Consider the following 72,089-nt stretch of genomic DNA (forward strand, 5'->3'; position numbering starts at 1 on the left):
TGTTGGTGATGTGGATGCTAAGGAACTTGAAGCTCTCAACCAGCTCCACTACAGCCCTGTCGATGAGAATGGAGACGTGCTCAGTCCTCCTTTTCCTGTAGTCCACAATCATCTTCTTAGTCTTGATCACGTTGAAGGAGAGGTTGTTGTCCTGGCACCACGCAACCAGATCTCTGACCTCCTCCCTATAGGCTGTCTCATCGTTGTCGGTGATCAGGCAACGATACTGTTGTGTCATCGGCAAACTTAATGATGGTGTTGGAGTCGTGCCTGGCCGTGCAGTCATGAGTAAACAGGGAGTACAGAAGGGGACTGAGCATGCACCCCTGAGGGGCCCCAGTGTTGAGGATCAGAGTGGCGGATGTGTTGTTACCTTTTCTTACCACCTGAAGGGGCCCGTCAGGAAGTCCAGGATCCAGTTGCAGAGGGAGGTGTTTAGTCCCAGGGTCCTAAGCTAAGTGATGAGCTTTAAGGGCACTATGGTGTTGAACGCTGAGCTGTAGTCAATGTATAGCATTCTCACACAGTTGTTCCTTTTGTCCAAGTGTGAAAGGGCAGTGTGGATTGCATTAGAGATTGCATCATCTGTGGATCGATTGGGACGGTATGCAAATTGGAGTGGGTCAAGCGTTTCTGGGATAATGGTGTTGATGTGAGCCCTGACCGGCCTTTCAAAGCACTCCATGGCTACAGACGTGAGTGCTACGTGTCGATAGTCATTTAGGCAGGTTACCTTAGTGTTCTTGGGCACAAGGACTATGGTGGTCTGCTTGAAACATGTTTGTATTACAGACTGAGACAAGGAGTCTGTAATACAGTATTCCATATAAGGCATCCAGACCTTTGGAAAGTTGCACAGTATACCCTTAATCTTGTATTAAATCAAATCTAGTGATACATAACTTGACATTTCTGCCATTCATTTTTACATTGTGGGTGGATAACCAACCTTCCAATTAATGGCAATGCATTTCTTAGCCGCTATAAATGCTAAATTACACAGTTTCTTGTGATAACAGTCTCCAGTATCAACATTTCCAAGCAAACAAAAACTGTGAGAATCTGTAGACATGCTGAGATAAAAGAACATACTCTTTGCCAGAATGCAGCCAGCCTTCACAAGAGCATAACATATGCAAATATGTCCCCTTGTGTTTTACACCTCCAGCAGAGGACTTACATTTCTGAGTGCATGATATTCTGTTTCACTGGCATATAGTACGTTCTATGGATGGTCTTCAACTGCAGTCATTTATGTCTGAGATTATATGAACATGATGAAGCATTCAAACACATCTGTATCCATTCATTCATAAAAATAAAAATAAATGTAGAAGACTAGGGAGGTAAGCAAGTCAAGTGGTTAGAGCGTTGGACTAGTAATCGAAAGGTTGCAAGTTCAAATCCCCGTGCTGACTAGGTACAAATCTGTCATTTTGCCCCTGAACAGGCAGTTAACCCACTGTTCCTAGGCCGTCATTGAAAATAAGATTTTTTTTATTAACTGATTTGCCTAGTTAAATAAAGGTCAAATAAAAATATACCTCATCTTCCTCACATTTGTATTTTACATTTGTTTTACAGGTTTGTCAGACTGCCTTAAAATGGTTTAAATCTTTGAAGCTTCTGGCTTGTCCAATGTTTGCTGCAGAGTCTGAGCATGTGAAGAGCACGCACAAGTAAAAATGACTTGTTTTCCATGTTACAATACTACCCTCGTGTGGTTAACAGACAATACAATCCATCCATTGGCATAGAAGTTGTTGCTGGTGGGCCCAGTCTATAACAAAAAGTGGGTGGCTATAGCACACGATTCTCAGGACAGCGAGTAGCCTACTGGTTAGAGAGTTGGAGCAGTAACCGTCAGGTTGCTAATTCGACCCCCATTGAGCCAGCAAGGTGAAAAATCTGTCTATGTGCCCTTAAGCAAGGCACTAATTGCTCCATGGTTGCCGTTGGCAGACCCTGGCTGTGACCCCACTCTTCAAGGGTGTCTCAAAGAGTTGGGATTTGCAAAATAACACATTTGAAATAGGCAAATATAATCACCCACCTACAGTGGCTTGCGAAAGTATTCACCCCCCTTCGGATTTTCCCTATTTTGTTGCCTTACAACCTGGAATTAAAATAGATTTTTGGGGGGTTTGTATCATTTGATTTACACAACATGCCTACCGCTTTGAAGATGCAAAATACTTTGAAAAAAACTTGAGTGAGCATAACTATTCAAGTCAATACTTTGTAGAACCACCTTTTGCAGCAATTACAGCTGCAAGTTTCTTGGCGTATGTCTCTATAAGCTTGGCACATCTAGCCACTCTTCAAGGCAGAACTGCTCCAGCTCCTTCAAGTTGGATGGGTTCCGCTGGTGTACAGCAAACTTTAAGGCATGCCACAGATTCTCAATTGGAATGAGGTCTGGGCTTTGACTAGGCCATTCCAAGACATTTAAATGTTTCCCCATAAACCACTCGAGTGTTGCTTTATCAGTATGCTTACGATCATTGTCCTGCTGGAAGGTGAACCTCCATCCCAGTCTCAAATCTCTGGAAGACTGAAACAGGTTTCCCTCAAGAATTTCCCTGTATTTGGTGCCATCCATCATTCCTTCAATTCTGACCAGTTTCCCAGTCCCTGCTGATGAAAAACATCCCCACAGCATGATGCTGCCACCACTATGCTTCACTGTGGGGATGGTGTTCTCGGGGTGATGAGTGGTTTTGGATTTGCGCCAGACATAGCGTTTATCTTGATGGCCAAAAAGCAAAATCTGACCAGAGTACCTTCTTCCATATGTTTGGGAAGTCTCCCACATGCCTTTTGGTGAACACTTTAAGCAATAGCTTTTTTCTGGCCACTCTTCTGCAAAACCCAGCTCTTTGGAGTGTACGGCTTAAAGTGGTCCTATGGACAGATACTCTAATCTCCGCTGTGGAACTTTGCAGCTCCTTCAGGGTTATCTTTGGTCTCTTTGTTGCCTCTCTGATTAAGCCCTCATTGCCTGGTCCGTCAGTTTTGGTGGGCGGCCCTCTCTTGGCAGGTTTGTTGTGGTGCCATATTCTTTCCATTTTTTAATAATGGATTTAATGGTGCTCCGTGGGATGTTCAAAGTTTTGAATATTTTTTTATAACCCAACCTTGATCTGTACTTCTCCACAACTTTGCCCCTGACCTGTTTGGAGAGCTCCTTGTTCTTCATGGTGCCGCTTGCTTGGTGATGCCCTTGATTAGTGGTGTTGGAGACTCTGGGGCCTTTCAGAACAGGTGTATATAAACTGAGATCATGTGACAGATCATGTGACACTTAAATTGCACACAGGTGGACTTTTTTAATTAATTATGTGACTTCTGAAGGTAATTGGTTGCACAAGATCTTATTTAGGGGCTTCATAGCAAAAGGGGTAAATACATATGCACGCACCACTTTTCCGTTCTTTAAAAAAAAAAAAAAAATTGAAACAAGTTTTTTCTTTCATTTCACTTCACCAATTTGGACTATTTTGTGTATGTCCATTACATGAAATCCAAATAAAAATACATTTAAATTACAGGTTGTAATGCAACAAAATAGGAAAAACGCCAAGGGGGATGAATACTTTTGCAAGGCACTGTAATTTATATCAACCCTCTACTGCACTCATTTTGGATTATCCAATTTTTTGGAAGATTTTGTCTTTCTGATAATATATCTATAATATAAAACAATCTTCAATAATGTAAAACACTTTTACTGTCACGATCGTCGTCAAGGAAATGACCGGACCAAGGTGCAGAGTGGTAAGCGTACATTCTTTTCTTTTTTAATGTCGCCAACAAAAACAATAAACAACAAAACGAAGGTGAAGCTCTGTAAGGCTATACATGCCACTAACAAAGACAACAACACACAAATGAGAAAAGGAAAAAAGGCTGCCTAAGTCTGATTCCCAATCAGAGACAACAATAGACAGCTGTCCCTGATTGAGAATCCTACCCGGCCAAAAAACAAAGAACCAGAAAGCATAGATTTTCCCACCCGAGTCACACCCTGACCAAACAAACATAGAGAATAAATGGATCTCTACGGTCAGGGCGTGACATTTACCCCCACACACAGAATCTTTATGGTGTGCCTCAGGGCAATGCTGTGCCATTAGGGTAGTAAAACACCATGGAAAATCGGGGGCAAAAAGGTTTTCTAGAGGGTTAAGTAATTGAATTCTGAATAATGTAGGCATTTACAAAATGAAGGAAGAGCAAGGCTACTCAGCCAGCACTAGTTATAAGAAACACTTACTCAGGTGCATGACAACATTTCCGTTCCGTGAGACTTTAATCAGTTGCGTGGCAATGATGGGGTGAAAGTTCCGATGATAATAGTGTTATTTTGATCTTATCAGAGGGGTGATAAAACATTTCAGACATCGACCTTTGACCCATTCAAAGCAACTCAAGAGTTGCTTGAAGAGTTGCTTCACATCACAGCCAGACTGTCAAACTGATATTTTGATGTGATGCAAATGAAATAATCGTGTGAAATACTGCTCCGTTTCAATTTGAAGTAAATTACAACTGTATTGTCCCCGCAGGTAAATGAATTGTGTAGTCAGGAGTACATACAACACAATATATGCAGAGCCGTTGTTCAGCTGTTGTTGGTTGCATGTATTTATGGAATAGGATTATGGTTTAGGGTAACAGTGAACTCAATCCTGATAAATGAATAACGCTGTGTTCAACCTACACCAAGCTCATGCATGACCTATGTCCTTAATGCAGTGTTTATGAGCTCAAGGTCACATTAGGAATACTAAATTATGCACATTATGCACATTACTGTGAACATACAGTACCATGCAAATTACTGTAAACATACCATGGCAGAAATATAATTCACATTACTGTAAATATACCATGCCAGAAACATCATGCACATTACTGTATACACACCATACACATTACTGTAAATGTGTATAGCAGAAACATCATGCACATTACTGCAAACATACCTTATGCATTAGGCTTGACAGATAAAGGCATTTTATTATTTTCTCTATGCTTTAGACCTTGAGAGACCTGCCCTAGGTTGAACTCTGTATACCCCCTCTCATGCTCACTTCCTCTCTCTCTCGATGCGTCTCTGTCGATGCGTCTCTGTCGATGCGTCTCTCTCTCTGCTCCTACCCCCCTCTCTCTATCAATTCAATTTCAATTTAAGGGAATTTATTGGCATGGAAAATGTATGTTTCAAAAGTTAAATAAATAAAAAATAACAAATTACAGTAAACATTACACTCACAAAAGTTCCAAAATAATAAATACATTTCAAATGTCATATCATGTGCAAATCGGAAAATAAATAAACATAAATATGGGTCATATTTACAATGGTGTTTGTTCTTCACTGTCTCTCTCTCTTACCTCTCTCTCTGTCCCTCTCTATGTCCCTCTCTCTTACCTCTCTCTCTGTCCCTCTCTATGTCCCTCTCTCTACCTCTCTCTCTGTTCCTCTCTATGTCCCTCTCTCTCTCTCTGTCCCTCTCTCTGTCCCTCTCTCTCTCTGTGTCCCTGTCTCTCTCTGTGTCCCTCTCTCTCTCTCTGTCCCTCTCGGTGTCCCTCTCTGTCCCCCCCTTCCTTTGCTGATATGATATATTTCATGCAGTAGATTATGGGACCATCCTAGAGATATCAGCCATATGTGGCAGATAACAAGTAACCAGCTCATTATATCTTTCTCTCTCTCGCTCTCACTCTCACACACACAAATACAAATACACTAATCAACATTGATTATGAGAAGGGATTTCAAGTCAGAAATATGGTAGGTTATTGTAATTCATTAGGAATAATTTAATTCAAAGCAAATATAACCACAAACCACTTACAGATATAGAGTTAATTGGCAAATACGCAATCACAACCTGGGAAAATGTACAGATTTTTTTTTAAACTTTCCCTGCCGATTGCATCGAGCCTGGTTGCCAGATCTGTAATACTTTAGCAAGTTTCCCTGGGCTAAAGCATAGGAGTTGGCTAAAGCACCTACACATCTGGCAACCAGGATAGAATGCGGGTTAAATGCAAATGCCAGTGTGTTGCTTTGACTCCCATTAACCAGTCTTAACATGAAGAAAATAGTCAAATGTACACTCAGTGTATTCTGTGTTTGAACTGGAAACCTAGTCTATATTTATTCTTGTTTCAGAAGAGAGAAATGACCTTCTGACCTTCTCCTCAGCATTGCTTTTTAGTGTCTGCGTTGACAGGTGACAGGGGAACTAGCTCTCATTGCTCTAGCTGGAGCTCTCCATCTTGTTTCCTTTCTGCATCATTACAATGAACAAGGGATCTGGCTAGCCTGTTAAGAGGCAGTGGGTTAGCTGACGCTAAGTGTCTCCACACTTGACACACACACACACACAGACGAACAAACACACGTAAAACACACATACAGTCACACACACCTGCCCCTTCTCTCTAAGAAATATAGAGAGTGTTATCAAGCGAACCCTGCCCCTTAGTTCCACACGTAAACAGGCTGTATATAAAGGGTTGGGACCATAGAATCTGACTCTACCTCTTGCAGTGTGTGTGTGTGTGAGCAAATTCCCCATAGACAGATACAGGGCATATACAGTAACACAAACCCGGCCGGTGCCAAGATGCCTGCAGACTTCAATGGACAATGGGTGATGGTCACCAACGAGAACTTTGAGGATATCATGAAGGCCATTGGTAAGCTGTTGTTCTAATGTCTGTTGGAATATAGGGACATGAGATACTAGATATGCAGAGAGAGATATTAGATATGCAGAGAGAGATATTAGATATGCAGAGAGATATATTAGATATGCAGCGAGAGATACTAGATATGCAGAGAGAGATACTAGATATGCAGAGAGAGATATTAGATATGCAGAGAGATATATTAGATATGCAGCGAGAGATACTAGATATGCAGAGAGAGATACTAGATATGCAGAGAGAGATACTAGATATGCAGAGAGATATACTAGATATGCAGAGAGAGATATTAGATATGCAGAGAGGGATACTAGATATGCAGAGAGAGATACTAGATATGCAGAGAGAGGTACTAGATATGCAGAGAGATATATTAGATATGCAGAGAGATATACTAGATATGCAGAGATATATATTAGATATGCAGAGAGAGATACTAGATATGCAGAGAGAGATATTAGATATGCAGAGAGAGATACTAGATATGCAGAGAGAGATACTAGATATGCAGAGAGAGATACTAGATATGCAGAGAGAGATACTAGATATGCAGAGAGAGATATTAGATATGCAGCGAGAGATATTAGATATGCAGAGAGAGATATTAGATATGCAGAGAGATATACTAGATATGCAGCGAGAGATACTAGATATGCAGAGAGAGATACTAGATATGCAGAGAGAGATATTAGATATGCAGAGAGATATATTAGATATGCAGCGAGAGATACTAGATATGCAGAGAGAGATACTAGATATGCAGAGAGAGATACTAGATATGCAGAGAGATATACTAGATATGCAGAGAGAGATATTAGATATGCAGAGAGGGATACTAGATATGCAGAGAGAGATACTAGATATGCAGAGAGAGGTACTAGATATGCAGAGAGATATATTAGATATGCAGAGAGATATACTAGATATGCAGAGAGATATATTAGATATGCAGAGAGAGATATTAGATATGCAGAGAGAGATATTAGATATGCAGAGAGATACTAGATATGCAGAGAGATACTAGATATGCAGAGAGATACTAGATATGCAGAGAGATATATTAGATATGCAGAGAGATATACTAGATATGCAGAGAGATATATTAGATATGCAGAGAGAGATACTAGATATGCAGAGAGAGATATTAGATATGCAGAGAGATACTAGATATGCAGAGAGATATACTAGATATATAGAGAGAGATATTAGATATGCAGAGAGATATTAGATATGCAGAGAGATATATTAGATATGCAGCGAGAGATACTAGATATGCAGAGAGAGATACTAGATATGCAGAGAGAGATATTAGATATGCAGAGAGATATATTAGATATGCAGCGAGAGATACTAGATATGCAGAGAGAGATACTAGATATGCAGAGAGAGATACTAGATATGCAGAGAGATATACTAGATATGCAGAGAGAGATATTAGATATGCAGAGAGGGATACTAGATATGCAGAGAGAGATACTAGATATGCAGAGAGAGGTACTAGATATGCAGAGAGATATATTAGATATGCAGAGAGATATACTAGATATGCAGAGAGATATATTAGATATGCAGAGAGAGATATTAGATATGCAGAGAGAGATATTAGATATGCAGAGAGATACTAGATATGCAGAGAGATACTAGATATGCAGAGAGATACTAGATATGCAGAGAGATATATTAGATATGCAGAGAGATATACTAGATATGCAGAGAGATATATTAGATATGCAGAGAGAGATACTAGATATGTAGAGAGAGATATTAGATATGCAGAGAGATACTAGATATGCAGAGAGATATACTAGATATATAGAGAGAGATATTAGATATGCAGAGAGATATTAGATATGCAGAGAGATATATTAGATATGCAGAGAGAGATACTAGATATGCAGAGAGAGATATTAGATATGCAGAGAGATATTAGATATGCAGAGAGATATATTAGATATGCAGAGAGAGATACTAGATATGCAGAGAGAGATATTAGATATGCAGAGAGAGATACTAGATATGCAGAGAGAGATACTAGATATGCAGAGAGAGATACTAGATATGCAGAGAGAGATATTAGATATGCAGAGAGATATACTAGATATGCAGAGAGAGATGGTGGAGAGGGAGGGTGAGATACTGGATATGCAGAGATACTAGATATGCAGAGAGATATACTGGATATGCATAGAGAGATACTAGATATGGAGAGAGATACTAGATATGCAGAGAGAGATACTAGATATGCAGAGAGAGAGATACTGGATACGCAGAGAGAGGTACTAGATATGGAGAGAGATACTAGATATGCAGAGAGATATACTGGATATGCATAGAGAGATACTAGATATGGAGAGACATACTAGATATGAAGAGAGAGATGCTGGATACGCAGAGAGGTACTAGATATGCAGAGAGAGATACTAGATATGCAGAGAGAGATGGTGGAGAGGGAGGGAGGGGAGGGGTGGAGAGGAGAGAGGGAATTGACAGAGAAAGAGTGTGTATGTGTGTGTGAGTGCACATGTCTATGTGTGTGTGCACGAGTGTGTCTGATAGAGAGGGGGATGTCAGAGACAATGTTAGTGTAAATAATTTATTTGAGAGTGTTAGTGAGTGAGATTGTGAGAGAAAGGATGATGTGGTGCTGCTTCAGTTACTTATTGAGCTTCTGTCATGGCGACTTAACCTCCAATGTTTGTCTGAATGGCTCCCGCTTGTTACCACGTCGAACAAATATTGATTTACTCTTTTAAGCATTTTTATCGTCCCCATTCAAGAGAATAAAAAATCCCATCCCAAGCTCTGCCAAGAGGCGTCGGCATGCCGCTGGAAAGCGAAGGCCCTCATCCATCCACTCAGCATGGCGTTGATAAACCACAAGTCTTTTATTATTCATGACTTTATTTGCAATTCATAACTCCCTCCGTGTCATAACTCCCTCGTGTTATAACTCCCTCCGTGTCATAATTCCCTCGTGTTATAACTCCCTCCGTGTCATAATTCCCTCGTGTTATAACTCCCTCCGTGTCATAATTCCCTCGTGTTATAACTCCCTCCGTGTCATAATTCCCTCGTGTTATAACTCCCTCCGTGTCATAATTCCCTCGTGTTATAACTCCCTCCGTGTCATAATTCCCTCGTGTTATAACTCCCTCCGTGTCATAACTCCTTCCGTGTTATAACTCCCTCCGTGTTATAACTCCCTCCGTGTTATAACTCCCTCCGTGTTATAACTCCCTCCGTGTTATAACTCCCTCCGTGTCATAACTCCCTCGTGTTATAACTCCCTCGTGTTATAACTCCCTCCGTGTTATAACTCCCTCCGTGTTATAACTCCCTCCATGTTATAACTCCCTCCGTGTTATAACTCCCTCCGTGTTATAACTCCCTCCGTGTTATAACTCCCTCCGTGTCATAACTCCTTCCGTGTTATAACTCCCTCCGTGTTATAACTCCCTCCGTGCCATTAACTCCCTCCGTGTCATAACTCCCTCGTGTTATAACTCCCTCCGTGTCATAACTCCCTCGTGTTATAACTCCCTCCGTGTTATAACTCCCTCCGTGTCATAACTCCTTCCGTGTTATAACTCTCTCCATGTTATAACTCCCTCCGTGTCATAACTCCTTCCGTGTTATAACTCTCTCCATGTTATAACTCCCTCCGTGTCATAACTCCTTCCGTGTTATAACTCTCTCCATGTTATAACTCCTTCCGTGTTATAACTCTCTCCATGTCATAACTCCCTCCATGTTATAACTCCCTCCGTGTCATAACTCCTTCCGTGTTATAACTCCCTCCATGTTATAACTCCCTCCGTGTTATAACTCCTTCCGTGTTATAACTCCCTCGTGTTATAACTCCCTCCGTGTCATAACTCCCTCCGTGTCATAACTCCCTCGTGTTATAACTCCCTCCGTGCCATAACTCCCTCCGTGTCATAACTCCCTCCGTGTCATAACTCCCTCGTGTTATAACTCCCTCCGTGCCATAACTCCCTCCGTGTTATAACTCCTTCCGTGTTATAACTCCCTCATGTTATAACTCCCTCGTCTTATAACTCCCTCCGTGTCATAACTCCCTCCGTGTTATAACTCCCGCTCAACCCAACAACCCAACAAATCCCAAAAATCCCAAATCCGAGGCGTCTCATTCCGTGCCGCTCTCTCATTTCCATGAACGGATCGAAAATTACAGCCATATGGAAACAGAGGGAGGGAGAACATATTTGGATGGGTAAATAAAAGAGCTTCATCAAAAAGAGAGATGGGTAGAAAATGAATTTACACTTTGTGGCCAATGCAATGCAGTGCAGGCTCACAGTTTAACTTATTCAGCTCTATTTCTGGTACAAGGCCATTTTAAAAAGGGTAAATGAGATTGTCAACAGAGCTGGTCTGAGTGGAATAGTAATTCTAGAACTTGAGCTCCAGTCTCATAACTGAAGAGGGGGACTGGTGGCTAATGCACAAGGGAACACAATAAAACAGTATACTATACACACCTCACTGTCCAACCAAGGTGAGCAGAGCCTATATGAAATTGGTTGGTGGTTTAAGCCCTGAATGCTGATAGGCTGAAAGCCGTGTTATATCAGAACGTATAACACGGGTATGACAAAATATTACTTTCAACTCTTCCAATTACATTGGTAACCAGTTTATAATAAAGCAATAAGGCCCGGGGGTTGTGGTACATGGCTAATATACAGTTGAAGTCAGAAGTTTACATACACTTAGATTGGAGTCATTAAAACTGGTTTTTCAACCACTCCACAAATTTCATTGTTAACAAACTATAGTTTTGGCAAGTCAGAGATCTACTTTGTGCATATCACAAGTCATTTTTCCAACAATTGTTTACAGACAGATTATTTCACTTAAAATTCACTGTATCACAATCCCAGTGGGTCAGAAGTTTACATACACCAAGTTGACTGTGCCTTTAAACAGCTTGGAAAATTCCAGAAAATGATGTCATGGCTTTAGAAGCTTCTGATAGGATAATTGGCATAATTTGAGTCAAATAGAGGTGAACCTGTGGATGTATTTCAAGGCCTACCTTCAAATCAAACAAATCAGCCAAGACCTCAGAAAAACAATTGTAGACCTCCACAAGTCTGGTTCATCCATGGGAGCAATTTCCAAACGCCTGAAGGTACCACTTTCATCCGTACAAACTATAGTACACAAGTATAAACACTATGGGACCATGCATCCGTCATACCGCTCAGGAAGGAGACGCGTTCTGTCTCCTAGAGATAAACGTACTTTGGTGAGAAAAGTGCAAATCAATCCCAGAACAACAGCAAAGGACCTTGTGAAGATGCTGGAGGAAACCGGTACAAAAGTATCTTTATCCACAGTAAAACGAGTCCATGTCTCATTTGTCTCAAGACTTACAAATCCTGTTTTAACCTATCTCCTCCACTTCATCTACACTGATTGAAGTGGATGAAACAAGTGACATCAATAAGGGATTCACCTGGTCAGTCTATGTCATGGAAAGAGCAGAGCATCTTTAAACATTGACATTGTTGTTTCATTGTGTTTCCTCCAGATATTGACTTTGCAACCCGTAAGATCGCCGCCCACCTGACTCAGACCAAGGTGATCGTCCAGAACGGAGACAAGTTTGAAACCAAGACCTTGAGCACCTTCAGGAACTACGAGGTCAACTTCACCGTCGGGGAGGAGTTTGAGGAGGTCACTAAGGGACTGGACAACAGGACGATCCAGGTAGGACCACAACCACTATGACCAGGTCAGAGTGTCACTGCACTCTGTCCTAACCGGTTCCAAACCCTAACCTTTACCCTCTCCATCATGTTCTCTCCTTTTATTCTATTCCACCATTTTTTATTTACATTTCTTATAGGTTTTCATCTCCTGCTTTCTCTTGACTCTCAGTTTGTTAATGCATACTGTATGGTCACATAGCCCTCACACACATAGCCCACAATCCAAGCATCTTAAAAGGTTTGGTCCAGTCTCTCTCAGATTAGAATTCAAGAGACAGCCATAAGCACTGCTGTGGGTTGTTGACCCTGGCTTTATGGAAACATACACAGATATCTTCAGCCTGGACTCAGGGTTAGACATAACATAGTAAACGAAAATACGGGACACCCAAATTAGTATGATATGTTACATTTGGTATGGTATGTTTTAATTTGTGGATAAACATCATCCACTTTGTATGATATGTTCTGAATTAAAATGTGTATGATATGTTACCAATTACAATTAGAACGCACAACTTTTGGGTTGCTAGACGTTCACGTCATCCACCCCGACCAACTACCCTCCTTTCGTTTTGCCTTAAGTAACCTTCTGTCTTATGCAACCATACTAAATGTAACATATACTAATTTGAGTTTCACGTATTTTCATTTACTATGTTACGTCTATGATACCAGCCTGATATCTTAGCTGTGGGACATTTGGGTAAATGCTTGTCTACGGTAAGCTAACTGTGTGTGTGTGTGTGTGTGTGTGTGTGTTCTTCAGACACTGGTTACCTGGGATGGAGATACGTTGGTGGCTGTGCAGAAGGGAGAGAAGGCCAACCGTGGCTGGAAGCAATGGATAGAAGGAGACCTGCTACACCTGGTGAGAGCAAGACAGCTGGGGGGAGGGGTTTAGAGACAGAAAAGAGAGGGAGAGAGAAATGTCCTAGATTTCAACTTGAACATACAGAACGTTACAGATTCTTCATACCTAAGACAACAGAAGCTCTATACATTTAGTACATTTCTGAGGAGAGAGATAAAGAGACAGACAGCTATCAATCCTTCAGCTTTTATACATATCCTCATTCAGACTTAAACTCTGGACTTTTTCATGATAACAAAGTGAGAACGTCTACTTCCGTATGTCAATCAGTACAGTGGAAGTTGTAAAGCCAATCTTGATTTCGAGCTCTGAGAAAGAGAAGTGATACTATAATCCCTATAGAGCTTCATGCCAAATGGCACCCTATTCCCTTTATAGGGCCCTACATTTTACCAGAAGTGCACTATATAGGGCACATATGTCAAACCCATTTTATTGAGGGCCAAGTGTCTGCGGGTTTTCGCCCCATCCTTGTAATGATGAATGAAGGTCACTAATTAGTAAGGAACTCCCCTCACCTGGTTGTCTAGGTCTTAATAGAAAGGAAAAAACTCAAACCCGCAGACACTCGGCCCTCCATGGAATGAGTTGACACCCCTGATATAGGGAACGGGGTGCTGGTTCGGATGCAGACTACATGTTATGTGATTGTCTCATTGTCTTTCTGTCCATCTCTTTTTCTTTCAGGACATCTATGTTGAAGACAAAGTCTGCAAACAAGTATTCAAGAAGAAACCCTAAAACCGTCTTTGTTGTAACATTTAAAAATATATATATATATTAATTCACCTTTATTTAACCAGGTAGGCCAGTTGAGATCAAGTTCTCATTTACAACTGCGACCTGGTCAAGATAAAGCAAAGCAGTGCGTCAAATACAACAACACAGAGTTACACATAAACAAACATATAGTCAATAACACAATGGAAAAATGTATGTACAGTGTGTGCAAATGTAGAAGATTAGGGAGGTAAGGCAATAAATAGGCCATAGAGGTGAAAAAAATGACAATTTATCAGTAACACTGGAGTGATAGATGTGCAGATGATGATGTATAGGTAGAGATACTGGGCTGCAAAAGAGCAAGAAGAACATTACATACATGTGTTCCTGCCTGCATAATTGTCTTATGTATTTATGATGTGATTGTACATACATTTAATAAATACTTAATTCAACCCAAGCAGATGGGAGGCATTGACTTTAAGTTAAATGAATTTTTATATGGGTGTATATTGACCAGAGTTGACAGTACTTGCAAATAAAAACAAACAGTATGGACTTTTAAAAACATAACATAGCTTCTCAAATTAGCGCGTCATTGTGAGAGATCAGAACTATGTGTAAATTGGCAAATCAATCGAATACATTGTACACTGTACAGTAGATGACCAGAAGAAGAAATATATGAATAGTGTACAGTATATGATTTTCAGTTGGGTTGTGAAGGCCTGCAACCTTATCTACTTCTTCACAGGGACAGATCTAAGTGATTATCAGTGACAGAACAGAAGGTCTACGGAACCTTTCAACGTGCAACAGTGAGGAGGACTTTGAATACAAGATTGGGAGAGTATTCCTCACACCACCCAGGCTTTCTTATCAAGACCTGACGGATATGAAAAACCTCAACAAAGGGTGCAGTGAAATGATTTAAAGTAGAACACTTCGACCATAAAGCATCGTAGGCATAGAGCTGGGAGCATATAACATTCTAATTGTTATGACACAAGTATGGTATTGCTTAGTTGGTTGGAACGTGCTTCTTGCAACACCAGCATGGTTTGAACTCTGGTCTGAACCAGCTGTACTGGATGACTGTGATAACACTCTCGGTAGCCGATGTGAACAAAACCTTTAAACAGGTCAACATTCACAAAGCCGCTGGGCCAGACGGATTACCAGGATGCGTACTCAAAGCATGCGTGGACCAACTGTCAAGTGTCTTCACTGACATTTTCAACCTCTCCCTGACTGAGTCTGTAATACCTACATGTTTCAAGCAGACCACCATAGTCCCCGTGGCTAAGGAAGTGAAGGTAACCTGCCTAAATGATTACCGCCCCGTGGCACTCACGTCGGTAGCCATGAAGTGCTTTTAAAGACTGGTCATGGCTCACATCAACTGCATCCTCCCGGACACCCTAGACCCACTCCAATTCGCATACCGCCCCAACAGATCCACAGGTAACGCAATCTCAATCGCACTCCACACTGCCCTTTCTCACCTGGACAAAAGGAACACCTATGTGAGAATGCTTTTCATTAACTACAGCTCAGCGTTCAACACCATAGTGCCCACAAAGCTCATCACTAAGCTAAGGACTTGGGGACAAAACACCTCCCTCTGTAACTGGATCCTGGACATTGTGACGGGCCGCCCCCAGGTGGTAAGAGTAGGCAACAACACGTCTACCACGCTGATCCTTAACACGGAAGCCCCTCAGAGGTGTATACTTTACCCCCTCCTGTATTCCCTGCTCACCTACGACTGCGTGGCCAAACACGACTCCAACACCATCATTAAGCTGAAGACACAACATTGGTAGGCCTGATCACCGACAACGATGAGACAGTCTTTAGGGAGGAGGTCAGAGAACTGGCAATGTGGTGCCAGGACGACAACCTCTCCCTCAATGTGAGCAAGACAAAGGAGCTGTTCGTGGACTACAGGAAAAGGCGGGCCGAACAGGCCCTCATTAACATCGACGGGGCTGTAGAGGAGCGGGTCAAGAGTTTCCAGATCCTTGGTGTCCACATCACCAACGAACTATCATGGTCCAAACACATCAAGACAGTCGTGAAGAGGCCCCAACAAAACCTTTTCCCCCTCAGGAAACTGAAAAGATTTCGCATGGGTCCACAGATCCTCAAAAGGTTCTACAGCCGCACCATCGAGAGCATCCTGACCGGTTGCATCACCACCTGGTATGGCAACTGCTCGGCATCTGACCGTAAGGTGTTACAGAGGGTAGTGCGAACGGCCCAGTACATCACTGGGGCCAAGCTTCCTGACATTCAGGACCTACAGTTGAAGTCGGAAGTTTACATATACCTTAGCTAAATACATTTAAACTCAGTTTTTCACAATTCCTGACATTTAATCAGAGTAAAAATTCAGTTAGGATCACCACTTTATTTTAAGAATGTGAAATGTCAGAATAATAGCAGAGAGAATTATTTATTTCAGCTTTTATTTCTTTCATCACATTCCCAGTGGGTCAGAAGGTTACATACACTCAATTCGTATTTGGTAGCATTGCCTTTAAATAGTTTAACTTGGGTCAAAAGTTTTGGGCAGCCTTCCACAAGCTTCCCACAATAAGTTGGGTGAATTTTGGCCCATTCCTCCTGACAAAGCTGGTGTAACTGAGTCAGGGTTGTAAAGCCTCCTTGCTCGCACACACTTTTTCAGTTCTGCCCAAAAATGTTCTATAGGATTGAGAACAGGGCTTTGAGATGGCCACTCCAATACTTTGTTGTCTTTGTTGTCCTCAAGCTATTTATGCCAGTATGCTTGGGGTCATTGTCCATTTGGAAGACCCATTTGCGACCAAGCTTTAACTTCCTCACTGATGTCTTGAGATGTTGCTTCAATATATCCACATAATTTCCCTCCAATTTTCCACTCCATCTATTTTGTGAAGTGCACAAGTCCCTCCTGCAGCAAGGCACCCCCACAACATGATGCTGCCACCCCCGTGCTTCACGGTTGGGATGGTGTTCTTCGGCTAACAAGCCTCCCCCTTTTTCCTCCAAACATAACGATGGTCATTATGGCCAAACAGTTCTATTTTTGTTTCATCAGACCAGAGGACATTTCTCCAAAAAGTACGATCTTTGTCCCCATGAGCAGTTGCAAACCGTAGTCTGTTTTTTTATGGCAGTTTTGGCTCAGTGGCTTCTTCCTTGCTGAGCGGCCTTTCAGGTTAAGGCGATATAGGACTCGTTTTACTGTGGATAAAGATACTTTTGTACCTGTTTCCTCCAGCATCTTCACAAGGTCCTTTGCTGTTGTTCTGGGATTGATTTGCACTTTTCGCACCAAAACACGTTCATCTCTAGGAAACAGAACACGTCTCCATCCTGAGCGGTATGACGGCCGTGTGGTCCCATGGTGTTTATACTTGCATACTATTGTTTGTACAGATGAACGTGGTACCTTCAGGCGTTTGGAAATTGCCCCCAAGGAAGAACCAGACTTGTGGAGGTCTACAATTTTTTTTCTGAGGTCTTGGCGGATTTCTTTTGATTTTCCCATGATGTCAATCAAAGAGGCACTGAGTTTGAAGGTAGGCCTTGAAATACATTCACAGGTACACCTCTATTTGACTCAAATGATGTCAAATAGCCTATGAGAAGCTTCTAAAGCCATGACACCATTTTCTGGAATTTTCCAAGCTGTTTAAAGGCACAGTCAACTTAGTGTATGTAAACTTCTGACCCACTGGAATTGTGATACAGTGAATTATAAGTCAAACAATCTGTCTGTAAACAATTGTTGGAAAAATGACTTGTGTCATGCACAAAGTAGATGTCCGAACTGACTTGCCAAAACTATAGTTTGTTAACAAGAAGTTTGTGCAGTAGATGAAAAACGAGTTTTAATGACTCCAACCTAAGTGTATGTAAACTTCCGACTTCAACTGCATATAATAGGCAGTGTCAGAAGAAAGCCCATAAAATTGTCTGACTCCAGTCAACAGTGAGTAGCAGCAGTGTACAAAAGGTCAATGTAAATTGTCCGGTGGCGATTTTATTAATTGTTCAGCAGTCTTATGGCTTGGGGGTAAAGCCCCCCCCCCCCCCCCCCCCCCCCTTTTTGTACCCTGCTGCTACTCACTGTTTATTATCTATGCATAGTCACTACACCCCCACCTACGTTTACAAATGACCTCAACTAACCTGTACCCCTGAACACTGGCTCGGTACCCCCTGTATATAGCCTCGTTAATGTTATTCTACTTGGTCAATATTTTCCTAACTCTTCTTGAACTGCACTGTTGGTTAAGTGCTTGTAAGTAAGCATTTCACGGTAAAGTCTACACTTGTTGTATTCGGCGCATGTGACAAATAAAGTTTAATTTGATTTGAACTCTGCATGGACTATATTGGGTAAGCCTAGGTATTGTAGCTTTAGCCTGATAAACATCTGAAAGACTATTCACTCATCAAGTTAGCATATTTATACACATTAGAAATAGGGAGATAATTGGAACAAATAGGAAATTAGGCAATGTTTAAGACGTTCAAATGAATGATTATCTTTATAATTCATTCATTTATTCGTTTTTATTTATATTTTTTGGGGTGGAAAGTGGGTAGGCTACATACAATTACCTGATTTTGCCTGTAGTCGAACGTCCATACATTTCTCTGTAACCTACATACACACCGCATAGTATGGTCATGTTAGGTACAGATTGTACTAGTGCTCCACCGGATCTTGCGAAGTGCAGCCAGGAAGCTCCAGAGAATCCACGTCGCCAAGAAGACTCTCCGCTCTAAACTAGTCTACCAGCCCGACTCATTTCTCAGGGTGGTCGGGCACTTTGACCAAACACTACCCGCAGACGTAGAAACATGGTAAGGAAATGAAAACATAGATTTTGAATGAAGTGCAACATAGATTTAGAGTGAAAGTATTGATAAAGACCCGCTGCCGCCCAGGCCAGTCATTGCAGGTTTTTTTTATGTGAATTGCTTTTTTTATGATTGCTACCTGATTGAAAACTAATTTAGACCACATCCAATGAATTAACCTATGCCTAGTTGTGAATGATAGAGTTTTTTAAGATATTGCAAAAACTCTAGAAATGGCAATAATGTAACAATATGGTATTCAAAAGACTCATGAAGTCCCTGATCGATTGGTCAGTTACTAAATATGCTAGTACTTCAATATGCAACTTTATATAACGATTATTTTCCTAAACTACTGTATCGCAAATGGCTAATGGCTGGGAATTTCCAGACCAGAGGGAATCATTCATGCACCTCAAATGTGGTGGAATGAGCTTCAGTAAACAGACACGCCCCCATATTAACCCTCCCCACAAGCAGTTGACTTGGTGCCACTTTGTGAAACTTTATATCTACTGTAGGCCTACAAGTGTATAGCTGTTATGGTTTGGATACACTTATAGTTTTATTGATAAGCGTAATCAGACTAATTTGAGTACATATTTTAAAAAAGAAAAAAGGTAAGTGTATCTGACCTGTCTCTATAAAAACATACTCAGATCTGGTCTCTGTCAAATCAAATGTTTTATTTATTGTTTCCGTTCAACTGATCTGCATATACATAGGAGTGAAGAGTAATCTGGTTAGTATCAAAATAAGACACTGTGTCTAGTATTGGTCTAGTATAAGTTAGGAGGCAGAGGTAGAATATGATTTCATATATTGGGTTCTCTCCCTCTCAGCCTCTCCGGTTGGACATCAAGCGGAAGCTGACCGCTCGGTCGGACCGTGTGAAGAGTGTGGACCTGCACCCAACTGAACCATGGATGGTTGCCAGCCTGTACAATGGCAGTGTCTGTGTCTGGAACCACGAGACACAGGTAAACAACATTCATTCTCATTTAGGATTCAGCTCTCATTCATTCATTCTTCGTAGACCTTGCTGCACATTATGTTCTTGAGTGATATATGAATGGATTGCTTCTCTATGATGATGATGACCATGATGCTGATGCTTCTTTTGAATCTGTGTAGACCCTGGTGAAGACATTTGAGGTGTGTGACCTGCCTGTCAGAGTGGCTAAGTTTGTGCCAAGGAAGCACTGGGTCATTGCTGGAGCAGTAAGTGTTATAACACCCTTATAACTGCTTATAATGCATTTATCTGTCCTATTCAGAGTTTTCCCATATCTCTCTCCATTTTAACCTTCTCCACCCTCTCTCCCTTCACCTTCTCCCCCCTCTCTCTTGCTCTTATCTGGTCCTCCTCAGGATGACATGCACATCCGTGTGTTTAACTACAACACAAGTCATTTTCTCTGATGAATCCCCTTTCCGATTGTTTGGGGCATCCGGAAAAAAGCTTGTCCGGAGAAGACAAGGTGAGCGCTACCTTCACTCCTGTGTCATGCCAACAGTAAAGCATCCTGAGACCATTCATGTGTGGGTTTGCTTCTCAGCCAAGGGAGTGGGCTCATTCACAATTCTGCCTAAGAACACAGCCATGAATAAAGAATGGTACCAACACATCCTCCGAGAGCAACTTCTCCCAACCATCCAGGAACAGTTTGGTGACGAACAATGCCTTTTCCAGCATGATGGCGGACCTTGCCATAAGGCAAAAGTGATAACTAAGTGGCTCGTTGAACAAAAAAAATCAATATTTTGGGTCCATAGCCAGGAAACTCCCCAGACCTTAATAATTAATCCCATTGAGAACTTGTGGTCAATCCTCAAGAGGCAGGTGGACAAACAAAAACCCACAAATTCTGACAAACTCCAAGCATTGATTATGCAAGAATGGGCTGCCATCAGTCAGGATGTGGCCCAGAAGTTAATTGACAGCATGCCAGGGCGGATTGCAGAGGTCTTGAAAAAGAAGGGTTAACACTGCAAATATTGACTATTTGCATCAACTTCATGTAATTGTCAATAAAAGCCTTTGACACTTATCAAATGCTTGTAATTATACTTCAGTATTCCATAGTAACATCTGACAAAAATATCTAAAGACACTGAAGCAGCAAACTTTGTGGAAATTAATATTTGTGTCATTCTCAAAACTTTTGGCCACGACTGTACACATGTACACACAGTTAATAAGCACATGTACACACAGTTTATATACACATGTACACACAGTTAATATGCACATGTACACACAGTTTATATACAGATGTACACGGAGTTTATATACACATGTACACACTGTTTATATACACATGTACACACTGTTTATATACACATGTACACACAGTTAATATGCACATGTACACATAGTTTATATACACATGTACACACAGTTTATATACAGATGTAAGCACAGTTTATATACACATGTACACACAGTTTATATGCACACGTACACACAGTTTTTCACATACTCTCAAACGAAGAATGAAACACATATGAATATGCACAGCACACACATTTCAGATCAGAAAATACACACACTTGAAGTGTTACGCGTCTGTTCTAGTGATGATATATAGTGAGTTGACTGATTCTACTCTAGTCCTCTGCTCTACCTCCAGAATAAGACATGTGTGCAGACTCTAGAGGGCCATACCCAGAATGTGTCCTGTGTCAGCTTTCACCCTGAGCTGCCAATCATCCTCACAGGCTCCGAGGACGGTGGGTAGTTTAGTGTTTACCTTATCCCTTTACAATGGAATAACAAGATGTTTACCTATGTTATAACATAGTTGTAACATTGTACCATGGTGATAACATGGTGTTTTCTTGTCATGTTGACTAGTTCTAGTCTTCCCTGGATCAGTTATCTATGTTTGACCACTCTCTCACATGTAAAGCTCTTTCTCTCCACCCTTCTTCCATCTTCTTATGGACATACAGGCACAGTGAGAGTCTGGCATTCCAGCACGTACCGCCTGGAAAACACACTGAACTACGGGATGGAACGTGTGTGGTGTGTGTGTGGCCAGCGAGGCGCCAACAGTGTGGCGCTGGGATATGATGAAGGCAGCATCATCATCAAGGTACCAAATTAAGGAGACTCTAAACTACACATCAAGAATGATGTGGGGTCAGTGATCTGATTATTAGTATTGTTGGTAATCATATAGAATGCTTGTATTGTTTTCATACAGGGCCAGTTTGATTCTGTAGGCTGACATATCACCCATGTACGTCCAAGTTGTATGTTCAGCTGAAGTTGAAATATTATGATTTGAACATCACTCCTTCTCTTCCTCTGTCTCATCTTCTTCACTCTCTCCCCCCTCTTCTCCCTCTCTCTCCCCCTCCCTCAGTTGGGCCGTGAGGAACCAGCCATGTCTATGGACTCTAACGGTAAGATCATGTGGGCCAAGCACTCTGAGGTGCAGCAGGCCAACCTGAAGGCCATGGGAGAGGCTGAGATACAGGACGGAGAGAGGCTGTCCCTGGCCGTCAAAGACATGGGCAGCTGTGAAATCTATCCCCAGACCATCCAGCACAACCCCAATGGCAGGTTAGTGTGTGCGTGTGTTACCGTGTTTGTGTGCATATGTGTACTAGGTGCTCACCAAATGTAAAATATATATATATACAGTACCAGTCCAAAGTTTGGACACACAAACTCATTCCAGGGTTTTTCTTCATTTTCTTACTATTTTCTACATTGTAGAATAATAGTGAAGACATCGAAACTATAAAATAACACATATGCAATCCTGTAGTAAGCAAAAAAGTGCTAAACAAATCAAAATATATTTTATATTTGAGATTCTTCAAAGTAGCCACCCGTTGCCTTGATGATAGCTTTGCACACTCTTGGCATTCTCTCAACCAGCTTCATGAGGTATGCATTTGAAATAACAGGTGTGCCTTGTTAAAAGTAAATTTGTGTAATCTCTTTCCTTCTTAATGCGTTTGAGCCAATCAGTTGTGTTGTGACAAGGTACAGTAGGGGTGGTATACAGAAGATAGCCCTATTTGGTAAAAGACCAAGTCCATCCGGCCGTGTATCACATCCGGCCGTGATTGGGAGTCCCATAGGGCGGCGCATAATTGGCCCAGCGTCGTCTGGGTTTGGCTGGGATAGGTCGTCATTGTAAATAAGAATCGGTTCTTAACTGACTTGACTAATTAAATAAAGGTTACATATTATGGCAAGAACAGCTCAAATAAGCAAAGAGAAACGACAGTCCATCATTACTTTAAGACATGAAGGTCAGTCAATGCAGAAATTTTCAATAACTTTTAAAGTTTCTTCAAATGCAGCCACACACAGTAAATGTGTGTGTGTGTGTCAGTGGAGGCTGCTGATGGGAGGATGGCTCATAATAATGGCTTGAAGGGAGTAAATGGAATGGTATCAAACGTGGTTTATATGTGGTTGATATCATTCCATTGACTCCAATTCATCCATTACTATGAGTCGTCCTCCCCTCAGCAGCCTCCACTGGTGTGTGTGATCACACACTAACTAATGTTGTGTGTCTGTGTGTGTGTGTGTATGTGTGTTACAGGTTTGTGGTGGTGTGTGGGGATGGAGAGTACATCATCTACACTGCAATGGCCCTGAGGAACAAGAGCTTCGGTTCAGCACAGGAGTTTGTCTGGGGCCACGACTCCTCAGAGTAAATCAAGTCAACCGCACACTGACCACTCATACACAGTCATCTATGGACCATCCACGGTCTAGTATGGTCAGGGTGACTTAACCACTGTTGTTTCTATGGCAGGTATGCTACTCGGGAGAGCACCAGTATGGTCAAAATCTTCAAGAACTTCAAAGAAAATAAGTCTTTTAAACCAGACTTTGGGGCAGAAGGTAGGACAAACATATCATATTTGATCCAGTATGAACTGACTCCCTATGTGTGGGTGTGGGTGTGTCTGCATGCAGATGATATGCTGATGTGTTATACCTAACGATATGTGTGTATCATCCCCTGCAGGTATCCATGGTGGGTTCTTGCTGGGCGTGAGGTCAGTGAGTGGTCTGGCTTTCTACGATTGGGAGAACACAGAACTGGTCCGCCGCATTGAGATCCTGCCTAAACACGTGAGTCGGCTACAGTATTTAAACTGTTATTAATCCACAAGTGATCTATATCAACTTTCAGACACATGACCATTTACAGATTATAGCAGGTCCAGGCAGCGCCTAGCTCAGGTAGAGGGTAAGAAGCCACCTACAGCGACCCAACCCTCCTCTACCTTCCTCCCCACAGCGATACAACCCTCTTCTAACTTCCTCCCCACAGCGATCCAACCCTCCTCTAACCTCCTCTCCACAGCGACCCAACCCTTCTCTAACCCCCTCTCCACTGCGACCCAACCCTTCTCTAACCCCCTCTCCACAGCGACCCAACCATTCTCTTACCCCCTCTCCACTGCCTCCCAACCCTTCTCTAACCCCCTCTCCACAGCGACCCAACCCTCCTCTGACCTCCTCTCCACAGCTACCCAACCCTCCTCTGACCTCCTCTCCACAGCGACCCAACCCTCCTCTGACCTCCTCTCCACAGCGACCCAACCCTCCTCTGACCTCCTCTCCACAGCGATCCAACCCTCCTCTGACCTCCTCTCCACAGCGATCCAACCCCCTCTTCACAGCTACCAAACCCTCTTCTAACCTCCTCTCTACAGCGACCCAACCCTCCTTTGACCTCTCCACAGCAACCCAACCCTCCTCTGACCTCCTCTCCACAGCGACACAACCCTCCTCTCCACAGCGACCCAACCCTCCTTTGACCTCCTCTCCACAGCGACACAACCCTCCTCTGACCTACTCTCCACAGCGACCCAACCCTCCTCTGACCTCCTCTCCACAGCGACACAACCCTCCTCTCCACAGCGACCCAACCCTCCTTTGACCTCCTCTCCACAGCGACACAACCCTCCTCTGACCTCCTCTCCACAGCGACCCAACCCTCCTTTGCCTCTCCACAGCGACCCAACCCTCCTCTGACCTCCTCTCCACAGCGACACTACCCTCCTTTGACCTCCTCTCCACAGCGACCCAACCCTCCTCTGACCTCCTCTCCACAGCGACACAACCCTCCTCTCTACAGCGACCCAACCCTCCTTTGACCTCCTCTCCACAGCGACACAACCCTCCTCTCCACAGCGACCCAACCCTCCTCTGACCTCCTCTCCACAGCGACACAACCCTCCTCTGACCTCTCCACATCGACCCAACCCTCCTCTGACCTCTCCACAGCGACCCAACCCTCCTCTGACCTCCTCTCCACAGCGACACATCCCTCCTTTGACCTCCTCTCCACAGCGACCCAACCCTCCTCTGACCTCCTCTCCACAGCGACACTACCCTCCTCTGACCTCCTCTCCACAGCGACCCAACCCTCCTCTGACCTCCTCTCCACAGCGACACAACCCTCCTCTCCACAGCGACCCAACCCTCCTCTGACCTCCTCTCCACAGCGACCCAACCCTCCTCTGACCTCCTCTCCACAGCGACACAACCCTCCTCTGACCTCCTCTCCACAGCGACCCAACCCTCCTCTGACCTCCTCTCCACAGCGACACAACCCTCCTCTGACCTCCTCTCCACAGCGACCCAACCCTCCTCTCCATAGCGACACAACCCTCCTCTCCATAGCGACACAACCCTCCTCTCCATAGCGACACAACCCTCCTCTGACATCCTCTCCACAGCGACACAACCCTCCTCTCCATAGCGACACAACCCTCCTCTGACATCCTCTCCACAGCGACACAACCCTCCTCTCCACAGCGATCCAAACCCTCCTCTGACCTCCTCTCCACAGCGACCCAACCCTCCTCTCCATAGCGACACAACCCTCCTCTCCACAGCGACACAACCCTCCTCTCCACAGCGACACAACCCTCCTGTAACCATCTCTTCTTTCCTCAGGTCTTCTGGTCAGAGTCTGGGGAGCTGGTGTGTATCGCCACGGAGGAGTCTTTCTTTGTGCTGCGCTACCTGGCTGAGAAAGTGGCAACAGCACAGGAGACCAAGGAGGGAGTCACCGAGGATGGGATAGAGGACGCCTTCGAGGTGAGACTACGCGACATCTAGAGATTAGATTCTGGACAGGACAATTAATTTTGTATTTCTACTCTAACATTTTCTTCTATACCTATATCTCTCCCACTCTTGGTCTCTTTCTCCCTTCCTCAACCCCCTTTCTCTAGGTGTTGGGTGAGATTCAGGAGGTGGTGAAGACAGGTCTGTGGGTGGGAGACTGTTTCATCTACACCAGCTCAGTCAACAGACTCAATTACTACGTAGGAGGAGAAATTGTCACCGTCGCCCACCTGGACAAGTAAGACTATACCTACCTGCTGAGACTGCTACAAACCATTCACCTGTTGACCTCAAATGACCTGTTATGCATGCGTTTCAATATTTCAAATCTCGCTCAACTCTTACAGTTCCCTAGGGCCTAAAACATAAAGGATTCATGCCTTACAAAATTTTATGTCAGAATGTCATTTCCTTAAGTCATTGTGTGTCATGTTTCCTGTTTTCATTCAAGATATGTGTTCACCTTAATACTGGTGTTGTATCGACTCCACCGTCTGTCTGCTATAGAACTACAGTTGAAGTCAGAAGTTTACATACATCTTAGCTAAATACATTTAAACTCAGTTTTTCACAATTCCTGACATTGAATCCTAGTAAAAATTGCCTGTCTTAAGTCATTTAGGATCACCACTTTATTTTAAGAATGTGAAATGTCAGAATAATAGCAGAGAATGATTTATTTCAGCTTTTATTTCTTTCGTCACATTACCAGTGGGTCAAAAGTTTACATACACTCAATTAGTATTTGGTAGCATTGCCTTTAAATTGTTTAACTTGGGTCAAACGTTTCAGGTAGCCTTCCACAAGCTTCCCACAATAAGTTGGGTGAATTTTGGCCCATTCCTCCTGACAGAGATGGTGTAACTGAGTCAGGTTTGTAGGCCTCCTTGCTCGCACACGCTTTTTCAGTTCTGCCCACACATTTTCTATAGGATTGAGGTCAGGGCTTTGTGATGGTCACTCCAATAATGTCACGACTTCCTCCGAAATCGGATACTCTCCTTGTTCGGGCGGCGCTCAGCGGTCGGCGTCGCCGGTCTTCTAGCCATCGTCAATCCACTTTTCATTTTCCATGACCGCATTTCAGCCGTGCGTATTTGGCCGACTCCCACCACGGTAAAGGAAGTGCAGCAGTTCGTAGGGTTTGCCAATTATTACCAGAGGTTCATCCGGGGTTTTGGTCAAGTAGCGGCTCCCATTACCTCACTGCTGAAGGGGGGCCCGGTACATTTGCAGTGGTCGGCTGAGGCGGACAGGGCTTTTGGTCACCTGAGGGCTCTGTTTACCCCGGCTCCCGTGCTGGCCCATCCGGATCCCTATTTGGCGTTCATAGTGGAGGTGGACGCGTCCGAGGCTGGGATAGGAGCCGTGCTCTCTCAGCGCTCGGGTACACCACCGAAGCTCCGCCCCTGTGCCTTCTTCTCGAAGAAGCTCAGCCCGACGGAGCGAAACTATGACGTGGGGGACCGGGATCGGTTGGCTGTCGTCAAGGCTCTGAAGGCATGGAGACATTGGCTTGAGGGGGCTAAACACCCTTTTCTCATCTGGACTGACCACCGCAATCTGGAGTACATCCGGGCAGCGAGGAGACTGAACCCTCGCCAGGCAAGGTGGGCCATGTTTTTCACCCGTTTAGTTTTTTCCCCTTTCCTACAGACCAGGTTCCCAGAATGTTAAGGCAGACGCACTGTCCCGACTGCATGACACAGAGGAGCAGTCCATGGATCCCACTCCCATACTCCTGGCCTCCTGCCTGGTGGCGCCGGTAGTGGTGGAGCTGGACGCGGACATTGAGCAGGCGTTACGTGCAGAGCCCGCTCCCGTCCAGTGTCCAACTGGGTGTCTGTACGTTCTGTCTGTTGTCCGTGACCGGTTAATGTATTGGGCCCACACGTCACCCTCCTCTGGTCATCCTGGGATCGGTCGGACGGTGCGCTGTTTGGTTGGGATGTACTGGTGGCCTACCTTGGCCAAAGACATTAGGGTTTATGTTTCCTCCTGCTCGGTGTGCGCTCAGTGTAAGGTTCCTAGGCACCTGCCCAGAGGGAAGCTACACCCCTTACCCGTTACACAGCGGCCTGTCGGTGGATTTTCTTACCGATCTCCCCTCCCCTCACAGGGAAACACCACGATCCTGGTCGTTGTGGATCGGTTCTTTAAGTCCTGCCGTCTCCTCCCTCTGCACGGTCTCCCTACGGTCCTACAGACTACGTAGGCCTTGTTTACGCACGTCTTCCAGCACTACGGGGTGCCTTAGGATATAGTGTCTCATCGAGGTCCCCAGTTCACTTCGAGGGTCTGGAAGGCGTTCATGGAACGTCTGGGGGTCTCGATCAGCCTTACCTCAGGTTTTCACCCCGAGAGTAATGGGCAGGTGGAGAGAGTGAACCAGGATGTGGGCAGGTTTCTGCGGTCGTATTGCCAGGATCGGCCGGGGGAGTGGGCAGCGTTCGTGCCCAGGGCCGAGATTGCTCAGTTCTCGCTCCGCCACTAACCTCTCCAGTGCGTACTGGGGTACCACACGGTTCTGGCGCCCTGGCATCAGAGTTAGACTGAGGCTCCTGCGGTGGACGACTGGTTCAGGCGCGGAGGAGATATGGGACGCCGCCCATGTTCGCCTCCAGCGGGCCGCGCTGCGCCAGAAAGCCAGCGCAGACCGTCACCACAGTGAGGCCCCAGTGTTTGCACCGGGGGACCGGGTCTGGCTCTCGACCCGGAACCTGCCCCTCTGCCTGCCCTGCCGGAAGCTGGGCCCGCGGTTTGTGAGGGCATTTAAAGTCCTGAGGAGAGTGAACGAGGTTTGTTATAGGTTACAGCTTCCCCCTGATTACCGTATTAACCCCTCGTTCCATGTGTCTCTCCTCAGGCCGGTGGTGGTTGGCCCGCTCTAGGAGTCTGAGGTGCGGGAGGTCCCTCCGCCCCCCTCTGGACATTGAGGGGGCCCCGGCGTACTCCGTTCGCTCTATACTGGATTCGAGGCGTCGGGCGAGGGGCATTCAGTACCTCGTGGAGTGGGAGGGGTACTGTACGGAGGAGAGGTGCTGGGTTCTGGTGGAGGATGTGTTGGACCCTTCAATGCTGCGAGAGTTCCACCGTTCCGTCCGGATCGCCCTGCGCCTCGCCCTCCGGGTCGTCCCCGAGGCCGGCGTCAGCGCGCGGCTGGGGCCATGCGTCAAGGGGGAGGTACTGTCACGACTTACGCTGAAGTCGGATCCTCTCCTTGTTCGGGCGCCGGTCTTCTAGCCATCGTCGATCCACTTTTCATTTTCCATTTGTTTTGTCTTGTTTTTCCACCCCCCATGTCTTTGTGTGGGATTTTTTATTGTAGTGCTTGTGCACGTTCCCCGTGAGCTCACTACGGGTTATTTGTGTGCCTATTTATCTTGTTCTGGATGCCGTTGGTTTTGCTTAATAAATCTCCGGTTATTACCCAGTTTCTGCTCTCCTGCACCTGACTATTATGCACCCCGCTACAAACAACTTGACTTTGTTGTCCTTAAGCCATTATGCCACAACTTCTGAAGTATGCTTCGGGTCATTGTCCATTTGGAAGACCCATTTGCAACCAAGCTTTAACTTCCTGACTGATGTCTTGAGATGTTGCTTCAATATATCCACATAATTTTCCTGCCTCATGATGCCATCTATTTGTTTCAGTGCACCAGTCCCTCCTGTAGCAAAGCACCCCCACAATATGATGCTGCCACCCCGTGCTTCACGGTTGGGATGGTGTTCTTCGGCTTACAAGCCTCCCCCTTTTTCCTCCAAACATAACAATGGTCATTATGGCCGAACAGTTCTATTTTTGTTTCATCAGACCAGAGGACATTTCTCCAAAAAGTACGATCTTTGGCCCCATGTGCTGTTGAAAATCGTAGTCTGGCTTCTTTATGGTGGATTTGGAGCAGTGGCTTCTTCCTTGCTGAGCGGCCTTTCAGGCTATGCCAATAGAGGACTCGTTTTACTGTGGATATAGATACTTTTGTACCGGTTTCCTCCAGCGTCTCCTTCCTGAGCGGTGTGATGGCTGCGTGGTCCCATGGTGTTTATACTTACGTATTATTGTTTGTAGAGATGAAAGTGGTACCTTCAGGCGTTTGGAAATTGCTCCCAAGGATGAACCAGACTTGTGGAGGTCTACAATTTTATTTCTGGTCTTGGCTGATTTCTTTTGATTTTCCCATGATGTCAATCAAAGAGGCACTCAGTTTGAAGGTAGGCCTTGAAATACATCCACAGGTACACCTTCAATTGATTCAAATGATGTCAATTAGCCTATCAGAAGCTTCTAAAGCCATGACATCATTTTCTGGAATTTTCCAAGCTGTTTAAAGGCACAGTCAACTTAGTGTATGTACACTTCTGACCCACTGGAATTGTGATACAGTGAATTATAAGTGAAATAATCTGTCAATAAACAATTGTTGGAAAAATGGCTTGTGTCATGCACAAAGTAGATCTCTTAACTGACTTAACTGACAAACTATAGTTTGTTAACAAGAAATTTGTGGAGTGGTTGAAAAAACTGTTTTAATGACTCCAAACTAAGTGTATGTAAACTTCCGACTTCAACTGTATGTACTGTACCCGTCTGTCTAAAATACTGGTGTTGTATTGACTCCCTGTCTGTCTGCTATAGAACTATGTACCTGTCTGTCTAAAACACTGGTGTTGTATTGACTCCCTGTCTGTCTGCTATAGAACTATGTACCTGTCTGTCTAAAATACTGGTGTTGTATTGACTCCCTGTCTGCTATAGAACTATGTACCTGTCTGTCTAAAATACTGGTGTTGTATTGACTCCCTGTCTGTCTGCTATAGAACTATGTACCTGTCTGTCTAAAACACTGGTGTTGTATTGACTCCCTGTCTGTCTGCTATAGAACTATGTACCTGTCTGTCTAAAACACTGGTGTTGTATTGACTCCCTGTCTGTCTGCTATAGAACTATGTACCTGTCTGTCTAAAACACTGGTGTTGTATTGACTCCCTGTCTGTCTGCTATAGAACTATGTACCTGTTGGGCTACATCCCTAAGGATGACCGTCTGTATCTGGGTGATAAGGAGCTGAACATCGTCACTTACTCTCTGCTGGTGTCGGTACTGGAGTACCAGACTGCTGTAATGAGGAGGGACTTTGGGATGGCAGACAGGGTCCTACCCACAATCCCTAAAGAGATGAGGACCAGGGTTGCCCACTTTTTAGAGAAACAGGTGAGACTGGGAGGGTGGGTGTATTTTTACATCGGTGTGTGTCTTAACGCACACTATTTCTGTGTGTGTCCTCTAGTGTCTGTGTGTATCTTTTGTGTGTGTAACCCTTTCTCCTCTCTATCTCTCTCTGCAGGGTTTCATGCAGCAGGCCCTGGCTGTGTCCACAGACTCAGAACACAGGTTTGAGTTGGCTCTGCAGCTAGGAGAACTGAAGATCGCCTACCAGCTGGCTGTAGAGGCTGAGGTGAGACAACACGTAAAGAGAAAGACTGGGAAAAATGTTGACAAACTGGGAATTATAGCAGTCTTGGAATGCAAGGGAAGTATTAAGAAATGTAGGGCCAAATGTGGATATTTGCAGACATATTTGGAGACCAACAGTATAAGATGACATGAGAAATACTGTAGTAAAGGGTATATCTTATCATATTTTTAACTAATCAAAAGCAGAGTGAATAGGGCTTCTGTTTTGTGTTTGTGATGAATGTCTTTCTAACATGGCAAACCTGTTCCCTCTCTCTCTTCCCCCCGTCCCTTTCTCTCCCTCTCCACATCCTCCCTCCCTGGCACGGTGCCCTGCAGTCGGAGCAGAAGTGGAAGCAGTTGGCAGAGCTGGCCACCACTAAGTGCCAGTTTGTCCTGGCCCAGGAGTGTCTGCACCATGCCCAGGACTATGGGGGGCTACTGCTGTTGGCCACAGCCTCGGGCAACGCCAACATGGTGGGCAAGCTGGCAGAGGGGGCAGAGAGAGACGGCAAGACCAACGTGTCTTTCCTCACCTATTTCCTCCAGGGGAAGTAAGTGTGTTTAGGGAGAGAAGGGTGCGGGGGTAGATGTTACAGAGGGAGGTGAGGAGGAGTGAGCAGAGTACTGGTTGGTGTTTAGGTTTCACTTTTATATGTACGTCATCATCTGTCATTAAATTGTTCTTATCTTTTCATCATTTATAATTCATTATTGGATCTTGGTGTGCTTTATGTTTTTGATCTGGAAATGTCAATGTCCTTGGTTTCATCATTAGTCATTGTATTTCCATATTTCTGTTTTTTCCTTCCAGACTGGACAAATGTCTGGAGCTCCTCATTAAAACCAACCGGCTGCCAGAGGCTGCATTCCTGGCCAGAACATACCTGCCCAGCCATGTGTCTAGGTACAGCACTGGCAGGTTCACCTTGATTATCTCAATCTTGCCCTGGAGACACAACTTGGCTAAATTGGCTATATTTAAAAAATGCATGAAAACAAAATCTAGCTTTTTGGTCTTAATTTAAGGTTAGGGTTAAGCATTCGGGTTAGCAGTATTGTTAAAATCAGAATTTATGACTTTGTGGCTGTGACAGCTAGTGACCACTCTGCAGAGCTACCTCCAGCACATTATTCATGACAGAAAAACGCTAACCTGCACAGCTGTGTGCGTGTGTGTACACGTGTACTGACCTCTGTGTCTCCAGAGTGGTGAAGCTGTGGAAGGAGAGCCTGGGGAAGGTGAACCAGAAGGCAGCTGATGCATTGGCCAACCCTACAGACTACAGCAACCTGTTCCCCGGCCTACAGGAGGCCTTCCTGGCCGAAGACTACCTCAAGGAGACCCACGTCAGGCTGAGGCCCGCCGCAGAGTACCCTCTCATCACCGTGAGTAGATACACACACATCTTGGGCACATTGTGGCAAAACTTTTGCAGCCATTGGATCATTTTCTTCTGTTTCATACCTATTTAACACAACCCTGTTTGGACACGTTCTTTCCATTTTACACTGAACAAAAATATAAACACAACATGTAAAGTCCCCTGTTTCATGAGCTGAAATAAAAGATCCCAGAAATGTTCCATGTGCACAAACAAACATATGTTTAGATCCCTGTTAGTGAGCATTTCTCTTTTGCCAAGATAATCCATACAGCTGACAGGTGTGGCATATCAAGAAGCTGATTAAACAGCAAGATCATTACACAGGTGCACCTTGTGCTGGGGACAATAAAATGCCACTCAACACAATGCTACAGATGTCTCAAGTTTTGAGGGAGCGTGCAATTGGCATGCTGACTGCAGGAATGTCTACCAGAGCTGTTGCTCATTTCTCTACCATAAGCCGTCTTTAACATCATTATAGAGAATTTGGTAGTACGTCTGACCGGCCTAAAAACTGCAGACCACGTGTATTGCGTCTTGTGGGCGAGCGCTTTGCTGATGTCAACATTGTGAACAGAGGTGGTGGTGGGGTTATGGTATGGGCAGGCATAAACTACGAACAACAAACACAATTGCATTTTATCGCAATTTGAATGCAGAGATACCGTGCCGAGATCCTGAGACCCATTGTCATGCCATTCATCTTCCACCGTCACCTCATGTTTCAGCATGATAATGCACGGCACCATGTCGTAAGGATCTGTACACAATTCCTGGAAGCTGAAAATGTCCTAGTACTCACCAGACATGTTACCCATTGATGAGCATGTGTGGGATGCTCTGGGTTGACGTGTATGACAGCGTGTTCCAGTTCCCGCCAATATGCGGTAACTTTGCATAGCCATTGAAGAGGAGTGGGACAACATTCCACAGGCCACAATCAACAGCCTGATCAACTCTATGCAAAGGAGATGTGTTGCAAAGCATGAGGCAAATGATGGTCACACCAGATACTGACTGGTTTTCTGATCCATGTCCCTACTTTTTTTTTTTGTATCTATGACCAACAGTATTGCTAGTCATGTGAAATCCATAGATTAGGGCCTAATGAATTTATTTAAATTGACTGATTTCCTTCTATGAACTGTAAATCTTTGAAATTGTTGCATGTTGTGTTTATATTTTGTTCAGTATAGTTATGTTATTGTAGTGTGTTAGCAACACCTAGTGGTGCAATACCAGCCGAGCGCTATAGATACATGTGATGCACTGATGAAGACACACAATGTATGCGACCACCAGTAAAATACAGGTCAATGATTTGAGTCAAGGCAATACTTTACAGGTACCATAACTCCTTTGTACCTTTACCCTTGTTTTCTGGTAAAATAAATCATATTATAATAATGCTTGTTATTATAGTATAAGTCTTGTACCTGTACTTGTAGTAGTACTGTCGTAAGAATGCCTCTACTCGATGTTCTGCCTCTACTGGCTGTTCTACTGTTCTACCTCTCTACTCGCTGTTCTGCCTCTACTGGCTGTTCTACTGTTCTACCTCTCTACTCGCTGTTCTGCCTCTACTGGCTGTTCTACTGTTCTACCTCTCTACTCGATGTTCTGCCTCTCCACAAACTGTTCTACTTCTCTACTCAGTGTTCTGCCTCTCCACAAACTGTTCTACTTCTCTACTCGCTGGTCTGCCTCTCCACAAACTGTTCTACCTCTCTACTCGCTGTTCTGCCTCTCCACAAACTGTTCTACTTCTCTACTCGCTGTTCTGCCTCTCCACAAACTGTTCTACTGTTCTACCTCTACTCGCTGTTCTGCCTCTCCACAAACTGTTCTACCTCTCTACTCGCTGTTCTGCCTCTCCACAAACTGTTCTACTTCTCTACTCGCTGGTCTGCCTCTCCACAAACTGTTCTACTGTTCTACCTCTACTCGCTGTTCTGCCTCTCCACAAACTGTTCTACTGTTCTACCTCTACTCGCTGTTCTGCCTCTCCACAAACTGTTCTACTTCTCTACTCGCTGGTCTGCCTCTCCACAAACTGTTCTACTGTTCTACCTCTACTCGCTGTTCTGCCTCTCCACAAACTGTTCTACTGTTCTACCTCTACTCGCTGTTCTGCCTCTCCACAAACTGTTCTACTTCTCTACTCGCTGGTCTGCCTCTCCACAAACTGTTCTACTGTTCTACCTCTCTACTCGCTGTTCTGCCTCTCCACAAACTGTTCTACCTCTCTACTCGCTGTTCTACCTCTCTACTCACTGTTCTACCTCTCTACTCACTGTTCTACCTCTCTACTCACTGTTCTACCTCTCTACTCGCTGTTCTGCCTCTCCACAAACTGTTCTACCTCTCTACTCGCTGTTCTGCCTCTCCACAAACTGTTCTACTGTTCTACTTCTCTACTCGCTGTTCTGCCTCTCCACAAACTGTTCTACCTCTCTACTCGCTGTTCTGCCTCTCCACAAACTGTTCTACCTCTCTACTCGCTGTTCTGCCTCTCCACAAACTGTTCTACCTCTCTACTCGCTGTTCTGCCTCTCCACAAACTGTTCTACTGTTCTACCTCTCTACTCGCTGTTCTGCCTCTCTACTCACTGTTCTGCCTCTCCACAAACTGTTCTACTCGCTGTTCTGCCTCTCCACAAACTGTTCTACTCGCTGTTCTGCCTCTCCACAAACTGTTCTACTGTTCTACCTCTCTACTCGCTGTTCTGCCTCTCCACAAACTGTTCTACTGTTTTACCTCTACTCACTGTTCTGCCTCTCCACAAACTGTTCTACCTCTCTACTCGCTGTTCTGCCTCTCCACAAACTGTTCTACTGTTCTACCTCTACTCGCTGTTCTGCCTCTCCACAAACTGTTCTACTGTTCTACCTCTCCACAAACTGTTCTACTGTTCTACCTCTACTCACTGTTCTGCCTCTCCACAAACTGTTCTACCTCTCTACTCGCTGTTCTGCCTCTCCACAAACTGTTCTACTGTTCTACCTCTCCACAAACTGTTCTACTGTTCTACCTCTACTCGCTGTTCTGCCTCTCCACAAACTGTTCTACTGTTCTACCTCTCCACAAACTGTTCTACTGTTCTACCTCTACTCACTGTTCTGCCTCTCCACAAACTGTTCTACCTCTACTCGCTGTTCTGCCTCTCCACAAACTGTTCTGCCTCTCCATAAACTGTTCTACCTCTCTACTCGCTGTTCTGCCTCTCCACAAACTGTTCTACTCGCTGTTCTGCCTCGCTGTTCTACCTCTCCATACACTGTTCTACCTCTCTGTTCTACCTCTCCATATACTGCTCTACCTCTCTCCACACTGTTCTGCCTCTCTGTTCTACCTCTCCATATACTGTTCTACCTCTCCGCACACTGTTCTACCTCTTTCCTCACTGTTCTACCTCTTTCCTCACTGTTCTACCTCTCCACACACTGTTCTACCTCTTTCCTCACTGTTCTACCTCTCCACACACTGTTCTACCTCTCCACACACTGTTCTACCTCTCCACACACTGTTCTACCTCCTTCCTCACTGTTCTACCTCCTTCCTCACTGTTCTACCTCCTTCCTCACTGTTCTACCTCCTTCCTCACTGTTCTACCTCCTTCCTCACTGTTCTACCTCTCCACACACTGTTCTACCTCTCCACACACTGTTCTACCTCTCCACACACTGTTCTACCTCTCCACACACTGTTCTACCTCTCCACACACTGTTCTACTGTTCTACCTCTCTACTCACTGTTCTACTGTTCTACCTCTCTACTCGCTGTTCTGCCTCTCCAAACTGTTCTACTGTTCTACCTCTCTACTCACTGTTCTACCTCTCCACACACTGTTCTACCTCTCTACTCACTGTTCTACTGTTCTACCTCTACTCACTGTTCTGCCTCTCCACAAACTGTTCTACCTCTCTACTCGCTGTTCTGCCTCTCTACTCGCTGTTCTGCCTCTCTACTCGCTGTTCTGCCTCTCTACTCGCTGTTCTGCCTCTCTACTCGCTGTTCTGCCTCTCTACTCGCTGTTCTGCCTCTCTACTCGCTGTTCTGCCTCTCTACTCGCTGTTCTGCCTCTCTACTCGCTGTTCTGCCTCTCTACTCGCTGTTCTGCCTCTCTACTCGCTGTTCTACTGTTCTGCCTCTCCACAAACTGTTCTACTGTTCTACCTCTCTACTCACTGTTCTACCTCTCCACACACTGTTCTGCCTCTCCACACACTGTTCTACCTCTCTACTCACTGTTCTACTGTTCTACCTCTACTCACTGTTCTGCCTCTCCACAAACTGTTCTACCTCTCTACTCGCTGTTCTGCCTCTCTACTCGCTGTTCTGCCTCTCTACTCGCTGTTCTGCCTCTCTACTCGCTGTTCTGCCTCTCTACTCGCTGTTCTGCCTCTCTACTCGCTGTTCTGCCTCTCTACTCGCTGTTCTGCCTCTCTACTCGCTGTTCTGCCTCTCTACTCGCTGTTCTGCCTCTCTACTCGCTGTTCTGCCTCTCTACTCGCTGTTCTACTGTTCTGCCTCTCCACAAACTGTTCTACTGTTCTGCCTCTCCACAAGCTGTTCTACTGTTCTGCCTCTCCACTCGCTGTTCTGCCTCTCCACTCGCTGTTCTGCCTCTCCACTCGCTGTTCTGCCTCTCCACTCGCTGTTCTGCCTCTCCACTCGCTGTTCTGCCTCTCCACTCGCTGTTCTGCCTCTCCACTCGCTGTTCTGCCTCTCCACTCGCTGTTCTGCCTCTCCACTCGCTGTTCTGCCTCTCCACTCGCTGTTCTGCCTCTCCACTCGCTGTTCTGCCTCTCCACTCGCTGTTCTACCTCTCCACAAACTGTTCTACTGTTCTACCTCTACTCACTGTTCTGCCTCTCCACAAACTGTTCTACCTCTACTCGCTGTTCTGCCTCTCCACAAACTGTTCTGCCTCTCCATAAACTGTTCTACCTCTCTACTCGCTGTTCTGCCTCTCCACAAACTGTTCTACTGTTCTACCTCTCTACTCACTGTTCTACTGTTCTACCTCTCTACTCACTGTTCTACTGTTCTACCTCCACACGCTGTTCTGCCTCTCCACACGCTGTTCTGCCTCTCCACACGCTGTTCTGCCTCTCCACACGCTGTTCTGCCTCTCCACACGCTGTTCTGCCTCTCCACACGCTGTTCTGCCTCTCCACTCGCTGTTCTGCCTCTCCACTCGCTGTTCTGCCTCTCCACTCGCTGTTCTGCCTCTCCACTCGCTGTTCTGCCTCTCCACTCGCTGTTCTGCCTCTCCACTCGCTGTTCTGCCTCTCCACTCGCTGTTCTGCCTCTCCACTCGCTGTTCTGCCTCTCCACTCGCTGTTCTGCCTCTCCACTCGCTGTTCTGCCTCTCCACTCGCTGTTCTGCCTCTCCACTCGCTGTTCTGCCTCTCCACTCGCTGTTCTGCCTCTCCACTCGCTGTTCTGCCTCTCCACTCGCTGTTCTGCCTCTCCACTCGCTGTTCTACCTCTCCACACGCTGTTCTACCTCTCCACACGCTGTTCTACCTCTCCACACACTGTTCTACTGTTCTGCCTCTCCACACGCTGTTCTGCCTCTCCACACGCTGTTCTGCCTCTCCACACGCTGTTCTGCCTCTCCACACGCTGTTCTGCCTCTCCACACGCTGTTCTGCCTCTCCACACGCTGTTCTGCCTCTCCACACGCTGTTCTGCCTCTCCACACGCTGTTCTGCCTCTCCACACGCTGTTCTGCCTCTCCACACGCTGTTCTGCCTCTCCACACGCTGTTCTGCCTCTCCACACGCTGTTCTGCCTCTCCACACGCTGTTCTACCTCTCCACACACTGTTCTACTGTTCTGCCTCTCCACACGCTGTTCTGCCTCTCCACTCGCTGTTCTGCCTCTCCACTCGCTGTTCTGCCTCTCCACTCGCTGTTCTGCCTCTCCACTCGCTGTTCTGCCTCTCCACTCGCTGTTCTGCCTCTCCACTCGCTGTTCTGCCTCTCCACTCGCTGTTCTGCCTCTCCACTCGCTGTTCTGCCTCTCCACTCGCTGTTCTGCCTCTCCACTCGCTGTTCTGCCTCTCCACTCGCTGTTCTGCCTCTCCACTCGCTGTTCTGCCTCTCCACTCGCTGTTCTGCCTCTCCACTCGCTGTTCTGCCTCTCCACTCGCTGTTCTGCCTCTCCACTCGCTGTTCTGCCTCTCCACTCGCTGTTCTGCCTCTCCACTCGCTGTTCTGCCTCTCCACTCGCTGTTCTGCCTCTCCACTCGCTGTTCTGCCTCTCCACTCGCTGTTCTGCCTCTCCACTCGCTGTTCTGCCTCTCCACTCGCTGTTCTGCCTCTCCACTCGCTGTTCTGCCTCTCCACTCGCTGTTCTGCCTCTCCACTCGCTGTTCTGCCTCTCCACTCGCTGTTCTGCCTCTCCACTCGCTGTTCTGCCTCTCCACTCGCTGTTCTGCCTCTCCACTCGCTGTTCTGCCTCTCCACTCGCTGTTCTGCCTCTCCACTCGCTGTTCTGCCTCTCCACTCGCTGTTCTGCCTCTCCACTCGCTGTTCTGCCTCTCCACTCGCTGTTCTGCCTCTCCACAAAACTGTTCTGCCTCTCCACAAAACTGTTCTGCCTCTCCACAAAACTGTTCTGCCTCTCCACAAAACTGTTCTACTGTCCTACCTCTCCACTCGCTGTTCTACTGTCCTGCCTCTCCACAAACTGTTCTACTGTTCTGCCTCTCCCCAAACTGTTCTGCCTCTCCACAAACTGTTCTACTCGCTGTTCTGCCTCGCTGTTCTACCTCTCCATACACTGTTCTACCTCTCTGTTCTACCTCTCCATATACTGCTCTACCTCTCTCCACACTGTTCTGCCTCTCTGTTCTACCTCTCCATATACTGTTCTACCTCTCCGCACACTGTTCTACCTCTCCGCTCACTGTTCTACCTCTCCGCTCACTGTTCTACCTCTTTCCTCACTGTTCTACCTCTCCACACACTGTTCTACCTCTTTCCTCACTGTTCTACCTCTCCACACACTGTTCTACCTCTCCACACACTGTTCTACCTCCTTCCTCACTGTTCTACCTCCTTCCTCACTGTTCTACCTCCTTCCTCACTGTTCTACCTCCTTCCTCACTGTTCTACCTCTCCACACACTGTTCTACCTCTCCACACACTGTTCTACCTCTCCACACACTGTTCTACCTCTCCACACACTGTTCTACCTCTCCACACACTGTTCTACCTCTCCACACACTGTTCTACTGTTCTACCTCTCTACTCACTGTTCTACTGTTCTACCTCTCTACTCGCTGTTCTGCCTCTCCAAACTGTTCTACTGTTCTACCTCTCTACTCACTGTTCTACCTCTCCACACACTGTTCTGCCTCTCCACACACTGTTCTACCTCTCTACTCACTGTTCTACTGTTCTACCTCTACTCACTGTTCTGCCTCTCCACAAACTGTTCTACCTCTCTACTCGCTGTTCTGCCTCTCTACTCGCTGTTCTGCCTCTCTACTCGCTGTTCTGCCTCTCTACTCGCTGTTCTGCCTCTCTACTCGCTGTTCTGCCTCTCTACTCGCTGTTCTGCCTCTCTACTCGCTGTTCTGCCTCTCTACTCGCTGTTCTGCCTCTCTACTCGCTGTTCTGCCTCTCTACTCGCTGTTCTGCCTCTCTACTCGCTGTTCTGCCTCTCTACTCGCTGTTCTACTGTTCTGCCTCTCTACTCGCTGTTCTACTGTTCTGCCTCTCCACAAACTGTTCTACTGTTCTGCCTCTCCACAAGCTGTTCTACTGTTCTGCCTCTCCACTCGCTGTTCTGCCTCTCCACTCGCTGTTCTGCCTCTCCACTCGCTGTTCTGCCTCTCCACTCGCTGTTCTGCCTCTCCACTCGCTGTTCTGCCTCTCCACTCGCTGTTCTGCCTCTCCACTCGCTGTTCTGCCTCTCCACTCGCTGTTCTGCCTCTCCACTCGCTGTTCTGCCTCTCCACTCGCTGTTCTGCCTCTCCACTCGCTGTTCTGCCTCTCCACTCGCTGTTCTGCCTCTCCACTCGCTGTTCTGCCTCTCCACTCGCTGTTCTGCCTCTCCACTCGCTGTTCTGCCTCTCCACTCGCTGTTCTGCCTCTCCACTCGCTGTTCTGCCTCTCCACTCGCTGTTCTGCCTCTCCACTCGCTGTTCTGCCTCTCCACTCGCTGTTCTGCCTCTCCACTCGCTGTTCTGCCTCTCCACTCGCTGTTCTGCCTCTCCACAAACTGTTCTACTGTTCTGCCTCTCCCCAAACTGTTCTGCCTCTCCACAAACTGTTCTACTCGCTGTTCTGCCTCGCTGTTCTACCTCTGCTCTACCTCTCCATACACTGTTCTACCTCTCTGTTCTACCTCTCCATATACTGCTCTACCTCTCTGCTCACTGTTCTACCTCTCTGTTCTACCTCTCTGTTCTACCTCTCTGTTCTACCTCTCCATATACTGTTCTACCTCTCCATATACTGCTCTACCTCTCTGCTCACTGTTCTACCTCTGCTCTACCTCTCTGTTCTACTTCTCCATATACTGCTCTACCTCTCTCCACTGTTCTACCTCTCTGCTCTACCTCTCCACACACTGTTCTACCTCTCTCCACACACTGTTCTACCTCTCTCCACACACTGTTCTACCTCTCTCCACACACTGTTCTACCTCTCTCCACACACTGTTCTACCTCTCTCCACACACTGTTCTACCTCTCTCCACACACTGTTCTACCTCTCTCCACACACTGTTCTACCTCTCTCCACACACTGTTCTACCTCTCTCCACACACTGTTCTACCTCTCTCCACACACTGTTCTACCTCTCTCCACACACTGTTCTACCTCTCTCCACACACTGTTCTACCTCTCTCCACACACTGTTCTACCTCTTTCCACACACTGTTCTACTTCTGCACCTCACTGTTCTACTTCTGCACCTCACTGTTCTACTTCTGCACCTCACTGTTCTACTTCTGCACCTCACTGTTCTACTTCTGCACCTCACTGTTCTACTTCTGCACCTCACTGTTCTACTTCTGCACCTCACTGTTCTACTTCTGCACCTCACTGTTCTACTTCTGCACCTCACTGTTCTACCTCTCTACTTCAGTCCAATGAGAATAGGAATGTCCTGGGGGAATCTGCAGACTATGTGCCAAAAGTATTGCCTGCTAAACCAGAGGTAAAGTCTGAAATTTTACACCTACTAGAATCCTGGACATGGCCACAGCTGTTATATGTAGTACTACTTACATAACCCCTAGTTTAGACAACCATTCAGTGTGATTTGTCAACTTGTCAATCTAAATCAAGTACGTTACTGTCACTGTTCTAGGTTGCTGGGAGCATGGATGAAACCCCTGTAATGGCAGCAGTGGTAGAAACCCCTGTAATGGCAGCAGTGGTAGAAACCCCTGTAATGGCAGCAGTGGTAGAAACCCCTGTAATGGCAGCAGTGGTGGAGGCTGCAGCTCCAGAAGCTCCAGTAGTGGAAGAGTCCATTGTCATGGAAGAGGTAGAACCTGTTGCAGCTGCAGTAGTGGAGTTTATCCCAGCAGTAGAAGAATCTATCCCAGTGACAGTAGTGGAACCAACTATGGCTGCAGTGGAAGAATCCATTGAGCTGGTTGAGGAGGAACCCATTATTGTTGAAGTGGAAGCTCCCAAGCCAAAGGAGGCAACATCAGTGGATGATACCATCACTAAGATAGAGGCTCTTGTCACCATAGAAAATGACACAGAAGCACCCCTCTTGGTGCCAGAGGTAGCACAGTCCGCCCCAGAGGAAGAAGTCATAGCAACACCAGAGGAGGCTGTTGAGGAAGGACCTGCAACAATGAAGCCCATAGCAACAGATACACCTGTTACAGAGTCGGTCACAGAACCCATTGTAACAGAAGCACCAGTTGCAGAGGAAGCGCCAGTGCCTATAGCAACAGAACCAGAACCTGTTACCATAGAAGCGGTGGTGGAGGCTGAAGCACCCATTGCCGCAGCAGTACTAGAAGCCATAGCAACAGAACCCATTGTTACAGAACAAGCACCTGTTACTATAGAAGTGGCAGTGGCCGCAGAAGCACCCATTACTGAGGCAGTAGTAGAACCCATAGCAGCAACTGAAAAAGCTCCAGTCATTGTAGAAGAGAATGAACCTGCCCCAGCAACACTCATAGACCTATCCCCAGCACCACTCATAGACCTAGCCCCAGCACCACTCATAGACCTAGCCCCAGCCATAGACCTATTCCCTGTACCACTCATAGACCTAGCCCCAGCACCACTCATAGACCTAGCACCACTCATAGACCTAGCCCCAGCACCACTCATAGACCTAGCCCCAGCCATAGACCTAGCCACAGCCATAGATCCAGCTACAAACCCAGCTGTAGAGGACGAGGCTGCAGCAGCCCCAGCAGTAGAGCCCCTACCAGCCCTCGCCCAGGTGGTTCCACCAGGCACAGAGCCAGCCCCTGCAGCCCCTCTAGCTGCCCTCTTAGAGGGTAAAGGTATGGATGAGGCAGCCCCTGCAGCCCCTCTAGCTGCCCTCTTAGAGGGTAAAGGTGTGGATGAGGCAGCCCCTGCAGCCCCTCTAGCTGCCCTCTTAGAGGGTAAAGGTGTGGAGGAGGCAGCCCCTGCAGCTGCTCTCTTAGAGGGTAAAGGTGTGGAGGAGGCAGCCCCTCTAGCTGCTCTCTTAGAGGGTAAAGGTGTGGAGGAGGCAGCCCCTCTAGCTGCTCTCTTAGAGGGTAAATGTGTGGAGGCAGCCCCTGCAGCTGCTCTCTTAGAGGGTAAAGGTGTGGAGGAGGCAGCCCCTCTAGCTGCTCTCTTAGAGGGTAAATGTGTGGAGGCAGCCCCTGCAGCTGCTCTCTTAGAGGGTAAAGGTGTGGAGGCAGCCCCTGCAGCTGCTCTCTTAGAGGGTAAATGTGTGGAGGCAGCCCATGCAGCTGCTCTCTTAGAGGGTAAAGGTGTGGAGGAGGCAGCCCCTCTAGCTGCTCTCTTAGAGGGTAAAGGTGTGGAGGAGGCAGCCCCTGTAGCAGTAGCAACAGCATCCATGGACCTGATGGACCTGAATGATGAGGTAAACCTAACCAGTCTATACATCCTGTCATGACTTACACAGTATTTAGAAAGCTAATCTATATTGGAAATCACCTTTTGATTTTTATTGAACAATGATGTACTCTATATAAATGTTACGGGACAACAATGTACCAGCAAGGTAGTTCACCCTCGCCTACAGTTTTCCACTGACTCATCACTCATATACAGGACTTATTCCACCAGGGCCTTGACGACCTGGACCTGTTTGATCTGGATGATGACATCGACACCACAGACGTCAATCTGGACGATGACTTCTTAGACGAATGAAAGACTTAGAGAAATGTCCTTAAAGTGACCAAAGAGCACAGTGTTGTTCAAACTCCTAGTGAATGGGAGTGTGTGTGTAGGGGATGGGGGTGTTTTTGCCTTTACAGTGAAACTGGTGAAAGGTGGGGTGGATGAGTTCATGTCTTTACACATTAATTGTGAAACACCGTGGGAGGGGGTTTGTAGAATGCTTTGGGTGATAATGGGGTGGACTGGGTTCATTCATTAGGAACAAACGCAGGAAATGTTTTGAAACGGGAAACAAATGTGCCTTCTTATTGAACAGGTCAAATGTACTGTGTCAAATTGATTTCTCTGGTTTCGCACATGCTGAACACAACCCCGGGTTGTATTCATTAGTCGTATTTCATTGCAAACAGTTTCTATTGCACAAATTCAGGTTGGTTCCTAGAGTAAACTTTTTCCATTGCAAACATTTAGCAATGGAATCCAACTAATGAATACACCATGGTTCTGAAATCCTTTGTACAGTACTTCATCATCCAACTCTCACATTGACCTACAGTATAGAATGATAGTGTGAACCAGAGTGGTCATGGGTTTGACATGTTTACCTTATCCTCTCACATAGGAAGATGGGAATAGTTTACTATTGTACCTCTTACGCCTAGCTAAACAGGCTTTGATCTTTCATTCATTAGTTAGGTTAGGTCATGAGCTTGTCTTCAGTATACCTCTACATGCCTTGGCAAGCATGCTGCTCTGCCATGGTCTAGTATCTTATGCATCTGCTGTTTTTAAATAAGGAACCTACTTCATTGTTACAGATGTGAACCCAAGTGCCTTATGTATGACTGGTTTAGAAAAGGGCATGATGTTCTGTATGACTGGTTTAGAAAAGGGCAGGATGTTCTGTATGACTGGTTTAGAAAAGGGCAGGATGTTATGTATGACTGGTTTAGAAAAGGGCATGATGTTCTGTATGACTGGTTTAGAAAAGGGCATGATGTTATGTATGACTGGTTTAGAAAAGGGCATGATGTTATGTATGACTGGTTTAGAAAAGGGCAGGATGTTCTGTATGACTGGTTTAGAAAAGGGCATGATGTTCTGTATGACTGGTTTAGAAAAGGGCATGATGTTCTGTATGACTGGTTTAGAAAAGGGCATGATGTTCTGTATGACTGGTTTAGAAAAGGGCATGATGTTCTGTATGACTGGTTTAGAAAAGGGCAGGATGTTCTGTATGACTGGTTTAGAAAAGGGCATGTTATGATGTATGACTGGTTTAGAAAAGGGCAGGATGTTCTGTATGACTGGTTTAGAAAAGGGCAGGATGTTCTGTATGACTGGTTTAGAAAAGGGCATGTTATGATGTATGACTGGTTTAGAAAAGGGCAGGATGTTATGTATGACTGGTTTAGAAAAGGGCATGATGTTATGTATGACTGGTTTAGAAAAGGGCATGATGTTATGTATGACTGGTTTAGAAAAGGGCAGGATGTTCTGTATGACTGGTTTAGAAAAGGGCATGATGTTATGTATGACTGGTTTAGAAAAGGGCAGGATGTTCTGTATGACTGGTTTAGAAAAGGGCAGGATGTTATGTATGACTGGTTTAGAAAAGGGCATGATGTTCTGTATGACTGGTTTAGAAAAGGGCATGATGTTCTGTATGACTGGTTTAGAAAAGGGCATGATGTTCTGTATGACTGGTTTAGAAAAGGGCAGGATGTTCTGTATGACTGGTTTAGAAAAGGGCATGATGTTCTGTATGACTGGTTTAGAAAAGGGCAGGATGTTCTGTATGACTGGTTTAGAAAAGGGCATGATGTTCTGTATGACGGGTTTAGAAAAGGGTATGATGTTATGTATGACTGGTTTAGAAAAGGGCAGGATGTTCTGTAAGACGGGTTTATAAAAGGGTATGATGTTATGTATGACTGGTTTAGAAAAGGGCAGGATGTTCTGTAAGACGGGTTTATAAAAGGGCATGATGTTATGTATGACTGGTTTAGAAAAGGGCATGTTATGTATGACTGGTTTAGAAAAGGGCATGATGATATATATGTCTGGAATTGAATGTCAACTCAATAAAGATGACAAGTGTTTGTCTGAATCAGGCCATAGGAATAATTCAGATTCAATAAATGAGAATGTATATATAAATATATATTTTGTATGTACATGCATCATGATAATTAAACAGCTTAAAGTCAGTTCCAATGTTGAGATACAGTATGATTAAGGTTATGGACAAATGACACGGTTGAAATGCAGAAGTGAATATCTGCACTGCGTCGATAGAAGACAAGCTTGGTGCATCCCAATTATGTGCACATTTTGATCCCATTCATTGGCAATGGACACTTGGCTTGCAAGTGTTTCATATGAGCTCCATAGTTCAAGGACTAAATGATTCTCTTTGTTTACCGTAATTGTCCAGTTGATTAAAGATCGGGTCATGGATAGGCAGGCCATTGGGGAGAATGTATGGGACGGTTGGAGCTATGCTGTGATGTGACAGAGCTCTCCAGTGGTTAGGTGTGGTGATGCATGACGGTCAGAAGGAGCTCTCTGCGGAAGTCTGCTCGTAGGCCTGCAGGGCCAGCTCTACATATCCTGCCCTCTGGGACTCCCGCTTCTGGTGGGGAACAGACACAAGAGATTAAACAAAGGGTTTACTGTGTATCACGACTACCAATATGGTGACTGGTGCTACCTATAAATCAGGTTCTGAGATAAACTAGTGTCTGCTGATAGGGCCTCACCTTGAGCAGGTCCAGTCCAGGGGCCTGTTGGCTGGAGGCCTCCTGGGCTGTCTCACTGTGTGGATGGACCTTGTTGAACAGACCCACCAGACTCACTGCATCCTGCCATCTAGAACAATACAACCAGTGTTAAGAGATGTTACTCTGGGCTAACAATGACAGTTATGGTGTTATTAAATCATTACTTGTCCTAATGCCTACAAAACACTTATAACATATGGCATTTGGAGTCATAAACAGATGGCATGGGGTGTCATGTAGAAGAAAAACAAGCCTCTAACACAGTGTTCCCAACAAGGGGTGCTTGTGGTCTATCCACAGGGGGTACCTCGAGATTCATGAGACCATAGGCTTACTGGTAAAATTCACACGGGGGTACTTCAGGGGTACTCCGGGCAGAGCTAAATTCAGTGGGTGCTACAGTAACCAAAAAAGGTTGGGAGCCACTGGTCTAACACAGACTCACAGGTCTTTCTGCAGCATGTCTATGATGAGTCCAGCCACCCTCCTGGCATTGACCAGGTACCAGACCAGGCCTCCAATGTGTCTGGTTGAATGCAGCAGATCATACTTCCCCATCTTCTCAAGATCCTCAAGGTGGCTGCATGCACCTGGACAACAGAGCACAGCCAATAAGGAGAGGGTTTTACTAACTGCTAATGGGTAATAATAACTGAAGCATACATCTGGACAGCCTGTTGAGTAGTGTGAAGGAAGTGGTATTTTACCCTGATGTATTCTGAGGAGTCAGGTTCAAACTGGACCTGGCACAGATCCAACACATCCTCATGACGATCCAAACACCACCTTCAGGTTCTCCTTGAAGACGAGGTGCTGTGAGCCTGCGGCGCTCTTTAGGGAAGTAGACTTGCAGGATCCTCTCTCTGTCCTCCCACGGTGCCTTCTTCAGTGTCCTGGTGGATTCCCGGATCACTATGAACCGCTCCTGGAAACACCAGGAGGTGACCATGGAAGAGAGAACAATACATGACAAAAGAGCAATAATTGTTTGAGGCATTGTAAATGATAACCAATATTTATGTTGATGGACACAAACCATTACACACTTTGCCTGTGGTGTACTGTATGTAGAATGTAACGTTGGTGGACACAAACACACTCTATCTCCTACCCTGTGTGGTATGTTGAAGGTGATGTCAGTGAAGACGTATTCGGCTGTGTCCATGCCCTCCAGGATCTTGTCCTCAGACAGTACATCGATGATGGGCTTCCTCTCCGGCAGCACTGGAGGCATCTTCAGCAGCCTCTGGGCCTGCTCCCTGGCACTCTGGGTCGCCTACAACACAAACTGGAACACATTAACAAGACTGACACCAGCTGTACAGGGATGTCATCTGACAAATGAAATGTTCAGAATGTTGCAGAAGATGTTGTAGTGCCATTCTCTACTCCGCATGACAGACAAACTATCTGCCCTACCATGTGTGTGTGTGTGTTCATACCTCCTTCAACTGTGCATCTGTCATAAGTTTGTACTCGGGGGGCTTCAGCTCCTGTTTGATGGGTCTGAACACCTTCTCCAGGTTCAAGCCTGTGATTCTGGTTAGGATGTCCTGCACCTCTGCATCCAGAAACTGGGGCTTCACATGGGCATCTGGAGAACCTAGAAATAAATGAATGACTTCAGAGATGGATGAAGCTAGCTCTGGTCTCGGATCTGCAGGTACGACCTGCATCAGAGCTAGTCACACTGCACATATTAACACAGGAAGTGATCTCATTGATGCCGCAAAACAGGAAGAATGTCGCCAAGTACATACCAAAGATGGTATGTACAAACCTTCCGAATACAAGCTTTCTAGATACTTTTCAATCGTCAACTACTGGAATGATCGTTGTTAGATGTTGTCCAGAGAATCTTAAGGTGGACTTGGTACTTAAAGAATAGAAGGGATGGAGTAGCTGCAGCAACAGGTCTATCGAGCCTTGCTCCAATGATCATGCCTGAGGTAATTCTGGCCCAGTGGGATTATGATTTTGGGAAAAAATGTATCCCAGCATTTTTTGGGAGTTACGAAAGTGGCTACATTGAAGCCAGCCACTAAACAAAGAACACATGGAAAGTGGCGGAGTGCAACTAATAGGCTGACCACACCGCTCGCGTCGCGTGCGTGTTGCAAAATAAATGTAGGAATCTATGTTATTCAATTATTGCGCACGCCAACGAGCATCTGCGTTGCCAAGGGCTAAAATAGAACTCCATTCTATTTCTGACGCAGATTGCGCTGCAAGTCCTGCCTCTCCCATCTCCTCATTGGTTTATAGAAGCAAGTACCCACGTGCCATCTCCTCATTGGTTATACCCACGTGGGTGATTGAAAGACGAACTGTTTTGCCGGTGGTCGTGGTAATACTATGAAAGTTTAGATGCCAATCACCATAAAAGTTCAAAGATGAAAAAGCCTGGAAGGAGGAGAGTTGACTAGAAACGATTCGGTTGACCGTTTTATGTGTGGATTAATTGTTGGAGTAGAGGACCTTGTGCATTTCAGGTAAAATAACAACTCAATGTTTATATCCCAGGACAAATTAGCTAGCAACAGCAAGCTAGCTAAATAGGACAAATTAGCTAGCAAAGGCAAGCTAACTAGCTAAATTGCCATAAATGTTTATTGCTTTTCGACCTGTTCCCAAATTAATATAATTGGTTCAGAGTTTGTTTTGATATTTTAACCTGCGTGTCGTAATCGTGTTTGGTGTAGGGGGACAAAATAAATGTATGCACGATGGCACAAGCGCGCAGCCGGTTTGGGTTCCGTGTCATTGTCATCGCGATGGACCCGAGCTAGCTAATAACTTAAAGGAAATATTCCAACATTTTGAATGTTAATATTGTTTTTTTTTGCAGCAGAGCGATTTTCTATTGATTCCCAGCGTCATTTCATGTGCGGGGCGCAACTTTCACTGGGGATGGTGGGGACATAAGCCCCCCCAAACTTTAAAAATGTATTTTTAGCTAGCTACCTCACTATCTTCTTCAGCAATTATTTTTGCCTCAATCCCAATAGACCTGAATCAAACGATGAAACCAACGGCCAAACGATTGAAGCCGATATTCTGACGTTTTTTCAGCACAATGTGAGTTTTTATTTTAATCAGTATAGCAATGTAATTGATCTGTCAGTTTCCCTAGCTAATTCCCTACTTTTCACACTGACACGGTATAAACAGCTCTACAGGCTACACTGTCATGGTGCACCATCAGTACACAACATTATGCTCATCAGGGTCAGACAGCCAGGGAAGACCAGTCTACAGAGATCAGGTATATATTATAACAATCAGTGAATGGATACAAAGTTCAATCTTGAGTTGATGGGTAAACTACAGTCTGGGATCTAGGAATAATGGTCAGTTCAATTATTGAACCATTCATTATATTCTTGGATAATGTATAAATGTACACCAATGAAATTCTTTGTCATGCCTCATCTGAGCAGGATTAGATGGTGACAGGGGTCTCAGCAGGGTCATGCAACCAGAGAAGCACTAAGGTGACCTTTTGCAGATACATTATTCTCTCAGTGCAAACACTAGACAAGCCAGAAGTTTCAAAGATTTAAAATAGTTTGTCTGATGAACCTTAAGTTGATTTCCAAACGGTATTGAAAGGTTGATAGAGGCTTTTTCCCGATTACACGGAAAATGTGAGGAAGACCAGAGAGACACTATTGATGATGGATACAGATATGTTTGAATGCCCAGTCATGTTCATATCATCTCAGACAGAACATACTACAGTATATGCCACAGAAATGTAAATCCTCTGCTGAAGGTGTAAAACACAACAGGGGACATACAGTGCATTTGGACAGTATTCAGACCCCTTCCCTTTTTCCACTTTTCGGTTACAGCCTTATTCTAAAATTGATCAAATAAATACAAATCCTCAAATCTACACACAGAAATGACAAAACGAAAACAGGTTTATAGAGATACATTTTTTTTTAATCCTTACGTAATTATTCTGACCCTTTGCTAGGAGACTTGAAATTGAGCTCAAGTGCATCCTGTTTCCATTGATCATCCTTGAGATGTTTCTACAACTTGACTGGAGTCCACCTTTTGTAAATTCGATTAATTGGACATGATTTGGAAAGGCACACACCTGTCTATGTAAGGTCCCACAGTTGACAGTGTATGTCAGAGCAGAAACCAAACTGAGGTCGAAGGAATTGTCAGTCCTGTCTCTGAGCTCTACGGACTCGAGGAACAGATCCCCAAGAACACAGTGGAAGACATTTGGAGCCAACAAGACTCTTGCTAGAGCTGGTTGCCCGGCCAAACTGTGCAATCGGGGGAGACGTGCCTTGGTCAGGGAGGTGACCAAGAACCTGATAATCACTGACTGAGCTTCAGAGTTCCTCTGTGGAGATGGGAGAACCTTCCAGAAAGACAACAATCCCTGCCTGACTCCACCAATCAGGCCTTTATGGTAGAGTGGCCAGGCAGAAGCCACTCCTCAGTAAAAGGCACATGACAGGCCACTTAGAGTTTGCCAAAAGGACTCTGACCATGAGAAACAAGAATCTCTAGTCTGATGAAACCAAGATTGAACTCTTTGGCCTGAATGCCAAGCGTCATGTCTGGAGAAAACCTGGCACCATCCCTACGGTGAAGCATTGTGGTGGCAGCATCATGCTGTGGGGATGTTTTTCAGCAGCAGGAACTGGGAGAATAGTCAGGATCGAGGGAAAGATGAACAGAGCGCTCAGGACCTCAGATTGGGGCAAAGGTTCACCTCCCACCAAGACAATGACTAAGCACACAGCCAATACAACACAGGAATGACTTCGAGACAAGTCTCTGAATGTCCTTGAGAGGCCCAGCCAGAGCTCAGACTTAAACATCTCTGGAGACCTGAAAATATCTGTGCAGCGATGCTCCCCATCCAACCTGACAGAGCTTGAGAGGATCTGCAGAGAAGAATGGGACTCCCCAAATACAGGTGTGCCAAGCTTGTAGCGTCATGCCCAAGAAGACTCAAGGCTGTGATCACTGCCCAAGGTGCTTCAACAAAGTACTTAGTAAAGGGACTAAATACTTACTTGCTGTTTTAGTTAGTGACTATTGCCTTATTTCACTGTAGAGCCTCTAGCCCTGCTCAATACGCCTTGGCTAACCCTTTAGTTCCACCTCCCAATAATGCAGTGACTTCACCTGGTTTAAATGATGTTTCTAGAGACAATATCTCTCTCGTCACTCAATGCATAGGTTTACCTCCACTGTACTCACATCCTACCATACCTTTGCCTGTACATTATGCCTTGAATCTATTCTACCGTGCCCAGAAACCTTCTCTGTTCCAAACGTACTGGAAGACCAGTTCTTATAGCCTTTAGCCGTACCCTTAGCCTACTTATCTTATGCTCCTCTGGAGATGTAGAGGTTAATCCAGGCCCTGCAGTGCCTAGCTCCACGCCCGTTCCACAGGCACTCTCATTTGTTGACTTCTGTAGCCATGAAAGCCTTGGTTTCATGCATGTTAAGATTAGAAGATTAGATCCTCCATAAGTTTGTTTTATTCACTGCTTTAGCACACTCTGCCAACCCGGATGTCCTAGCCATGTCTGAATCCTGGCTTAGGAAGACCACCAAAAACCCAGAAATTTCCATCCCAAACTATAACATTTTCCGACAAGATAGAACTGCCAAAGGTGGCGGAGTTGCAATCTACTGCAGAGATAGCCTTCTATCTTACTATCCAGGTCTGTACCCAAACAATTTGAGCTTCCACTTTTAAAAATCCACCTTTCCAGAAACAAGTCTCTCACCGTTGCAGCTTGTTATAGACCACCTTCTGCCCCCAGCTGTGCCCTGGACACCATATGTGAATTGATTTCCCTCCATCTATCTTCATAGCTCGTGCTGTTTGGTGACCTAAACTGGGACATGCTTAACACCCCGGCCATCCTACAATCTAAGCTTGATGCCCTCAATCTCCCACAAATTATCAATGAACCTACCAGGTACAACCCCAAATCCGTAAACACAGGCACCCTCATAGATATCATCCTAACCAACCTGCCCTCCAAATACACCTCTGCTGTCTTCAACCAGGATCTCAGCGATCACTGCCTGCGTCTGTAATGGGTCTGCGGTCAAATGACAACCCCTCATCACTGTCAAACGCTCCCTAAAACACTTCAGCGAGCAGGCCTTTCTAATCGACCTGGCCCAAGTATTCTGGAAGTATATTGACCTCATTCCGTCAGTAAAGGATGCCTGGCTATTCTTTAAAAGTGCTTTCCTCACCATCTTAAACAAGCATGTCCCATTCAAAAAAAAATTCAACCAGGAACAGATTGTTTCCCTCCAGACCTGACTGCCCTCGACCAGCACAAAAACATCCTGTGGCGTTCTGCATTAGCATCGAATAGCCCCCGCGATATGTAACTTTTCAGGGAAGTTTGGAACCAATATACACAGGCAGTTAGGAAAGCAAAGGCTAGCTTTTTCAAACAGAAATTTGCATCCTGTAGCACAAAATCCCAAAAGTTCTGGGACACTGTAAAGTCCATAGAGAATAAGAACACCTCCTCCCAGCTGCCCACTGCACTGAGGCTAGGAAACGCTGTCACCACCGATAAATCCATGAAAATTGAGAACTTCAATAATAGTTTTTCTACGGCTGGCCATGCTTTCCACCTGGCTACCCTACCCCGGTCAACAGCCCTGCACCCCCCACAGCAACTTGCCCAAGCCTCCCCATTTTTCCTTCATCCAAATCCAGATAGCTGATGTTCTGAAAGAGCTGCAAAATCTGGACCCCTACAAATCAGCCAGGGTAGACAATCTGGACCCTCTCTTTCTAAAATTATCCGGCGAAATTGTTGCAAACCCTATTACTAGCCGGTTCAACCTCACGTATCGTCTGAGATCCCCAAAGATTGGAAAGCTGCCGCGGTCATCCCCCTCTTCAAAAGGGGGAGACACTAGACCCAAACTGCTACAGACCTATATCTATCCTACCCTGCCTTTATAAGGTCTTCGAAAGCCAAATTAACAAACAGATCACTGACCATTTCGAATCCCACCTCTATGCAATCTGGTTTCCGAGCTGGTCATGGGTGCACCTCAGCCACGCTCAAGGTCCTAAACGATATCATAACCGCCATCGATAAGAGAAATTACTGCGCAGCCGTATTCATCGACCTGGCCAAGGCTTTCGACTGTCAATCACCACATTCTTATCAGCAGACTCAACAGCCTTGGTTTCTCAAATGACTGCCTCGCCTGGTTCACCAACTACTTCTCAGATAGAGTTCAGTGTGTCAAATCGGAGGGCCTGTTGTCCGGACCTCTGGCAGTCTCTGGGGGTGACACAGGGTTCAATTCTTGGGTCGACTCTTCTCTCTATACATCAATGATGTCGCTCTTGCTGCTGGTGATTCTCCGATCCACCTCTACTCAGACGACACCATTTTGTATACTTCTTCTTTGGACACTGTGTTAACTAACCTCCAAACGAGCTTCAATGCCATACAACTCTCCTTCCGTGGCCTTCAACTGCTCTTAAATGCAAGTAAAACTAAATGCATGCTCTTCAACTGATCGCTGCCCACACCTGCCTGCCCGTCCAGCATCACTACTCTGGACGGTTCGGACTTAGAATGTGTGGACAACTACAAATACCTAGGTGTCTGGTTAGACTGTAAACTCTCCTTCCAGACTCACATTAAGCATCTCCAATCCAAAATTAAATCTAGAATCGGCTTCCTATTTCGCAACAACGCATCCTTCACTCATGCTGCCAAACAGTCAGTTTTACAAGGGTATCTTACCGATCCTTGACTTCGGCGATGTCATTTACAAAATAGCCTCCAACACTCTACTCAGCAAATTGGATGCAGGCTATCACAGTGCCATCCGTTTTGTCACCAAAGCCCCATATACTACCCACCACTGAGACCTGTATGCTCTTGCTGGCTGGCTTCATATTCGTCGCCAAACCCACTGGCTCCAGGTCATCTATAAGTCTTTGCTAGGTAAAGCCCCACCTTATCTCAGCTCACTGAACACCATAGCAGCAACCACCCATAGCACGCGCTCCAGCAGGTATATTTCACTGGTCACCCCCAAAGCCAATTCCTCCTTTGGCCGCCTTTCCTTCCAGTTCTCTGCTGCCAATGACTGGACCGAACTGCAAAAATCACTGAAGCTGGAGACTCATATCTCCCTCACTAACTTTAAGCTCACAGATCATTGCACCTGTACATAGCCCATCCAACTACCTCATCCCCATACTGTTATTTATTTATTTTGCTCCTTTGCACCCCAGTATCTCTACTTGCACATTCATTTCCTGCACATCACTCCAGTGTTTAATTGCTATATTTTAATTATTTTGCCACTATGGCCTATATTGCCTTACCTCCCTTCTACTACCTCATTTGCACACACTGTATATAGATTTTTTCTATTGTATTATTGAATGTATGCTTGTTTATTCCATGTGTAACTCTGTGGTGTTGTTTGTGTCGCACTGCTTTGCTTTATTTTGGCCAGGTCGCAGTTGTAAATGAGAACTTGTTCTCAACTGGCCTACCTGGTTAAATAAGGTTGAAATAAAATTAAAAACCCGGTCGACGCTGGGCCAATTGTGCGCTGCCTCATGGGTCTCACAGTCATGGTCAGCTGTGACACAGCCTAAGATCGAACCTGGGTCTGTAGTGTGATGCAGTGCCTTAGTCCGTTGCACCACTCAGGACGCCCCCACAAATTGATTTTAACAAACAATTGGTCCCCCAAAAAATGCAGCCCTCCGTTGAAATTCAAAATCTCGATGTGGTCCTCGAGCCAAAAAGTTTGCTCACCCCTGGCCTAAAATTTAGTTTTTGGTTCAGCAGCCACTGTGTCAAGTAGATTAAAAATAAAAAATGGACCAGTCACTCAGACTTTTTAACAGACAAAATATATTTTCCCCAGCTAAAATTACATCAACAAAACAAAATGAACATGCTTTGTAATGTTTACATTTAAAATGTTACACTGTTACATTTTTGTCATTTAGCAGACACTCTTATCCAGAGCCACTTACAGTAGTGAGTGCATACATTCACACTTATGTACTGGTCCTTCGTGGGAATCGAACCCACAACCCTGTTGTTGCAAGCACCATGCTCTACCAACAGTCACATGGGACTTTTCAGTAAGACGTATTGTGGTATATTGTTTAATTTCAGATTTTTGGTGACCTGAACCTTTTAACCTAAATATCACAAAAGAGAAGATTTTTTTTTTTTTAACCAACCACCTTTAACTGCACCTGTTTGAACTCGTTACCTGTATAAAAGACACCTGTCCACACACTCAATCAAACAGACTCCAACCTCTCCACAATGGCCAAGACCAGAGAGCTGTGTAAGGACATCAGGAATAAAATTGTAGACCTGCACAAGGCTGGGATCGGCTACAGGACAATAGGCAAGCAGCTTGGTAAGAAGGCAACAACTGTTGGCGCAATTATTAGAAAATGGAAGAAGTTGAAGATGACGGTCAATCACCCTCGGTCTGGGGCTCCATGCAAGATCTCACCTCGTGGGGCATCAATGATCATGATGAAGGTGAGGGATCAGCCCAGAACTACATGGCAGGACCTGTTCAATGACCTGAAGAGAGTTGGGACCACAGTCTCAAAGAAAACCATTAGTAACACACTACACCGTCATGGATTAAAATCCTGCAGCGCACGCAAGGTCCCCCTGCTAAATACAGCGCATGTCCAGGCCCGTCTGAAGTTTGCCAATGACCATCTGGATGATCCAGAGGAGGAATGGGAGAAGGTCATGTGGTCTGATGAGACAAAAATATAGCTTATTGGTCTAAACTCCACTCGCCGTGTTTGGAGGAAGAAGAAGGATGAGTACAACCCCAAGAACACCATCCCAACCGGGAAGCATGGAGGTGGAAACATCATTTTTTGGGGATGCTTTTCTGCAAAGGGAACAGGACGACTGCACCGTATTGAGGGGAGGATGGATGGGGACACGTATCGCGAGATCTTGGCCAACAACCTCCTTCCCTCAGTAAGAGCATTGAAGATGGGTCGTGGCTGGGTCTTCCAGCATGACAACGACCCGAAACACACAGCCAGGGCAACTAAGGAGTGGCTCCGTAAGAAGCATCTCAAGGTCCTGGAGTGGCCTAGCCAGTCTCCAGACCTGAACCCAATAGAAACTCTTTGAAGGGAGCTGAAAGTCCGTATTGCCCAGCGACAGCCCCGAAACCTGAAGGATCTGGAGAAGGTCTGTATGGAGGAGTGGGCCAAAATCCCTGCTGCAGTGTGTGCAAACCTGGTCAAGAACTACAGGAAACGTATGATCTCTGTAATTGCTAACAAAGGTTTCTGTACCAAATATTAAGTTCTGCTTTTCTGATGTATCAAATACTTATGTCATGCAATGTCATGCAAATGAATTACTTAAAAATCATACAATGCGATTTTCTGGATTTTTGTTTTATATTCTGTCTCTCAAAGTTGAAGTGTACCTATGATATAAAATTACAGATCTCTACATGCTTTGTAAGTAGGAAAACCTGCAAAATCGGCAGTGTATCAAATACTTGTTCTCCCCACTGTATATCCTAACATCACTGTCGGTCAAAGACTCAACATCAAAACTCAAAAGAACAGACTCCTCATTTCGCCACCCTGGTGGCGTCGCACCAAACGAAGAGAATCAAACCAGGGAATCTTCCCCTTCAGTTGGTCAACTTTTACCACTACCCCAGTAATCCCTCCTTTCAATAATTTGTTTTCTCCCACCCTGAAACCACAAATGGATCAGCCAAAAGCCAACGACCCACTTTTTCCAAAAACTAAAGACTCATCTTTATCCTGAACCTCGGTGCATGTCTCGGGCTCCGAGAACGTCACCACACCTACCACCGCCGATACTTCGCCCTCATTCACTTCCATTTCTCCTCCTGTCTTCAGCTCACCCTGCTTACACTTTCTACCATTCTTCTTTAACAAACCATCTCCCTTTTTTCCACCATTTTTAACTGACTCAAGCGCACCCTCTTCCTCTCTCTTAGAGCCCCTCTGCCCCTCTTTTTCCCTCCATTCCTACTCCGTATTCCAAGTACACTTCTCCTTATGATAATACTGCACTTCTCCTGACATACATCTTGTTCATGCCTTCTCAAGGGATGCCATTTAAGTCTGTCACAATCTCTGTACAATCAGCACGAACCCCTCAGGATGTAGCACTCAACAGTGCATCCCACTTATAAAGCAGCTGCTTCATCTCGATGTTCTTTATCAATAGCTACCGCAACGATTTTCCATTTCAAACAAGCGCACTCTCCTCGTTATTATTTTTTTGGACCAATCGATTGGTTGAAAAAAAAAAAAATGTATAATAATAATTAGTCGACCAATAATTAGCTTATTTGTGTCAGGGACAGCCCCAGTAGAAATGCAGGAAATTAGCTTTAGATGCCTAAAACAATTCTGAGTGAGGAACCCCAGACCCACCGCCAGGTTGTCCCCAACCACTTCTAAAACTAAAGTTGCCACCCGTTCATGTGTATCTGCGCTATTGCCGAGCGGGCAGAAATTTGGCCATTATGACGTAGCATTGTATTTAAAGCCACTCACTACACTGGAAGTTAATAGGAATATGACTTTTAGATCGCAAAAACGTCTATCATGTCAGATTTCAATAATGGGCAATGTCATAACGCAGGACGTTGTCTTCTCTCAAATGAGACGTTTCATATTTTTGCAATATTCCTACATTGAGAAATGTGTAATTTAACAGGAGGGTCCACCACAATTCTCATATTTGTCTGCCTCTTCAGTCCAGGGTGCATTGCATAGTGCCGTTGCGAATGTCAGACTTCCCTCTGCGAGGCACATCGATCTGCAGGTTGAACATGGCGAGATTGTAGACTCCTAAATTGATAGTTAGCTATAAAATCGCCTAAAACTGCACTAACTACTTCACATGCTGATATTGACTTTGGTATTGTGTTTAACTACCTAGTCAGTCCATGGAGAGAGCATTGCATTGTCGGTTTTGTAGTACACTTCAGCTGTAACAGATTGCCACGTTGCTACCAGCCTTATAATGACAAAATGAAACATTTATTCACATAAAATATTGTTCTCACATAGTTATTTAACACTGTCAATTAAAGGAATTAGTTATTTGAGGTGGATTTTTCCTTTAAATTATCTCCATGATAGCCGGATTATATATATGTGATGCGCTAAAACTGACTGCTGTCACGTTCAAAACCAATGGGAACTCAGACCTCGCGAAATCTCCAACTTCCAAGTGTTCAAGACAACTGGGAAAAGAACAAGCTCCGACTGGGAAAAATCTTTTAAATCTTCATCCAAGTCGGGGAATGTCGACAACTCGGGGAACTTTCAAGAGCTCCGGCTTTCTGAGCAGAATATCACTGACATTTTTTTCTTGCATCCTTCCGAGTTGTCTTGAAAGTAGTTAATGCTTTACAAAAAGCTAATGGTGCCTTCAAGACTACTGAGAACTGGGGGGGAAACAAGGTCAAATCACGATGCCAGTGATCTCTCTTCAGGTAGGAGCTCTAGAAAGAGGCCGGAGTTTCCGAATTGAAAAATCATAGTTGGATGACAGTTCGTTTTTTCCGAGTTCCAAGTTGTCTTGAACGCACTGAAACCTGAGATTTCTTAGTTCCCAGTTTTAAACGCGGCATAAATGTACGTTGTTGTCAACATGTTTAAATCGCTTCGAGGATAACAACTAGCTACTAGTACCATTAAAATACTAAAATGTGAACGCTAGCTAACAATAGCTGCACATGCTACAACGTCAGAGGTAGAACTCCCATTTCTCAGTGTGTCGGCAAAATAAACGACTTACTGCTGTCAGACGGATGCACAGCATCCTTCTGCTACATCTGACAAGTACTCGTGTGTTTTGATCGACATTTCTGACCCGAGAATAGCTTCTAAATAAGTACCGTATTGCAAAAAGCGCTGCCATGTTTGTAGTTACCTCATGAGCACACTGACGTGACCTTTACATACGACGTATAAATCGGAGAATCATGGGAGATGCTGTCTTTCGATTGTGTGACTGTTTTATAAAGGATGTTCGCAAGATGGCGCTAATTGATCATTTATTCTGTGCAAGTCGTTCATGGTTACAGTGGTGATGCTCATGAAACTGTGACATGTAGTCCTAGGTTGGAATTAGGAATTTAGTATTGTCCTCAAATTGTAAGTATCATAGTATTATGTTTGTCTTACCAATACAGACAGTCTTTTCTCATGACAAAAATAAATAAATAGATTCAATTTAGATGCCATGGGTGTCAACATGTTGGAGTGCCATGCTCTTTGGGCACCCATGCTTAAAAAAACAGCAATTATTTTCCTTCTCTCTGCATGGTAGAATTGTGTCTGATGTAAGAATTCAGCTATTCCTATATTCAGCACTTTAGTTGTTTTTATGCGCTGCTATGTGATGTCTGCCTATCCTTGAGGAAAAGCTTTGAGTCAGAGTACTAGACATTCCTACACTATCATTACAATGTGTTCCTGCATTGTCTGATAATAGCTATGAAATCTGTCTGGATGATAGGGAACACACACACACACACACTTTCTCATGCAGACATACAAAACACTTTCTCATGCAGACATACAAAACACTTTCTCATGCAGACATACAAAACACTTTCTCATGCAGACATACAAAACACTTTCTCATGCAGACATACAAAACACTTTCTCATGCAGACATACAAAACACTTTCTCATGCAGACATACAAAACACTTTCTCATGCAGACATACAAAATGTAGACATCTACAAAAACATAGGCACGTAATGTTGCACTTTAGCACAGATTTACTGTCAAACACCTTATGATTTGGTCTGTAAAAAACGTCTCCAAGTATTTTTGAAACATTCTTAATAATAAATGGTCGTGGGATAGATTCTAGAGCAATATTTTTGTATGAAAACTTTAAGGAAGTCACAAACATTTTGTTAGATAATTATTCATTCTGACCCATAAGTCAGCAACTGAATGGAAAGTTCTATAATGGTAGGCAATTGAATTTTCATTGTGCACTATAGTGTATTCCACAATAAAAGGAGAGCGAAACCAAGGAGACTGTTTTTGGACTGTTGAATATCTATTCATTGAGAAAGAATAGGCTAGCTTTGGCAGACATTCTCTGGTCGTCCCAGGTAACATGTAGGAGTGAAGCCTTGATCACTGCTTAGATCTTCTAGAGCGGGATTATGAAAGACCAGGTGGCTATCGCTCACAGTGAGCCCACGGCACACACACACACACACACACACACACACACACACACACACACACACACACTCACAAGCCACCAGCACATTATACAGTCACGTAACCAGAGATACCTATCTGTACGTCATCATGAAAAACAGCATGTGTCACACATAAATCCTTCCCCCGGGGAAGGGCTAGACAGTAGATGGGGGATGTAAAATAGAGCAGGGTAAGGTGTGTGTTTGTCAGTAAAGAGGTGATGTGTAGCACAGCAGAGTAAAGCAGGGCAGACAGTGGTGTAGCTGTAGCTAGCTGTATGTAACGATGTGAGGATTGAGCTGTAAGGGGCCAACAGGTCCAGATGTACGCAGCTGTCGCGCTGCTGACAGCGCTAATCCTGCTACCCACAACTGAGTGCTCTGAGAGGGAGTGCTCTGAGAGAGATTTCTGATTGTCCTCTGTGTTGTCTTTATTTTTCTGTAAGATAGAGGGAGAGTAGGGAGAAGAAATCTGTCTCTCGTTCTACATATCTGTTGACCCTCCTCCTACTTTATCTCTCTGGGCAGAGATTATTTAATACAAACAGGAAGCTTGGTGACAACCATGATGAGTCAGGATCAAGCTCAACACACACACACATACAGTGCATTCGGAAAGTAATCAGACCCCTTGACTTTTTCAAAATTTTGTTACGTTTCGTAATGTCTATGTTTTATATTTACATCTGGGTTAGGGTCAATTGCATTTAGATTCAGGTAATCCAGCAGGAGGTTCATAAACATTTCTATTCAAGAACTGGAAAGTGCAGTTAGGGTGTTTTTCAGCTCTTGAATTCCAATTCACTACCTAAATTGACATGGGATTGACCCCAAACCTGAAATACCTAGACACACATGTAGGTCTACATATTTTCTCACACCCACGCATTCAATATTGGACTGGTTGAGTGTAAGGGTGTGTGTCAGCGTGACTGGGCGCAGCAGGAAGCACAGAGAAGTGAAACCTGAGTGGAGGGGCTCTCTGATACAGGGGTTGCTATGGCGGGCGGTGAGGGGGGCACTCAGGGAGCGAGTCAGTCTATGTTTATTTGTCTTTCTTTACGGTGGATAGAGGAGAATGGGTTCAGAGGAGGCTTTACAGAGGAGAACGGGTTCAGAGGAGGGTGGACAGAGGAGAACGGGTTCAGAGGAGGGTGGACAGAGGAGAACGGGTTCAGAGGAGGGTGGACAGAGGAGAACAGGTTCAGAGGAGGGTGGACAGAGGAGAACGGGTTCAGAGGAGGGTGGACAGAGGAGAACGGGTTCAGAGGAGGGTGGACAGAGGAGAACAGGTTCAGAGGAGGGTGGACAGAGGAGAACGGGTTCAGGGGAGGGTGGACAGAGGAGGCTTTACAGAGGAGAACGGGTTCAGAGGAGGGTGGACAGAGGAGAATGGGTTCAGAGGAGGGTGGACAGAGGAGAACGGGTTCAGAGGAGGCTTTACAGAGGAGATCGGGTTCAGAGGAGGCTTTACAGAGGAGATCGGGTTCAGAGGAGGGTGGACAGAGGAGAACGGGTTCAGAGGAGGGTGGACAGAGGAGAACGGGTTCAGAGGAGGCTTTACAGAGGAGATCGGGTTCAGAGGAGGGTGGACAGAGGAGAACGGGTTCAGAGGAGGGTGGACAGAGGAGAACGGGTTCAGAGGAGGGTGGACAGAGGAGATCGGGTTCAGAGGAGGGTGGACAGAGGAGAACGGGTTCAGAGGAGGGTGGACAGAGGAGATCGGGTTCAGAGGAGGGTGGACAGAGGAGAACGGGTTCAGAGGAGGGTGGACAGAGGAGAATGGGTTCAGAGGTGAAACCCGAAAGGTTTGTGACTATGAAGGAGGACGGTCCTTCTTGAAAAACTATATGACCAAAATGTGAGAAAATAAATACTACCAATGCTGTATAGTTAAAATAATGTTTAATTCAGAGGGAATTGTAATGTCAATGACTTTTAGTAGAAAAGCATTTATTGACCCTGACATAGAAAGAAGAAAACTCTGAAAGGATACATTTTCCCAAATTCCACCAGTTAAAATTTTTCTCAAATGCTTCGGGAATTAAGTCTTATAAACCCCCTACGGTCCATGTCCGTGCCCCTGCATCTGCGGTAAATGGTCTTCTCACAAAATAGTCTGTAGTGTCCAATTGGTTTAGCCGACAAACTGTTATGAAAGATGAGACTCTCACGAACACTACGGTGTTCTTCGTTTTGCTCTACAACCCCAACAATGTGTCTTGTGACTCGTCTGAAGTCGGTACAGCCAATCTGTCAACTTCTATCTGTAGTGTCTGAACAGTTTGGGCTACACAGCTCTGTGGAAAGGTGAGACTCTAACGAACACATACTGTACATGTCAGTTGATTTGGTCTAGGACGCCTACAGGCCTCACAAGACTCGTCTGAAGGTCCCCGGTACCAGTTAAAACAATCTGTGGAAGTATATATGGAGACTGTTTAGTGCCAAAAATTAAGGGTTAGATACATGTCAAATGTTTGTGTGTGTGTGTGTGTGTGTGTGTGTGTGTGTGTGTGTGTGTGTGTGTGTGTGTGTGTGTGTGTGTGTGTGTGTGTGTGTGTGTGTGTGTGTGTGTGTGTGTGTGTGTGTGTGTGTGTGTGTGTGTGTGTCAGCTGAGAAACAGGGGCATCTCTGTGGCTTCAGTCTCAAGGACAGCAGCTCCTCCTCTCCTCCTCGTCTTTGAACGAAGAGGAGTGAGAATGGAAGAGAAGGAGATAGGAGGGCAGAGAAGACAGATAGGAGTGAGGGAGAGATTGAGGAGAGGGAGGAAGAGAGAAGGGCACAGTGACATAGCGATGGGTTCCTCCACAACTACAAACTGCATCTTTTTATGATTATTACTGAGTGAAGCTAGTGGCTCCCACCATCATGGAATCAGAGCGAGAGAGAGAGAATTCCTAGAGGGAGAGTTCACCTGCACCCTCTGACCTCCCTTGACCTGCCTACATCTGTTCATGCTCACTGGTTTCTAGTCAAGCCCAGACTAGCCCCATGCCATGCACTAAGCTATATGCCTCCCAACCTTTCTTATGCTTTTCACCCCAACTTCACCCCTTACTGTCTCCCTTCTCACACACACACACACACACACACACACACACACACACACACACACACACACACACACACACACACACACACACACACACACACACACACACACACACACACACACACACACACACGTACACACTCATCATCACCCAGACTACCCTCAACCTCCCCCTCCCAATGAAACTAGAACCAACTAGCCACCACACCCTGCTGCACCTCCACCGTTCGAAAGGCCTTTAGACTGCATTTGTTTCCAACTAAAGCCTGTCTTGGTTTACATGCAACGCGAGAAGGCCTGCGAGAAGGGGGGGGGGGAGCGTGGCACTGATAAAGAAGCTAATAACCAGGCTCTGAGGAGGTCAGAGGTCAAGCTGGGAAAACTGGGTGGTGAGGGGGGGGGGGGGGGGGGGGTGTGCTTCTCAGTAGGGATTGAGTAAAAAGAGGAATGAAAGGTGCTTCTGAGTAGGGGGCTACACTGGGCCGGGGCCTCATTGCGTGCCACATCAACCTCGACTTTTGAGGGACTAGAAGAAAGCGAACAAAAGATGGGAGAGAACACACTCTCTGGTCAGTGACAGTAATCAGAGCCAGTGTCCCACAGGAACAGGAAGTCCCACAGGATCCAGCTACTGATCTGCCCCAGCACTCAGAAGCCTCCACTACACCCTGTTCCCCCCCCCACACACAACCTGTTCCCCTACTCCCCTATTCCCCCACACACACACAACCTGCTCCCCTACTCTCCTATTCCCCCACACACAACCTGTTCCCCTATTCCCCTATTCCCCAACACACACACAACCTGTTCCCCTACTCCCCTATTCCCCCACACACACACAACCTGTTCCCCTATTCCCCTATTCCCCCACACACACACAACCTGTTCCCCTACTCCCCTATCCCCCCCCACACACACACACAACCTGTTCCCCTACTCCCCTATTCCCTCACACACACAACCTGTTCCCCTATTTCCCACACACAACCTGTTCCCCTATTCCCCTATTCCCTCACACACACAACCTGTTCCCCTACTCCCCTATCCCCCCCCCCCCCCCCCCCCACACACAACCTGTTCCCCTACTCCCCTATTCCCTCACACACACAACCTGTTCCCCTATTTCCCACACACAACCTGTTCCCCTATTCCCCTATTCCCCCACACACACAACCTGTTCCTCTACTCCCCTATTCCCTCACACACACAACCTGTTCCCCTATTTCCCACACACAACCTGTTCCCCTATTCCCTCACACACACAACCTGTTCCCCTACTCCCCTATTCCCTCACACACACAACCTGTTCCCCTATTCCCCACCCACAACCTGTTCCCCTATTCCCCTATTCCCCACACCCAACCTGTTCCCCTACTCCCCTATTCCTCCCCCACACACACACGCAACCTGTTCCCCTACTCCCCTGTTCCCCCCCCCCCCACACACACAACCTGTTCCCCTACTCCCCTATTCCCCCACACACACAACCTGTTCCCCTACTCCCCTATTCCCCCCACACACACACAACCTGTTCCCCTACTCCCCTATTCCCCCACACACACACAACCTGTTCCCCTACTCCCCTATTCCCCCACACACAACCTGTTCCCCTACTCCCCTATTCCCTCACACACACAACCTGTTCCCCTATTCCCCTATTCCCTCACACACACAACCTGTTCCCCTATTCCCCTATTCCCTCACACACACAACCTGTTCCCCTACTCCCCTATTCCCCCCCCCCACACACAACCTGTTCCCCTACTCCCCTATTCCCCCACACACACAACCTGTTCCCCTACTCCCCTATTCCCCCACACACACACAACCTGTTCCCCTACTCCCCTATTCCCCCACACACACACAACCTGTTCCCCTACTCCCCTATCCCCCCCCCCACACACACACAACCTGTTCCCCTACTCCCCTATTCCCCCACACACACACAACCTGTTCCCCTACTCCCCTATTCCCCCACACACACAACCTGTTCCCCTACTCCCCTATTCCCCCACACACACACAACCTGTTCCCCTACTCCCCTATTCCCACACACACAACCTGTTCCCCTATTCCCCTATTCCCTCACACACACAACCTGTTCCCCTACTCCCCTATTCCTCCCCCACACACACACAACCTGTTCCCCTACTCCCCTATTCCCCCACACACACAACCTGTTCCCCTATTCCCCTATTCCCCCACACACAACCTGTTCCCCTACTCCCCTATTCCCCCACACACACAACCTGTTCCCCTACTCCCCTATTCCCCACACACAACCTGTTCCCCTACTCCCCTATTCCCCACACACAACCTGTTCCCCTACTCCCCTATTCCCCCACACACACACAACCCGTTCCCCTACTCCCCTATCCCCCCCCCCCACACACAACCTGTTCCCCTACTCCCCTATTCCCCCACACACACACAACCTGTTCCCCTACTCCCCTATTCCCCCACACACACAACCTGTTCCCCTACTCCCCTATTCCCCCACACACACACAACCTGTTCCCCTACTCCCCTATTCCCCCACACACACAACCTGTTCCCCTACTCCCCTATTCCCCCACACACACAACCTGTTCCCCTACTCCCCTATTCCCCACACACAACCTGTTCCCCTACTCCCCAAATCCCCCACACACACAACCTGTTCCCCAACTCCCCTATTCCTCCCCCACACACACACACAACCTGTTCCCCTACTCCCCTATTCCTCCCCCACACACACACACAACCTGTTCCCCAACTCCCCTATTCATCCCCCCAACACATATACTCCAGCTCCAAATTAGACTGTTGATTGAGCCAACCACTAATTTTAGCCAGAGACGCCCCCGACTCCGAATCAGAATTGTCGGAAGAAGAGGTAATCAATCGCTGTCAGCCCTGTCACGACAGAAAAGGGAGCAATGCGGAGCGGAGGGGAACGCTGGGGAATGTTATGGAAGTGGGGTAACATGCCAAATCCTGACATCTGTTGTTGTTATTATTGTCGGTTGGAGAGATTTAAGATTTGCGTGCGAGTGTGTACGTAAGAAACAGAGAAAGAGAGATGCACTGTGTGTTCCCTAGTCTGACGACTCTCTGATTATGCAGAGCAGAGTTACACACTGTCAACTAACACACTTATAACACCATACAAACACCGTCTACTAACAACACACTGATAACACCATACAAAACACTGTCTACTGACAACACACTGATAACACCATACAAACACCGTCTACTAACAACACACTGATAACAGCATACAAACACTGTCTACTGACAACACACTGATAACACCATACAAACACTGTGTACTAACAACACACTGATAACACCATACAAACACTGTGTACTGACAACACACTGATTACACCATACAAACACTGTGTACCAACACACTGATAACGCCATAGAAACACTGTGTACTAACACACTGATAACACCATACAAAACACTGTCTACTAACAACACACTGATAACACCATACAAACACTGTCTACTGACAACACACTGATAACAGCTTACAAACACTGTGTACTGACAACACACTGACAACACCATACAAACACTGTCTACTGACAACACACTGATAACACCATATAAACACTGTCTACTGACAACACACTGATAACAGCTTACAAACACTGTCTACTGACAACACACTGATAACACCATACAAACACTGTCTACTGACAACACACTGATAACACCATACAAACACTGTCTACTGACACACTGATAACACCATACAAAACACTGTCTACTAACAACACACTGATAACACCATACAAACACTGTCTACCGACAACACACTGATAACACCATACAAACACTGTCTACTGACAACACACTGATAACACCATACAAACACTGTCTACTGACAACACACTGATAACAGCTTACAAACACTGTCTACTGACAACACACTGATAACACCATACAAACACTGTCTACTAACAACACACTGATAACACCATACAAACACTGTCTACTGACAACACACTGACAACACCATACAAACACTGTCTACTAACAACACACTGATAACACCATACAAACACTGTCTACTGACAACACACTGATAACACCATACAAACACTGTCTACTGACAACACACTTACAACACCATACAAACACTGTCTACTAACACACTGATAACACCATACAAACAATGTGTACTGACAACACACTGATAACACCTAATAACACAACACAAACAATGTGTACTGACAGCACACTTACAATACCATACAAACACTGTCTACTAACACACTGATAACACCATACAAACACAGTGTACTGACACACAGATAACACCATACAAATTATGTCTACTGACAACACACTGATTACACCATACAAACACAGTCTACTGACAACACAGGGATAACACCATACAAACACAGTCTACTGACAACACACTGATAACAGCATACAAACACTTTCTACTGACAACACACTGATAACACCATACAAACCCTTTCTACTGACAACACACTGATTACACCATACAAACACTGTCTACTAACACACTGATAACACCATACAAACACTGTCTACTAACACACTGATAACACCATACAAACACTGTCTACTAACAACACACTGATAACACCATACAAACACTGTCTACTAACACACTGATAACACCATACAAACACTGTCTACTAACACACTGATAACACCATACAAACACTGTCTACTAACACACTGATAACACCATACAAACACTGTCTACTAACAACACACTGATAACACCATACAAACACTGTCTACTGACAACACCATACAAACCAGCAGCATACCACCCTGCATACCACTGCTGGCTTGCTTCTGAAGCTAAGCAGGGTTGGTCCTGGTCAGTCCCTGGATGGGAGACCAGATGCTGCTGGAAGTGGTGTTGGAGGGCCAGTAGGAGGCACTCTTTCCTCTGGTCTAAAAAAAAATATCCCAATGCCCCAGGGCAGTGATTGGGGACGCTGCCCTGTGTAGGGTGCCGTCTTTCGGATAGGACGTTAAACGGGTGTCCTGACTCTCTGAGGTCATTAAAGATCCCATGGCACTTATCGTAAGAGTAGGGGTGTTAACCCCGGTGTCCTGGCTAAATTCCCAATCTGGCCCTCAAACCACCATGGTCACCTAATAATCCCCAGGTTACAATTGGCTCATTCATCCCCCTCCTCTCCCCTGTAACTATTCCCCAGGTCGTTGCTGCAAATGAGAACGTGTTCTCAGTCAACTTTCCTGGTAAAATAACGGTAAAATAAATAAATAAATAAATAAATAAAAAACACACTGATAACACCATACAAACACTGTGTACTAACACACTGATAACACTCTACAAACAGTCTATTGACACACTCTTAACACCATACAAACACTGTGTAGTAACACACTAATAAAACCGTGCAAACACTCACCTAATAACACCATAGAAACACTGTCTAGTAACACACTGATAACACCATACAAACACTGTCTAGTAACACACTGATAACACCATACAAACACTGTGTAGTAACCCACTGATAACACCTAATAACACCATACATGCAGCCACTACCCGTGTGACTAAGAGGCACATCAGATGACCATTCTCCCTCTTCCTCTTCCTCTCCTTCTTCCCATCCCAGTCTATCTTTTATTTGTTCTTTGTATTACTTTCAATATATTTACTGGAAATGCCCTGGGACTCTTTATGTGCTATCCCTCGCATTGAACACTAGAGAGCGCTAAGCATGCTCATTGGGATATTATGGGATATTATCTTGTATTTTCTCTGTAGCTGTTGATGAGAACAGCTCCTCTCCCTGACCCTCCACCTGGCTGATGCAGCACCACTACAGTCTGACTGGGTTCCCAGCTCCTCCACAGTGTCTGTAGGCCTGGGGCCTGGACCACCTACAGTCTGACTGGGTTCCCAGCTCCTCCACAGTGTCTGTAGGCCTGGGGCCTGGACCACCTACAGTCTGACTGGGTTCCCAGCTCCTCCACAGTGTCTGTAGGCCTGGGGCCTGGACCACCTACAGTCTGACTGGGTTCCCAGCTCCTCCACAGTGTCTGTAGGCCTGGGGCCTGGACCACCTACAGTCTGACTGGGTTCCCAGCTCCTCCACAGTGTCTGTAGGCCTGGGGCCTGGACCACCTACAGTCTGACTGGGTTCCCAGCTCCTCCACAGTGTCTGTAGGCCTGGGGCCTGGACCACCTACAGTCTGACTGGGTTCCCAGCTCCTCCACAGTGGCTGTAGGCCTGGGGCCTGGGCCACATACAGTGTGACTGGGTTCCCAGCTCCTCCACAGTCTCTGTAGGCCTGGGGCCTGGGCCACCTTCAATCTGACTGGGTTCCCAGCTCCTCCACAGTGGCTTTAGGCCTGGGGCCTGGGCAACATACAGTGTGACTGTGTTCCCAGCTCCTCCACAGTGGCTTTAGGCCTGAGGCATCAACTTCTCTGGGTAGAGTGACACAGGCAGGATGGCGGGTGGGTTAGTCAGTCACCTCTCACTCATAATGAGCTCCTCAGATCTCAGATTGTGGAGGTTTCTACAGGAAAGGTGGTGGTCTATTTTTTTGCTGGCTATATTTAGAATTTTCAACCATGTTTTACAAACACATCACTTATACAGATAGAGAATGTACACTCACACGTACAAGGATTATGTTTCTTTTCAGTGCTCTCTGAGTCTTTAGTCCTTAGTGGTAGGCATGTAAGATGTTTTCACATGTCTGTCGGCACCAATCACTTACAGCCTGGCTGTTTTCTAACCAGTCATTAATTAGCACATGTTCCTATGATGATTATTGATATAACACCTGTTAGTCTGGCCACTGGTGTTATGGCTGTGTTTGTACAGAGGTTGGATCTTCATTTGATCCAGTTTTCTACATCAGGAAAATAATCCTGCAGCAACCGAAAATGTGAATTATTATGTGGATTATAAGCCATGGACATTTTTGTAGGGATTGATACATTTTTCGTTAGGGCAAATCAAGTTGGAATTTTCAAAGTGGAAATTATAAACTTAGAGGACTTTTTTAAATGCAAATACACTACAGGTTTGCACTTCCTGCTTTGCAGGAAAATGCTCAGAATCAAAAGAGATCAAATTAAGATCCTACATCCATATGGGTCTTCACCTAAATAGAGACCACTGTGCAGAATGTGAAATACAATTGACATAAATGGAGTTGTCACAAATTCCTGCAGGAAATATGTGTTCTTGCGTATTTCTGAGTGTAGCGTATTTTATGTGTGTGTGTCTGTCTGCTTGTCTGCCTGCCTGCCTGTCTGTCTGTCTGTCTGTCTGTCTGTCTGTCTGTCTGTCTGTCTGTCTGACCTCACCCTCTCCAGCAGGATACATGGACCTGGGTCCGTTACGTTGGCTGCAGAACACATCTCCCTCTGTGTAGGAGTGGATCGCTTTTGAAGTCGCTGACTGACATCTTCTTTCTGCGTTTGGCGTTAGATCTGTGCACACACAGCCGCGTGGGCTGGGTTGAGCTGACCACAGCGCCAACGGTCGGGTTCTGGTCAAGTGACCTGGTCAGGTGACCTGGGTCAGGGAAGCCATTGGCTGTGCTTTCTTGTCCTCTGTCATGCGGTGGGAAAACATTCCAACAGCTGTCCTGGAACGTTCTAGAAACATCTGCAACGTTTGTTCGCTTGCTTGGTGAGAATCTCCACTCGCACTGCTTTAAACACAACCTACAAATAACAGTGTTTATAAATTAAGGAAA

At 45.6% G+C, this 72,089-nt stretch overlaps 3 protein-coding genes and 1 pseudogene across 3 annotated transcripts; 3 read left to right on the forward strand and 1 right to left on the reverse strand.

Annotated features, from left to right (window-relative positions):
* Positions 1 to 6,548: 6,548 nt before the first annotated feature.
* On the forward strand, positions 6,549 to 14,518 carry LOC129822660 (retinol-binding protein 2-like). The gene is made up of 4 exons (XM_055881017.1): positions 6,549 to 6,714; positions 12,281 to 12,459; positions 13,231 to 13,332; positions 14,023 to 14,518. The coding sequence occupies exons 1-4, from the start codon at positions 6,642 to 6,644 to the stop codon at positions 14,074 to 14,076; spliced, it is 408 nt and encodes a 135-aa protein (XP_055736992.1). The 5' UTR covers positions 6,549 to 6,641; the 3' UTR covers positions 14,077 to 14,518.
* A 4,238-nt stretch (positions 14,519 to 18,756) lies between these two features.
* LOC129822347 (coatomer subunit beta'-like) lies at positions 18,757 to 20,188 on the forward strand. The gene is made up of 3 exons (XM_055880566.1): positions 18,757 to 18,921; positions 19,761 to 19,898; positions 20,053 to 20,188. Exons 1-3 carry the CDS (start codon positions 18,919 to 18,921, stop codon positions 20,161 to 20,163), a joined length of 252 nt encoding a protein of 83 aa, XP_055736541.1. The 5' UTR covers positions 18,757 to 18,918; the 3' UTR covers positions 20,164 to 20,188.
* Positions 20,189 to 21,371: 1,183 nt separating this feature from the next.
* On the forward strand, positions 21,372 to 46,335 carry LOC129822535 (coatomer subunit beta'-like). The gene is made up of 17 exons (XM_055880840.1): positions 21,372 to 21,379; positions 21,533 to 21,651; positions 21,874 to 22,016; positions 22,290 to 22,489; positions 23,490 to 23,600; positions 23,706 to 23,794; positions 23,922 to 24,028; positions 25,865 to 26,008; positions 26,146 to 26,276; positions 31,046 to 31,253; positions 31,387 to 31,497; positions 31,836 to 32,050; positions 32,311 to 32,403; positions 32,705 to 32,885; positions 41,994 to 42,065; positions 42,219 to 43,958; positions 44,165 to 46,335. Exons 1-17 carry the CDS (start codon positions 21,372 to 21,374, stop codon positions 44,249 to 44,251), a joined length of 3,759 nt encoding a protein of 1,252 aa, XP_055736815.1. The 3' UTR covers positions 44,252 to 46,335.
* Positions 46,336 to 46,392: 57 nt separating this feature from the next.
* LOC129822348 (28S ribosomal protein S22, mitochondrial-like) lies at positions 46,393 to 59,994 on the reverse strand (annotated as a pseudogene).
* Between the last annotated feature and the right edge of the window lie 12,095 nt (positions 59,995 to 72,089).

This window comes from Salvelinus fontinalis, chromosome 24 (assembly GCF_029448725.1).
Source record: "Salvelinus fontinalis isolate EN_2023a chromosome 24, ASM2944872v1, whole genome shotgun sequence".
NCBI lineage: Eukaryota > Metazoa > Chordata > Actinopteri > Salmoniformes > Salmonidae > Salvelinus > Salvelinus fontinalis.

Excerpts from the sequence above, each read along its gene's own strand:
- LOC129822660 (XM_055881017.1), top strand. The coding sequence starts at position 6,642 with ATGCCTGCAGACTTCAATGGACAATGGGTGATGGTCACCAACGAGAAC. Across the intron at positions 6,715-12,280 it reads GGATATCATGAAGGCCATTG|ATATTGACTTTGCAACCCGT; the intron begins GTAAGCTGTTGT and ends TGTTTCCTCCAG. Across the intron at positions 12,460-13,230 it reads TGGACAACAGGACGATCCAG|ACACTGGTTACCTGGGATGG; the intron begins GTAGGACCACAA and ends TGTGTTCTTCAG.
- LOC129822347 (XM_055880566.1), top strand. Across the intron at positions 19,899-20,052 it reads TCTGGAACCACGAGACACAG|ACCCTGGTGAAGACATTTGA; the intron begins GTAAACAACATT and ends GAATCTGTGTAG.
- LOC129822535 (XM_055880840.1), top strand. Across the intron at positions 22,017-22,289 it reads AAGGCAGCATCATCATCAAG|TTGGGCCGTGAGGAACCAGC; the intron begins GTACCAAATTAA and ends CCCCTCCCTCAG. Across the intron at positions 32,404-32,704 it reads CTGCCCAGCCATGTGTCTAG|AGTGGTGAAGCTGTGGAAGG; the intron begins GTACAGCACTGG and ends CTGTGTCTCCAG.